The sequence below is a fragment of the Lycium barbarum genome, chromosome 10, assembly GCF_019175385.1.
Source record: "Lycium barbarum isolate Lr01 chromosome 10, ASM1917538v2, whole genome shotgun sequence".
NCBI classification, from domain to species: domain Eukaryota; kingdom Viridiplantae; phylum Streptophyta; class Magnoliopsida; order Solanales; family Solanaceae; genus Lycium; species Lycium barbarum.
Genome location: NC_083346.1, coordinates 16,664,867 through 16,736,638, shown reverse-complemented (window position 1 = coordinate 16,736,638; position 71,772 = coordinate 16,664,867). Strand labels below are relative to the sequence as shown.

General features: G+C 37.8%; 5 protein-coding genes across 8 annotated transcripts; 4 read left to right on the top strand and 1 right to left on the bottom strand.

The window, feature by feature from the left end:
- Positions 1-9,784: 9,784 nt before the first annotated feature.
- On the bottom strand, positions 9,785-10,810 carry LOC132612783 (uncharacterized). Its single transcript, XM_060326873.1, has 2 exons — positions 10,311-10,810; positions 9,785-10,181 (listed from the first exon to the last, which is right to left on the bottom strand). The coding sequence occupies exons 1-2, from the start codon at positions 10,808-10,810 to the stop codon at positions 9,785-9,787; spliced, it is 897 nt and encodes a 298-aa protein (XP_060182856.1).
- A 3,475-nt stretch (positions 10,811-14,285) lies between these two features.
- LOC132612782 (uncharacterized) lies at positions 14,286-14,753 on the top strand. The gene has a single exon (XM_060326872.1). It carries the CDS (start codon positions 14,286-14,288, stop codon positions 14,751-14,753), a length of 468 nt encoding a protein of 155 aa, XP_060182855.1.
- Positions 14,754-28,623: 13,870 nt separating this feature from the next.
- Positions 28,624-35,224, top strand: LOC132615876 (cellulose synthase A catalytic subunit 2 [UDP-forming]-like). The gene is made up of 13 exons (XM_060330473.1): positions 28,624-29,297; positions 30,096-30,291; positions 30,372-30,577; positions 30,656-30,758; positions 30,841-31,024; positions 31,292-31,558; positions 31,642-31,987; positions 32,085-32,222; positions 32,302-32,427; positions 32,531-33,008; positions 33,132-33,325; positions 33,410-33,760; positions 34,246-35,224. Exons 1-13 carry the CDS (start codon positions 29,211-29,213, stop codon positions 34,828-34,830), a joined length of 3,261 nt encoding a protein of 1,086 aa, XP_060186456.1. The 5' UTR covers positions 28,624-29,210; the 3' UTR covers positions 34,831-35,224.
- A 5,046-nt stretch (positions 35,225-40,270) lies between these two features.
- On the top strand, positions 40,271-47,951 carry LOC132614419 (uncharacterized). 4 transcript variants are annotated; one of them, XM_060328870.1, is made up of 6 exons: positions 40,271-40,410; positions 41,501-41,578; positions 41,710-41,810; positions 47,043-47,113; positions 47,233-47,319; positions 47,399-47,951. In XM_060328870.1, the coding sequence occupies exons 3-6, from the start codon at positions 41,750-41,752 to the stop codon at positions 47,675-47,677; spliced, it is 498 nt and encodes a 165-aa protein (XP_060184853.1). In that variant the 5' UTR covers positions 40,271-40,410; positions 41,501-41,578; positions 41,710-41,749; the 3' UTR covers positions 47,678-47,951. The 4 variants fall into 4 exon arrangements, with proteins under 4 accessions (XP_060184853.1, XP_060184856.1, XP_060184854.1 ...); XM_060328871.1 differs by lacking the exon at positions 40,271-40,410 and adding an exon at positions 40,422-40,565; XM_060328872.1 differs by lacking the exon at positions 40,271-40,410 and adding an exon at positions 40,459-40,597.
- A 2,956-nt stretch (positions 47,952-50,907) lies between these two features.
- On the top strand, positions 50,908-55,932 carry LOC132615368 (uncharacterized). Its single transcript, XM_060329966.1, has 5 exons — positions 50,908-51,317; positions 52,622-52,873; positions 53,204-53,272; positions 54,441-54,633; positions 54,817-55,932. The coding sequence occupies exons 1-5, from the start codon at positions 50,946-50,948 to the stop codon at positions 55,239-55,241; spliced, it is 1,311 nt and encodes a 436-aa protein (XP_060185949.1). The 5' UTR covers positions 50,908-50,945; the 3' UTR covers positions 55,242-55,932.
- The last annotated feature ends 15,840 nt before the right edge of the window (positions 55,933-71,772 follow it).

The following is a 71,772-nucleotide window of genomic DNA, read 5'->3' as shown; positions in this document are numbered from 1 at the left end:
TTAAATTTATGCGTGACACCAAAGATATGTGGCTAAATTCAATTCGAGATTAAATTGCGAGATAAGTCAATAAGTAAATAAAGAAGCAGGTCTGACCAAATATTAATTATGTCCGGCCTCGGGTATAGAAACCGAGGTCGATACCCTCTGTTGAGAACTTACACGATGAATAATAAAGATGAATTTAGGAACCAATGGGAATGATTTCAAAGGATTCTCATTATTTTCTGATATGAACTCTTTCACTCTTTCTGTTGCTAGCCCCCTACAATGGATGGGAACCTCCTCTTTATATAGTAGAGGAGTCCCAACCCTAATACAGTTCTAAATAAAAGAAAGAAATCTGGTGACAGCTGTTGCCGAGATCGACGCCGAAATATCCGGTTGAGGGTGGATATTTCGGTTTTCTCCTTATGGCAATTAACCGCCCTTCCTTATCGCCTCATCCCAGATCGAGCTCGAAGCCTTGTTCCCGATGAGCCGGTCATATCGTGCCCGAGCATAACCACGACAATGGGAAACCGAGCATGTCCGTATCCTCGGTTTTACCCGTATACAGATAGTCCCCCCATTTCCCGAGGTAAAATTATTAACGGCGGGGAATGGACCCAAATAAAGCTGAACAGCCGCCTCCAATTACCTAAGACAAGACCTTCCAGTCAAAATCTTACTCTGCCCGATGCTAGGTCATCATTACCCAGCCACCAAATCCGTTTGGGATTCCTTCTTGTGTCAGAGTCCTTGATACGCTACAGGACCTCTTGATTCTCTTTCGATATAAAGCCCGTGTATTCTTCCTTTTCCATGCATCTGCACTTCTTCAAATCTCACTTTGCTCTTCCTCAAAAATCTTTTGCGATTCCCGAATTGAACTCGTAGCAATCCTCGGATTTTCAATCTTCTTTCATCAGGGCGTGACTATTTACTGTTAAGAAAAACCTTCCACGAACATGGCTCACGTCCCATTATTGACTCAAGGTGAAGATCAACACTCGTTCACGCCATCAATGGGAGCCGTTGGTTCTGATAGGGGGCTAGAATCTCTTGTTGCAGGTAATCTCCCGTCGGGTCTTATCTATACGAACGACTGTAAAATTCTTCACTATTTTGATTTAGTAGAGAACCTTGAATCTTATATTGATGATAGCGCCATTACCGTAGTCAGGGAAGATTGCAACATAGGCGCAGATGTTGACGTTCGCCCTATTGGGGACGGTGTGAAAATAAATCACCATATTGTCGGTTACTCGTTGTCATACACGTATCCTTTTGCCATAGGGTTCACTCTCCCTGTTCATCGAGTGATCAAGAACTTCTGTCGCTAGTATCGGATATGTATCGGGCAGATCGCTCCACAGGTTTGGAAACTCGTGTATTGTATTGAGAAGTTGGCTAATGTGGCCGGAGTCGCCTTCACCCTTGACCATTCGCTTCATATATATATACCTCGGGTGATCGGAGGGGGAATTGTTCATATAGTTCCCAGGGGGAGTCGAAGCCTGATCGACGCCGAAAACGATTATGACCGAGGGTGGCTTCATCGATTTGTGATGATACGCACAACTCAACTTCATCGTCCATCGTCTGCCGATTTTCCTGAGGTGTGAAACCCCTCACCAAATCCAGTTGAACCCGAGCTTGTTACGGCTATTTTTGAATGAGTGATTGCCCTTCTCCGAGGTTCTCGTAGCGTAGGCCGTTCTTGGAGAAGGATGGCACCCGAAGGGTGGAAAGGCAAAGACCATGGTAATTTCTTAATTTGATCATTTCGACCCTCATTTCCCTGTATTATGTCTCAACCCAATATATTTGATTTTCAGGACTTCAGACGAGGAGGGCTTCCAAGGGAAAGTTGGTAGCCAAGGATGTTGTTCGAGGAAGAAGATCATCTGCGCCACCGAGGGCACCTGGGCTCAGAGAGACTGGAAGCTTCCCAGTTAGGCATTCGAGGGTTGGATCTCGGGTTCGAACCCGTCATATCATGGAGACCCGTTGAGAAATGCCTTTTGGCGAAGCTCCGCTGACAATAGTGCTTAATGAGGAAGATCTATCGGGCCGAATATCCCCGGTTCGTCCGCCTCCGGTGCAAGTCATAGGGATATCTAATCGGCATCACGCGTCATCGCCGCATCTCGTGGAATAGGCTAAAGATCTAAACCTTCGACTTGCTAGGTCGGTTAAGGGAGTTGTTGTTTTACTTTCGTTTTCCAATTAGTAGCAGTAGAGTAGGGCTTCTCCTGTTTTTCCTGTTATACTGATGTATCCGACATAGTCAGAATTTTATGGAATGGAACAAATTTTAATGGGACTTTGCGAATTAGTCTTTATTGAACTTGATTGAGCATTCTGTGTGCGTTGTTTGTACCTGAATCTTTGTATATGTCCTTGCAATATTCGATCAATAATCTGTTGTTCTATAATTCACAAAAATTCGAAATGTTTTGCTACCGGCTTCCATGTTCGAACATTTTATTCAAAACTCGACCGTAATTGGTTCGAGACCACATCTTTTGCGACCGATACGGAAGCTTTACTTGATCATAGTGGTATTCGTATGAGAGCCCGACCTAGGTCTCATCGGAAGGCCGACCTGCTTAAGTACGCTCTGTTAATCAAGAGGTCGTCTCGATTTTCTCGCGTACGCTCCCCATGGCCGTCCCGGTTGGCTCTGAAGACGGTTATGGAAGGCAAACTATCTCGGCCCTACTCTATAAAAGCAAGTTTTGCCTTTCATTTTTCACTTTCTAACTTTTACCAAAGAGAGTTTTACCTTCGTGCGCGTTGATCCTCATATCTTCAAACCTCCATACCTTCATATCTTAATATCTCCTTATCAGTCTCCTACTCAATATTCAAACCTTCATTCAAACCTTCTTATCTTCATACTTCTGAAATGACGAGCAAATTTTCAAAGGCTAAAATCGGTGAGACCTCTTCGGCTCCAAAACCGGAGCCAATACTGACTAACTTCATTCCTCAAGATTGCTCAATCATCCGGGATTTGAAGGTCGAGAAAACCTCTCAACAACGGGATCGTGGTATCGAAATATCGGCCTCTTTGTGCACAATACCCCAAAGTAAACTCGAGCAGGTCATGGTCGATTGCGAGTGGAAGGGTAAGGAGGTCGTTATTCCCTACCAGGATGAAGCCATAACGACCTACGTAGAAGGGTATTTAAGTGTTTATACATATCCTTTCACATTTAGCACACTCGATCCCGTGGTAGTGGATTTCTACAAACGGTATAAGGTTACCCTCAGCCAAATTCATCAGTCATTTTGGAGGATCATTGTGCTCCTCCGATATTTCACTTCAAACGTGAATGCTCCATTTACGGTGCACCATCTACTCCGGTTATATAGTCCCCGTGTATTCAGAGTGGGCATGATTAAACTCTCAAAGCGAGTCGGAAAGGAGCCCTTCTCCGGTCTGGACGAAGATAGAGACCGTGGCTGGCAGGGCAGGTTTGTCCAAATCAGGACAACGGATCTGATTCCAGCTGATAAGTTGCCATTTCCCGAGAGATGGAACTCGAATCGTAAGTAACTTTATTTTGGTATGATATAACCATATGCCTGTACTTACATTGAATCTTTTATTTGCTCGTGTGTAGATAGCGCTTGCCCAAACCCTCGGTGTGGTTCCTAACCTTGATCAGTGGATCGGGAAAATCTGTTCCCAACTTACTTATGCCCACCGTACCTGGAGACATTTGTCCCGGTCTCGGTGGGAGGCCGGAAAACCCGATAAGTCTTTCCCTCAGAGCGTTGTCCCGATTTCCCTACATGCTACGCCATGTTAGATAAGTAACGATTGTTCTTCTTTTCACCTTACAGGTCTATCAAAGGCCACCAAAATTCGGGGCTAGGAAGCTCCGAGGCCTCGGCCGACGAGCAAGATATCGAAGCTCCTGATCAGGGAGAAAAAGCTGAAAGGAGGAAAAAACGATCCTTCTAATCTTTTCGAGCTTCTTCCCAGGCCAGAAAAAGATCGAGGCTCACTATCAGAGAGACCTCTTCGGAAGATGTCTCGACCCGTGCTCTGGAGGCTTAGGTTATCGATCAACTATTGGATCATTCTGATGATGACGACCAGGCGCTAAGCGGGCATCGTCTCATTGACGAGCTGCTTGAGCAAGATCTGATCGGATCTGCAGCGATTATTCCACCATTGGTGGAAAGCTCAAGTCAAATTCTGGCGGGTTCGAGGATGTCCCGAGGCCGACGGTCGTGGGGAGCATCAGGACGAAGGTCGAGGCATCTATAAACCTACGACAGAGCACACTCCTACTCGAAGTTTTGAAAAGTTGCCAGCCGCAGCCGCTGGATCGAAGGCAGCTTCCTCGGTACCAGGCTCAAAGGTACCTAACATTCCGCTTTTGTATGGTATTAGTTTTGTCCTTCCGATTCAAGCTGTGGCCTCGTCTGAAACAATAATTTGCATACAGGATTCTTCGCCCACATTGGTGGATATTCCCGCCGATGTTGAAGAAGCCAAAGGGAAGATGACCGAGGAAGGGGCGGCCGGGTATGAGGCTTATGAAATACCCGCTCCGGGTATGTTGGGTTTTGAGCATTTGTCCATCACCGTGGCCAACCGTTTCGGGGTTAATTCCGATCTTGGCTTGGAGAAATTGTTTCCTGCCTACAGTACCGACCCGAATCGGAAGAGGCTAATCACTTTCAAGGTGTCGACCGATATGAACATATTATCGGGGCCGGTCGGGGTGGCCAGTTATCTGTACCCTCTGGTGTCCCAAGAGGACCGTAAGAAAATGGCCGAAGTCAGCGAATCGTGCCTTTTCAATGAGGCTCAGCAGGCCTTAGTCCGGGTAAGTCTTGTCCTTATGCCCCTTTCACTTAGCTTTAATTTCATGCCTCATTTTAACAACCGTTCCTCTTTCCCTTACAAGCCTCCGTGCTTCATCATGCAAGTTTCCACCAGCTCAGGCACGAAGTGGGCTGGCTCCAGGAGGAGCTCAAAAGCAAAAATCAGGAGGTGGGCGAGCTCATGAATTTGTATGAGCAAAAGTTGCAATATAACTCGTCTCTCCCTTACATTTCTATCCTTAAGTTGGATTTAGTAGCAGCTCGAAACGAAGCTGCCGAAGCTAAGCGTGAATGTGACCAGTTGGCAGAGAAGGTAAGGGCTTTCGAAGTTTACAATAAATCTTTAATAGCCGATGCTAATACCCTTCCTTCTCAGGCCCGGGCATATGTTAACCAGATTGATCAACTTCAGGCAGAGCTTGATGGGATCAAGCCCGAGCTTAATGCCCTCCGAGAAACGACCATCGGTGTTGTGGCCGAACGTGATGTTCTCAGGGAGCAGCTTCAGGCGTCGGTGGAACAAATAAACGGACTCAGCTCATCACTTGCTGCGGCCGAAGCTGAACGGGATCGACTGAACCGGGTCATCACCGATCTACAGGCCGAGCACGGAAAGGTTCTTGACCAGATCTCGGGTTATGACGATATATTAAAGCAGTATAAGGCCAACGTGACTGCTGCCAAGAAGGTAGTAATTTACGAGTCGAGTCTGTGCGGTGCTTATCCCGAAGGAACCCTCGAAGAAGTTCAAGCCACCGGAGTGAACTTATCAGATCTGATCGAGGAGGACAAGAAGCTTGAGGCGGAAGCAAAGGCTGCATTCGACCCTGAGGATTCGGATATCGACCTTGAGTCAGCAGGGGAAGAAACTGAGGGATCGGATGAAGATTAGGCTCGTGGCCCTTACATCCCTTCTGTTTTTTTTTTATGTTGTTTTTGCTTTTTGTTCAACTTATATGTATGTATAAATGAAAAGAAAATCTTCGTTCGGTCTATTCATCGCCTTTTGTTGCCCTTTGCAAAATATTCCTCGGTTCAATGTTTGTTCGATTTATACCATCGTTTTAGCTTGCCTTATTGTTTCGGCCAGGAAAATTCAAGTGCTAACGGCTCGTGATCGGGTTTTAGTCCGTGTTGACTTTAGTAGTTGCTTTATTTATAAATTGTAAGACAGACCGGATCACGATATTTTTTGTGTTTTAAGACCGTAATCTTCGTGTTTTTTAGACCGTTGTCTTTAGCCGTTTAGGCCATATCTTTTTAGTATTGTGTATATTTTCTAGACCGTAGTCTTTAACCGTTTAGGCCATAGCCTTTCAGTATCTGGCAACATTGGATCATTGTGATAGAAGTAAGATTATTTAATTGAAAAATGTATCCGCAATTGTTTTCGTGGCAAGAACAAACTAATTGGACGCGATTCAATCGATCGTTTGGTCCATACATCTGATCCTATCGTTCAAGCCTTGGCTTTTACATAGTTATCACTTAGCTATTGGTATAATAGTCCCCTAGTACTCGAATCCGAGGTATGAGAGCTCGGGTACTATTAGCCCGGTATGTGCAGTCTCCGGTCTTTGATCGGTATGCTCTATGTGCGTAGCACGCTATTCAGCGCTGCCTCATTAAAAACCTTGCTGAAAACCCACTTCGGGACAAAACGATCAAGGGGAAAAAGTGTGCAGCACGTGCTTTAAGTCCTAAGTCTATGACTTACCAGTTTCCGTTGTGCTGCTCCGGTGTCCCTCGGACTGTATCCCTGCTTGGTTAGATCGAGAGAGAAGAAAAACAAAAGAAAAGTTATTCGTACCTTTAACAGTAATATCGCTTTAGGTGCGCCATGTTCCAGTTGTGTTTCAACTGCTGTCCGTCCTCGTTCTCGAGCTCATAAGAACCTTTCTCGGTTATTCCAGTGACTCAGCTTGCGGACCAATGAATCGGCTCCCGAATGGTTTCCGCAAGTCCCCTCGTTAACTTCCCTCAGAACGTAGTCGGTTTCTCCTGGTCCTAGGCATCTCGCCAAGGGGCAGTGGAATGCCCTTCGGTATAACTGGCCATCGACCAAATAAAATCTAGTTGCTTTGGTTCGGAGGGCTCTTAATTCCTTGGCATCGGAAGGTAGCTTTCCTGTTTGAAGATAGTCTATGTATTTGTTCCTCTAATCCCAAGTAAAGCCGGTCGAGTTTATCTTGGCGTGGCCGGTCTCTAAGACTGATTTTGTCAGCTGCACCACAGCTTCGAAGTTGAACCCTTCTGATTCGACCGAGGATCCCAGATTTACCAGGGTATCTGCCTCATTATTTTGATCACGGGGTACGTGTTCCAACGTCCACTCCTTGAACCGACGAAGGACAACCTATAATTTTTCCTGATATCTCCGCATTCTATCATCTTTGAATTTGAAGGTTCCATTCGTTTGGTTGACCACCAGGAGAGAATCGCATTTAGACTCTATGATCTCGGCTCCCAAGCTTTTAGCCAGTTCTATACCTGCTATCATAGCCTCATATTCGACTTCGTTGTTAGTTAAATCAGTCGATCTAATAGATTGCCATATTACATCATTCTAGGGAGGTTTAAGAACGATCCCTAACCCGGACCCTTTTACATTAGATGCACCGTCTGTGTAAAGAGTCCAGACTCCCGTACTTGTCCCTGAGTAAGAAGCATTTCCTTATCGACCTCAGGGATCATGGCCGATGCAAAATCGGCCACGAAATCCGCCACTATTTGGGATTTGATCGCAGTTCGGGGTTTGTATTCAATATCATACCCGCTAATCTCCACAACCCACTTTGCTAGTCGGCCTGAGAGTTCGGGTTTATGCATGACATTCCTTAGGGGGTACGACGTTACGACACATATGGGATGACATTGAAAGTAAGGTTTTAATTTTCTAGACACACTAAATAAAGCTAAAGCGAGTTTTTCCAAATGTGGGTACCTGGTTTCGGCATCACCGAGGGTTCGACTTACATAGTAAACCGGGTATTGCGTACCATTCTCCTCACGAACCAGGTTACCGCTCACCGCTTTCTCGGACACCGCCAGTATAGATACAACTGCTCGTTCGCTTTTGGCGTGTGGAGTAGAGGTGGGCTTGATAAGTACCTTTTGAGTTCTGCCAAGGCCATCTGACACTCGGGGGTCCATGCAAAGTCAGTCTTTTTTAGCAACGAGAAGAACCGATGACTTTTGTCCGAGGATCTGGAGATGAATCCGCTTTGATATCGTTGATCACGGTGATATCTTCAATTGCCTTTATCTTATCCGGGTTGATTTCGATCCCCCGATTTGATACTATGAATCTAAGAAACTTTCCCGATCCGACTCCGAAGGCACATTTTTCCGGGTTCAGCTTCATGTTGTACTTTCTTAATATGCTGAAAGTTTCCTGCAAAAATTTCAAGCGGTCCTCTGCTCGCAAGGACTTAACGACCATGTCATCTTTATAAACTTCCATTGATTTCCCTATTTGGTGTTCAAACATGCGGTTGACTAAACGCTGATAGGTGGCACCGGTATTTTTTAAGCCGAAGGGCATTACATTATAACAATATGTGCCAGACTTAATTATGAAGGAGGTTTTTTCTCGATCCTCCGGGTCCATTTGTATTTAGTTGTACCTGGAGTAGGCATTGAGGAAACTCAGCGTGTCGTGACCCGCAGTAGCGTTGATCATGCGATCGATGCTGGGAAAAGGAAATGAATCCTTCGGGTAGGCCTTGTTTAAATCTTTATAATCTACGCACATTCTAAACTTATTCCCCTTTTTAGGCACTACTGCAACGTTAGCTAACCAATATGGGTATTTTACCTCTCGAATGGACCCTATATTAAGGAGCTTGGTTACCTCGTCCTTGACGAATGCATGTTTCACCTCGGTCTGTGACCTCCGCTTTTGTTTGACAGGAGGAAAACTTGGATCCAGGCTCAATTTGTGTGTCGTCACATCCGGTGGAATATCTGTCATGTCTAAATGGGACCAAGAAAAGCAATCAGAGTTATTTTTAAGAAACTTAATAAATTTTTTCCTGAGCTCGGGGGTTAACCCCGTGCCCAGGTATACCTTCTTCTCTGGTAGATAAACGAACAGTATGACTTGCTCGAGTTCTTTGACTGTGGACTTAGTGGCATCAGAATCATCGGGCACCACAAAGGTTCTCAGTATTCCGAATTTTAACTTTTTGTCTAGTGTGTCTTCGTTCTGATCTTTCGAGGATTCCGGGATCGGGATCTGTGATTGCTATTTGGCGGGATCTGTGATTGATATTTGGCATTCTTCTCTTCGTTCCAATCTGGCGCCTTTATAGTCTTAACAGATTCTTCAACCGCGAACATTTTTTCGCGGCCTGTTGTTCACCACGGATGGTTTTGATACCTTCTGGGGTCGGGAATTTCAATACCTGATGCATAGTTGAGGGGACCGCTCTCACGAGGTAAATCCACGGTCTGTCCAGTAATGCATTATATCCCATGTCTCCCTCTATCACATAAATTTTTGCCCGCTGCATAGTTCCTGCCATATTGATCGGTAAAGTGATCTCACCCTTCGTCGTCTTGCATGCCATGTTGAATCCGTTGAGGACTCGTATTGCCGGTATGATCTGATCTAGTAGACCCAGTTGTTCGATGGCTCTCCATCGGATGATATTAGCCGAGCTACCTGGATCAAGTAGCACACGTTTAATTCTAAATTTATTAACAAGGACAGATATTACCAGTGCGTCGTTATGCGGCTGGGCGATGGCTTCCATGTCCTCGTCATTGAACGTGATGGGACCATCGGGGTCATCATTCCGAATATGCTTTTCCCTCGTTATGAAAATTTTGGTGCGTTTTACAACCGCCCAATGGGAACGTCAGTTCCTCCCATGATCATGTGTATCACTTGTTGAGGCTCTTCCGGCCTATCCTGCTTATTGGAGTCCAGGATCTTCAAATGGGTTTTTGCTCATTCACTTATGAATTCTCGAAGATGTCCCAAATTGAACAGACGAGCAACCTCCTCTCTCAACTGCCGACAATCCTCGGTCCGATGGCCGTGAGCATGATGATACTTACAACTAAGACTTTTATCCCGCTTCTCTGGATCAGATTGGATTGGCGTTGGACGCCTCGTTTCTTTGTTTCGGATAACGGTCGCCGCTATGGCTGCTACATCGACGCAAAAGTAGTACTCGGATAACCTTGGAGTTTCTCTGTTTCCCGGGGCTCTATCGACAACATTTCTGTTTATCAATCCACGGCTACTTTGGCCTTGATCATTCCTTCGATCATTCCTCCTATCATTCTTGTCCGATTCGTTGTTGCGCCCGTTTCCCCTTCGATCGAGTGGGTAAGGCTGGTACCTGTCATATGAAGATCTAGAATCCCGATCTACCACTCTCCTCAATCGATCACTCCCTTTACCAGAATGTCATGATACCGAAGCAGCCCTCAGAATCTTATCATCTTCGACCTTGATCTTCAACTGATACCTGTTGTGTACATCAGCCCAGGCGATCGCCGGGTATTCTATCAGATTTTGCTTTAGCTCCATAGAAGTGATTGAGCTCCTTGAATTGAGCCCTTGGGTGAAAGCCTGAACGGACCAATCGTCAGTGACTGGGGGTAAGTCCATGCGCTCCATTTGAAATCGAGCCACAAATTCGCGGAGTGTCTCGTCATCTCGTTGCTTGACGTTGAACAAGTCCGATTTTCGTGTTTCGACCTTGATGGCCCCAACATGGGCCTTGGCGAAAGCATCAGCGAGCATGGCAAATAAATCAATTGAATGCTCGGGCAAGTTATGATACCAAACCATCGCCCCCTTCAACAGGGTTTCCCCAAATTTCTTAAGTAGCACTGATTCCCTTTCGTCATCGGTGAGAACATTGCCCTTAATAGCACATGCGTATGCAGTCACATGTTCATTTGGGTCCGTCGTCCCATTATACTTCGGGATATCGGGCATGTGAAATCTCTTAGGGATTTTCATCGGTGCTGCACTCGGCAGAAAGGGCATTTGATAAAAAAATCGGATCCAGTCCTTTCAACACTGGTGGAGCCCCCGGAATCTGATGGACCCTCGAGTTGTAGTTCTTCACCTTCTTGTATTTCGCCTTTATCTTCTTTTCGCCGGACTCGACTCGTTTCGTCAATTCTTCGAGCATTCTTATCAATTCGCTGCTTTGCCCGGGGTGCTTCTCGTTACCTCATGGGACGTGTCTTTCTTCCGTATCCTGGGTCTGTTCTGATGGGGCAATATCGGGTGCCTGACCCCGATTTTGCAATTGTGCTATGATCTCTTGCTGGGCCTGTAACTGAGTCATAGCCATGTCTAACTGGTTTTGGAGTTGTTGCAGCATGACTCCATTATTCTCCCCGGTCGGTACGTTGCCCACCGATGATCCGACTTGAACAGGGTTAACCGGGGGGGGGGGGGGCGTTATTGTTTGGTACGTCCCCTTCGTCATGCTCGTGATGGCTTGGTTCCATTTAGAAGTTGACGAAATGGGAATCCAACATTTCTGGAATACCTGAAATCACACCTTAAAGAAAGAGTGTAAAATATCAAGCGTAACCAGAATGTTGTATCGAACCGCCACTACTATCTAAGGCCCCACGGTGGGCACCAAACTGTTTTACCCTAAAATAGAGAACAATTAAATTTATGCGTGACGCCAAAGATATGTGGCTAAATGCAATTCGAGATAAATTGCGAGATAAGTCAATAAGTAAATAAAGAAGCAGGTCTGACCAAATATTAATTATGTCCGGCCTCGGGTATAGAAACCGAGGTCGATACCCTCTGTTGAGAACTTACACGATGAATAATAAAGATGAATTTAGGAACCAATGGGAATCATTTCAAAGGATTCTCATTATTTTCTGATATGAACTCTTTCACTCTTTCTGTTGCCAGCCCCCTACAATGGATGGGAACCTCCTCTTTATATAGTAGAGGAGTCCCAACCCTAATACAATTCTAAATAAAGGAAAGAAATCTGGTGACAGCTGTTGCCGAGAGCGAAGCCGAAATATCTGGTTGAGGGCGGATATTTCGGTCTTCTCCTTATGACAGTTAACCGCCCTTCCTTGATCGCCTCATCCTAGATCGAGCTCGAAGCCTCGTTCCCGATGAGCCGGTCATATCGTGCCGAGCATAACCACGACAACGGGAAACCGAGCATGTCCGTATCCTCGGTTTTACCCGTATACAACAGGCACCACAACACTGAATTACTTTCACCTACTAAAACAAGTACATATAATGAGCAATACATTTGTCTTTTCTTGACTAATTATGTATATATACTGCAAAAACAAATTAAGGCTTATACTTTATGAACAACGACTGAACAATGTTACGCAAATAGCGATAACTTGCATTAAAATTTTCTTTACGGTTTTTATGGGAGAGACAGAGTAAATTAAATAATCTATGATCTTACAAGCACCCAATTACATTTGCATTATATATAACTTCAACAAAAGTTATGGTGTTGCTTCTATAAAGCTGGAAAAAGCAACATTTATTTCTTTCCTTTTTGTGCAGAATTTCAGCCTTCAAATGAAGCAAGAATTAACAGCAAAACGATTTTTGAAAGGGGTAAAAAAAAACGTGGTCAACGAGCTTTCAATGAAAAGGGTTTTTGAAATGAGTTCATATTTTAATTTATACACTACCAACTATGCCCGTACGATGCACAGAGCCCAATATGATTAATTTAGTTATTCACTTTAGTTAATTTTTATGAATTGTATATTTTGCAAAAGATACCGTAATTCTCTTTAGTGAGTCTTCATATTTTGTTTCTTTTCCTCTTATTTTTCCCCTTAATTTCTCAATTGTTGTTAAAATTTATCTTATTTTAGTTATGTCCGCCGCTTTTTATATTTAGTAAGTTGACAATTCAAATATTCTACATGTCAAGTTTATAATCACAAGATTCAAAGAATATTTTATTATATAATACACTTTTTTAATTTAGAACTACAAAATTCAAAAGTCTATAATTTATTTCTTAAACTACGTCACTTTAATTAGCCAGTCTTTAAGGTTTGTATTTTGTAAATAACTTTTAAAAACATTCTAATTGTTATTATATATAGTAATATATACAAAATGTATTTTATGTACCATCACTTTAGTTATAGTTAAAAACATGATGGAATTAAGTCTTTGAGATGGAAAGAGTCGGACTTTTTTTCTCATTGTCACGACAATGAAAGTTGTTCATCGATGTGAAAAAAAAAATTAGTAAGAATATGAGGGAAAATTAATATTTTGATTCTTGATTTTTTCTTTTAAATTCTTTAATATCTTATATGTATACTGACAAGTTGATATCCATCTCAATTAATTAATTGTTCAGATCCAAACATAAGAAGCATTATTGTATATATTGGATTTTTTAAAAGAAAAACTAATGAAATATTTTTATTAAATTAACTAAAAAATATGTTAATAAGGGGTAAATTAGTTACATTATAATTTTTTATATTAACAATTATAGATAAAAAGAATTGTTACAAAGCAATCAAAATTAAGATTTAATTAATTTTATCTTGGTTTTGTAAATTAACAAGTAATTGGGACATATATTTTTAGTAATGTGGGACCGAAAGAGTACTTCATTTATTAATTAATAAAGAATGTGAAAAGTCAAAAGTGAACAAGTAAAAGTGCATGGAGGAAATAAATATGTGTCGGAAAATTAAAATTAAAGTGCATACGTGTATACATGAGAAGAGAATAAATATTCAGTATCATGACATATGTCCACGTGCGATAAAAAGTAGTTCAGTAATATGGCCAAGTAATATGGGACGGAGGGAGTACTTCATTTATTAATTCTTAAAAACGTAAAAAGTCAAAAGTGAACAAGTAAAAATGTACGGAAGGAATAAATGTGTCGGAGAATTAAAATTGAAGTGCATACGTGTATACATGAGAAGAAAATAAATATTCAGTACTATGACATATGTCCACGTGGATAAAGAAGTAGTTGGTTAAAGTGTACAATTTATATAACTTTTGGTACAAATATTCATTGTTGTGGTAAAGTGTACAATTTATATAGCTTCTGGTACAACAATTCAATGTTGTGTTAGTCCTAAATATGCAAAATTGTTTAGTTGACTTATAGTGACATGTAATCCTCCATATCAAACTTGATAATAATTTGGAAATTGTTATAAATATTATTATAATATTGTGATGTCTATCTTTAGGAGGAATTTTAGGGTTTGTGACTTTGACACTAAGTCAATTCTCTCCTATAAATAGAGAGGTTCTCTTCATTCTATTTCATCCCTCATAAGAGAAATAAGAATTCCTCTCTCTTCTCTCTTTCTCTACAATACTCTTCTTGCTTGCTTTATTACTTTATAACACGTTATCAACACGAGACTCTACCGTCTCAAGGAATTTTTGAAGGCTAAGGTACTATTTTTATTCTCTCTATTTTATGGCTAACCTTACAAAACTCGAGTTCGTTGCCCTTGATATTTCGGGCAAGAACTACCTATCATGGGTGTTGGATGCTGAAATTCATCTTGATGCTATGGGTCTTAGAGACACCATTAAAGAAAATAAAAAAGCATCCAACCAAGAAAATGCCAAGGCTATGATATTCTTGCGTCATCATCTTGATGAGGACCTGAAAATTGAATATCTTACTATTAAGGATCCACTCGTTTTATGGAAAAACTTGAAAGAAAGGTATGACCACCTGAAGATGGTCTTCCTCCCAAAAGCACGACACAAATGGATCAATCTAAGGCTACAAGATTTCAAATCAGTTATGAAGTATAACTCTGAGATGTTCAGAATTACTTCTATATTGACACTATGTGGAGAAAAGATTAGTGATTCTGATAAGCTGGAAAATACGTTCTCCACTTTTCATGCCTCGAATGTGCTCCTGCAGCAGTAATATCGAGAGAAAGGTTTCACAAAGTATTGTGATTTGATTTCTCATCTTCTTGTGGCTGAACAAAATAATGATTTGCTGATGAAAAATCATGAGAATCGACCTACTGGCGCTGCACCACTCCCCGAAGTGAATGAGGTATATGCCTACCACTCCAAGCGTGGAAAAGGTCGTGGTCATGATAATAGTCGTGGTCGTGATAATAGTCGTGGTCGTGGTCGTGATAATTGTCAATGAAGAAATTATTTTCCTGGTGTTAATCCCTCTTCAAAGAAAAATCACCACTAAAAGGGGAAAAAGAAGGATGATAGGCATGAAGTGCCAGAAGCACCTGGCTCAGAAAAAACAAATGCTATCGATGTGGTGGAAGTGGACACTGGGCACGTACCTGTCGTACGGCGTAGCACTTGATTGAGCTTTATCAGGCATCAATTAAAAGAAAAGAGAAAAATCCTGAAGCTAATTTTATCTCTAAAAATCAAAATGACATCACACACTTGGATGTAGCAGATTTCTTTGAGCACCCTGAAGGAAAGATAGATCACTTGATTAGTGATGGTTTTGTGGTTAGAGATGATTGAGTTGTTTATTTTAATTTTTACTAGTCGTAGTAGTTGATGAATAAAAGACCATGTGACAGTAGCTGTTTACATGAGTAGTATTTTTAATTAGTCTAGATTTAGTCAGTTTGTTATAGTTAGTTATTCATAAAATTTTAATCTGATTCGTCGTGAGTAAATCATTAATGAAGGTGCAAATTCTATAACCAATTTGGTTAAACGTTATAACTGCAACTACATTGAGTTCTATTATATACATATACCTATTTAATTTCCATTTTCTACTTGATATATATGGAAACGGAAGAATAGAGGAATGGTTACAAAGTGATTGGGTTGGATTAAAAGTCAATCATGTTTTTCACCAAGTATTTTAATATTTGTTATTCCCGTCTCTGCATATTGCTTTACGATTGATTCTCACGTGATTAAGGAATAGCATGTGAATTTTTTTTATTTTATGTACTTGCTTTACACTTCGTAAATGCTTATTTTTCCTAATTAAAGAAAAGGAAATTATGGGTACAGTACTATTTATAGCGATTGTTTACAGCAACTCTGTTAACCATAATTTTTAATTTCGAGTCCTTGTTTCGGTATAAGAAATTTTTGGTTATCCACAGAAATGTGTTATTAAATTAGTCTGTTGACCTAATAAGTAAATATCCTACATGATATACTGGCTTGGATTATTATATTGAAACGTTGTATTGGTATGTAGTTTCATTTGTTTGTACAACTTTGGTTTGTATTTAGTTTACTGGAATTACTAATATTTAGTATTTATTTTGCTTTGTTTGTGTCATTTCATTCGAAGATATGGATAACTCTCAAAGTAATTTTGGATTAAAATCTAATTATGAAGACATATGTTTGATTGATTCTGCTACCACACACACGATCTTCAAAGACAAGAAATATTTTTCTCATTTACTTATGGGCAAGGCAAATGTTAATACCATTTCTGGTAGTACTAATTTGATTGAAGGCTCCGAAAGAGCAGCCATAATTTTGCCTAAGCGAACAAAACTCATTATAAAGGATGCCATGTTCTCTCCTAAGTCCAGAAGGAACTTATTAAGTTTTAAAGATATCCATCAAAATGGATACCATATTAAAACAATGGATGAGATGAATCTTGAATATATTGGTATCACCAAGGATGTCTCTGGCCAGAAAGTTGTTATAGAAAAGTTCCTTGCTTTGTCTTCTGGCTTATATTGGACAAAAATTGGAGTAATTGAGGCACATTCTGTCGTAAACCAGAAGTTTACGGACTCCAATACGTTTGTACTTTGGCATGATCGATTGGGACACCCTGGATCTATAATGATGAGACGAATTATAGAAAATTCAAATGGGCATCCATTAAAGAACCTGAAGATTCTTTTAAACAATGAATTTTCTTGCCCTTCTTGTTATCAAGGCAAGTTAATTATTAGGCTATCACCTACAAAGGTTGAGTTTGAATCCCTTGAATTTTTGGAACGTATACATGGGATATTTGTGGACCAATTCACCCCCCTAGTGGGTCATTTAGATATTTTATGGTCCTAATAGATGCTTCTTCTAGATGGTCTCATGTGTGCCTACTGTCATCTCGCAACCTAGCGTTTGCGAAATTATTGGCACAAATAATTCGATTACGGGCACAATTTCCTGATAATCCGATAAAGTCTATTCGCCTTGATAATGCTGCAGAGTTTTCATCCCAAACATTTAATGATTATTGTTTATCAATTGGGATAAGAGTTGAACATCCTGTAGCTCATGTTCACACTCAAAATGTCCTTGCAGAGTCATTAATTAAACGTCTGCAGTTGATTGCAAGACCATTACTCATGAAAACGAGGTTGCCCACGGCTGTTTGGGGTCATGCTATTTTGCACGCAGCAACACTTGTTCGTCTCAGACCGACAAACTATCATAAATTTTCTCCGTTGCAATTGGTTTTTGGTCAAGAACCTAATATATCCCATCTAAGAATTTTTGGATGTGTCGTATATGTGCCTGTAGCACCACCACATCGCACCAAGATGGGTCCCCAAAGAAGATTAGGAATATATGTTGGGTTTGAATCATCCTCCATTATTCGCTACCTTGAACCACTAACTGGAGATTTGTTCGCTGCTCGATTTGCAGATTGTCAATTTGATGAGACAATTTTCCCAAAATTAGGGGGAGAGAATAATAAAATAAAAAGGGAAATTTTGTGGAATAATTCATCATTGTCTCGTCTTGATCCACATGTTTCTATTTGTGAGCAAGAGGTTCAAAAGATTATTCACTTGCAGAAAATAGCAAATCAAATGCCAGACGCATTTACAGATTTGAAAAGAATTACTAAATCGCATATCCCTACATAGAATGTCCCAATTCGAATTGATGTCCCTGTAGGACCATCTACTAGTGTCATAGCAAATGAGTCCAAAGCACGCCAGAAGCGTGATAGACCATTGGGTTCCAAGGATCGAAATCCTAGAAAAAGAAAAATAAATGGTCAAGATGACACTACAAAAGAACCTCATAAAGAAATTCAAGATTTGAACAATACTGATATTCTTGAAGAAATCAATGAGCCTGAGACTCAAGAAAATAAGGAAATATCAATTAATCCAATTAATGTTGGGACTAATTTGAATCGATTGGAAATAAATGTGGATTATGTCTTTGCCTATAATGTTGCAACAAGAATTATGCAAGATAGTAAGGATCTTAAACCCCAATCTGTTAAAGAATGCCAAGAAAGATGTGATTGGCCGAAGTGGCAAGAGGTAATTCAATCAGAGTTAAACTTGCTTACCAAACGAGAAGTTTTTGGACTTCTAGTCTAAACACCTAATGGCATTAAACCTGTTGGTTATAAATGGGTTTTTGTGCGAAAAAGAAATGAGAAAAATGAGATACAAAGATATAAGGCACGCCTTGTTGCACAAGGATTTTCACAAAGGCCTGGTGTTGATTATGAAGAGACATACTCCCCTGTTATGGATGCAATAACATTACGTTATCTCATTAGTTTCGTTGTCCATGAGAGACTTGAGATGCATTTGATGGATGTGGTTACAGCCTATCTATATGGATCACTTGAAAATGAAATATACATGAAAATCCCTGAAGGATTTAAGATGCCTGAAGCATGTAGTTTAAAGTCTCGGCAAATGTATTCAATTAGATTACAAAGATCATTGTATGTTTGAAGCAATCCGGGCGCATGTGGTATAACCGCCTTAGTGAATATTTGTTAAAGGAAGGTTATACAAATGATGCAATTTGCCCATGTGTTTTTATAAAGAAAGTAATATCGGAGTTTGTTGTACTTGATGTATATGTTGACGACATAAACCTTATTGGAACTCCTACAGAGCTCAAAAAGGCAATTGATTATTTAAAGAAGGAATTTGAGATGAAAGATCTTGGAAAGACAAAATGACATTTTTGTCCATCAATCTGCTTATACAGAGAAAGTGTTGAAACGATTTTATATGGATGAAGCACATCCGTTAAGTACTCCGATGGTTGTTCGATCACTTGATGCGAATAAAGATCCGTTCCGACCTCAAGAAAAGAATGAGGAAATTCTTGGTCCAGAAGTACCATATCTTAGTGCAATTGGTGCACTAATGTATCTTTCCAATACCACAAGGCCTGACATAGCATTTTCAGTTAATGTGTTAGCGAGACATAGTTGTGCTCCTACAAGGAGACACTGGAACGGAATTAAACACATATTGAGGTATCTAAAGGGGACTATCGATTTGGGCTTATTTTATTCTAGCAATTGCAGTCCCGATCTTGTTGGTTATGCCGATGCAAGGTATTTATCTGACCCACACAAAGCTAGATCTCAAACAGGCTATGTATTTATTTGTGGGGGTGCTGCCATATCTTGGCAATCTACAAAGCAGTCTATTATGGCTACCTCATCAAATCATGCTGAGATAATAGCTATTCATGAAGCGAGCCGTGAAGTTGTGTGGCTGAGGTCAATGATACATCTCATTTGAGAAAAGTGTGGTTTGAAATGTGATAAAATACCCACAATCTTTTATGAAGATAATGCAGCATGCATTGCCCAATTGAAAGAAGGATTCATAAAAGGAAATAGGACAAAGCACATTTCACCAAAGTTGTTCTTCACACACGAGCTCCAAAAGAATGGTGATATCAACGTGCAACAGATTCGTTCAAGTGATAATATGGCTGGTTTGTTCACGAAGTCTCTACCTACCGCAACTTTCGAGAAGATGGTGCACAAGATTGGAATGCGAAGACTCAAATATTTGGACTGAAGTTCTCATCAGGGGGAGTTAATACATGTTGTACTCTTTTTTCCATACAAGGTTTTGTCCCACTAGATTTTTCTTGTAAGGTTTTTAATGAGGCAACCAAAATATATATTATTAGAAATATGTACTTTTTTTCCTTCGCTAGAATTTTTCCCACTGGGTTTTTTCTAGTAAGGTTTTAATGAGGCATATTATCTATCGAAATAGACATCAAGGAGGAGTATTATAAATATTATTATAATATTGTGATGTCTATCTTTAGGAGGAATTTTAGGGTTTGTGACTTTGGCACCAAGTCAATTCTCTCCTATAAATAGAGAGGTTCTCTTCATTGTATTTCATTCCTCATAAGAGAAATAAGAATTCCTCTCTCTTCTCTCTTTCTCTGCAATACTCTTCTTGCTTGCTTTATTACTTTATAACAGAAATAGAGAAATAATATATTATAACTAATTAACTAGTAACTAGTGTACGATGTATCGTTTCGGCCTGCACTAAATCTTTGCTTGGTTGTACAAAAAACATACCTGAGGGTGTTATTAGGCTCACCGAAAATCATCAAGAGTTGCTTCTTTGGAACGAAAAGCTAAACAATGAGAGTGATTCTCTGAGCCGGACAGGATTTTCAAGTGATCTTTAAAATCAATCGCGTTCTAGGAAAGAAAATCTCAATCTTGTATTCGTCTAAAAGAAAAACAAAAATTGTGTTTTCATTATAATCTTACATACGAAAGTTACTTAAATACATTCGTATCGCTAAAAAGGTCAAGGGGTAAATAATTTTGCAAGAATATTAGGTTTTCCATGAAGTTTTACAATTTTTGTGACAACATTGTTCAGTTTTCGGCTACACAATTAATTTCTTTTTATAAGGTTATTTTAAGTCATTGATTTCGCGTGGTCGACTTTCTATTAATAATTTTTGGAATTCCTAAAAATAATTGGTCGAGATTAGTGTTTTAAGAGGCGGGGGCGCGAGGCGAGGCGTTTTATGCAGCACAAGGCGAGACGTAAGCCCCGAGACACGGGACGTAAGTCCTATGGATCTACGGGGGCGTATGTCTCATGTATCTTCTATTTTATAATTTTATTACTAAAAAATAAGCAAATGTAAAGTTTTAATTAAAATTCTGCAAAATACAAACAAAAAAATTATTATAATTATTATTTGAGAAAGGTAACTACACGAAAAATGATAATAGCGTAGATAATCTTTAAAATGAAATTTTCATTTACTTCATCATCGATCTCCAGATCAATTAGTCCTTCCCATCCTCAACTAATATTTTCATTGACTTTTATTTATATATTCAAATGAGGAGATCGAAAGGCAAAAAATGTAAGAGCAATGACAAAAAATGGATGAAGTTGCTTCAGGAACATAGTGCTATGAAATCTCTATCGTATCAATTTCAGACATAATCACCTAAAAACACTATTTATGGCAGTGTTATTTTCTAGGAGAGTTGCTTTATTTATTTATTTATATATTTTAAGAAAAATCACTACAACATGATAACATAAAGTATAAATATCATCATTACATCAATAATAAAAATCATAATATATGGCAAAAATAGTTTGAAAACAATAGCAATTAAATTTAACGCCTGAGGCATACGCCTTTACGCATGGGGCTTACGCTTTTGCGCCTAAGACTTACGCCTCAACTTCTAGGGCGTACAATCTATGAATTTACGCCTTTCATTTGCGCCCCAGAGCGTTTTTGGTATGCCCCGTCCAGAAAACGCCTCTGAAAACTCTGGTCGAGATAGATAACACATTTCCCCCCTCTTCTTACTGGTAGGGCGATCTTTTCATGGCCTTCAGCACTCCAATCGAATGTCGACTGATCCATAATGAAAACATTTAGGGGTCGTTTGGTTGAAAACAAGTTATCCTAGGATAACTTATCCTGAGATTAGTTATCCCGAGATTAGTTATTCCACCCTCCCATAGGGATAAAATAACACCATAATCCCGAGATAACTAATCTCGGGATTAGTTATACCGCGATCTTATTCCAACCAAATATGGGATAAACTCATCTCAAATATAATTTCGAGATTATTTGTACCAAACAAGCCCTTATAGATAGAGGTCCTTTGTCAATCAATGGATTCATCTTCAGTGCCTTCTAGGCTAATCTATTGATGGCAAAATGATTTTTATATTATTGATGTATATAACTTAGAACACTTATGAATTTTTAAAATATATCTATAAGAGCCTATAAAGCTAGGGAAAGAGTTTAGAAAAGGATAAGATCAGCGGTGAATTTGTGTGTAAATTTTGGGTCACGTGAACACATGGTCACTCGATTAATCTCAATATATTATGTGTATAATTTTGAAAATATATCTAATATTAATTAAGTGAACACATGGTCATAATAGGCTGAGTGGAGCACTTGTCAAAGGTTATCTTTGTATTCTCAAGGTCACAGGTTCAATCCCCAACCCGAGCAGCTTTTTTAATTTTTGCTATTATTTTCTAAAGCTACTTTTTTACCATTGTAATTATAAAACAACTTACTTCTTAAAAAAATATAATTAATTATCTTTTGCTCGAGAAGTCGATGTCCCTATAAAATTTTATATCTTATCTTAAAGCAATAGTGAACCCATCCTCATGAAATCCTGAATTCGCCTCTGGATAAGATTACATGTCAACTAAGAGCCCGTTTGGATTGACTTATAAGTTGGTCAAACCAACTTATAAGCCATTTTTAACTTATGTGAGTGTTTGACAAAAATAGAAAACAACTTAAATTAAGTTACAAAGTGCTTAAAATAAGCCAAAATCAAGAAGTTGCTCAACCCCAACTTACTTTTTTTTTTTGGCTTAAAAGTCATTTCGGTTTGACCAACAATTTTATTCTTTTATCCCTTATATTTTCTCTTAATTCCAATACTACCCCTACTTCTAAAAATCCTTGAAGCACTTTTATCTAAACACGTAACTGCTTATTTATAAAATAACTTTCAATACTTAAAAGTACTTTAAGCACTTATGCTTCAAAATCATTTTTTTCAAGCTAATCCAAACAGGCTCAGTGCCAGCAAATAGTAGTTTAAACACGGGGACGATTTATTTCCAAATTATACAGCTTGTGTACATGAATTAAGTACTACCGTTAACAGATGTAAGTGATAATAGGTTAGGTCAGCTCATTGAAAGCAGACAAAACTAGAGACTCAACATTCATAAATTCTTTGATTGTTTGCTCTGTACAATTTGCCAGCTGGTATCAGTGATGATGTGAGATATTACTAAATGACTACCATCAGCGTGTTCTCTATTCTTATTAAACAGTACGTTTTTGCTGATGAATTTATAGTTGATGACATTTGATTGCACTTGATAATTTTAGGTTTTGTCGGTGGTAATGACTCTGAGTTAGACACCAAAATTGTCACGACTCAATAGAAATAAGTACTTTAACTTTATTTTCAAAAACTCGTTATTTTTATTTAAGGAAAATGGCTAAAATAATGCTTATACTATATCCAAATTTTGCTATAACACACTTTTACTTTATCGGAGTCATATTTCCCCTTTCTATTTTTTAAAAGTGGAATAAACATTCGCTTAAAACGCCACAAACCAAATTTGTATTGAGTGTTGCAACATACACGCTTAACATACCCATGGGTCCACTTTGAATGAATTTTTTAATACAAGTACAATGTCTAACAAAAAATTATTGAATTCATCCAACCATAACTTATATTGTCCCTCGGCCATGTTGTTTCTTTTCATACATATTACAATAATTTATTATTTCGAATTAATATACTTTTTTTAAGAGGAGGAACAGAAAAATCAGTTACTGAGCTATTATAGCATTTTACATTTCAATCATATTTGTTAGATAAATAAATCCAAGACGAGACTATTGGACCCGTGAACACACGGTCATTGAATTTTTGTGGAGGATAGAAAACGGATAACGAGGACTTAAAAGATTGATTTACAAAGAGAGGTGTATAATAATACTTCGGTCCATCGGTTATTATTTGTAAATTTTTATTTTAATTATTCTAATATTTTTACTATTGATATTTAATTTCTAATTAATGAAAATATCTATTTTTAGTCTCTTGTATAAAGTGTATTCTACTTGAGCTATTTTTTAGATTATATTATCATCAAATATGAAATAGCAGTAAAAATTTAACATGGTGAAACTAGAACTAATAAATTTGCGTATTTTCACAAATAAAGGGATCAAAGTGCTGCCTCTAATACCAGGTCCACTAGGCTCGAACTGGGTATGTGCCATAGACGTTCAAATGATCTACTCTGCACAAGTGTGCGCTTGCGAGGCAAATGAAAAATCAATCATTTTAACACTCAGGAAAAAAAAAACTAGAAAATAGTAAGTTTATTCAATCTAAAAAGTTGTCTAAGTGCCTATCCGCCTTTAAGTGAAGAGTGTATCCACCGAATATGACAACGGGAAAGAAGGGAGCATAGATCAACTTATTAAAGATTAAATGTGTTTAATTAAATACCACAAGGATCAAAGTGATAATTTATTAATAATTGAGAGACTAAAAATGCTATTCGCCCCGTAAAGAAAGGAGAAAATATAACAAGAAGGGATTTTGATCTTTTGAAAAGAAAACGAGGCACCACAAAATTTTGAAATTTCCTGAAGGAGAATGCCACTTCTTTAATTCACTATAAGTCGTTTAAATAGTGATTTAATGCATTTTAAAAGTAATATGTTTACTGTTATCTATTTATGAATTATAAAATTGTATCCCTTTTTCTCCACTATCTTTGTAAAACTCTTATGTACATATTTCCAGAAATATAGCATCTCTTGAAAGATAAATTGCTATCTTTCGGATTTGAAGTTGTAGGACCACAAAATTTCAGTTAGAAAAATGCAAAGAGAAATAGCAAAATAAGATATAGTGCTAAGTTAAAAACTAAAAATAAAATAAAAATACTTTGAGTATATCAATTAACCACAAATATAGACGGTTTTTCTCAAATTAGATATTTCAAGATAAAGTAAATTATACTCATTTCATTATATTTTGTCTTTCGGAATTAATAACTCATTTTCGAACTAAATATTTTTATAGTAATGTTGTTGCTTATTTAATCAGATTACTTACTCAAACTTTATTGATTATGCATTAGTAAGATGGGTCTTATATTTTGGTAATATGTTGGAATTACCATGTTCGGCGTTAACAATCATAATCATGCCATTGGTCTTTATATACTCCCTTCGTCTCAAATTATGTATCTTTTTTTTTTATTTTTATTTTATACGCCCCTTAAGAATTAGAGGAGAGGTATTTGACTAATTCTACCCTTATTTATGTCAAAGTTATAAGCTTTCTCCATTAAATATTTACTCTATTAATGTGTTATCTTCATCAATGATAAAGTTCTACTAAGGATAAAATGGGAAGAAATAATTAGTTGTGTCTTAAACTTCTAAAACGATAAATAATTTAAGAAAACTATTGTTAGTAATCACAATAGATAATTTGAAATTGAAGGAGCAGCAATTTGCTCTTTAATTTTTATTTTGGCATTTTTTTGTAAATTCATTCTACTAGCTAAAACTTCAAAAAGTCACTTCTGACTTACTTTCTTTTTTGCATTTTGTGTGACCATATATTTTTATTAGTATTCCGGCGGGGGAGCAATCCAATTTTTACTTGGCATAGTTTACTATGTTATATATTTATGGAACATAGCTATACTTTTTAATAATTAAGTTTAGTAGTTATAACATTATATTTTTACAACTTATAGCTACCCACTTTTCTACCAATTAACTTACCACTCCCCACACTCCTATTTTTTAGCTGCACACTTTCTCTCTCCCCCCTTTTTCTAAATATACACGTTTCTAACTCCCCATCTCCCCTAATTTCGTGTTTTTCAAATCAGTTTCTGATTTCTTTCACTTCCTTTTTTTACTCTGAATTAACTGCTCATTAATTTCAACCTTTTACCCCCAAAATTCAACTCTATTTCCTAAAATATGTAAGATTCTCTGTAATTTCTGCGTTTTAAACGACGAATATATATTTCAATTCATCTGTTGAAATATCGAATTCAAGTTGAGTTCATAATTGAGGTAACAACGTTTTCACTGCAACTTTTTAATTTTTTTTTTCTGAAATTTTGAAAAATATATGAAAAATATATCTGAAATATAGTCAACAGAAACCAAAATAAGTAATATTGAACATATTAATCAAAATATAATTAAAAAATATAGCCAAAATATAGTTATAATTGAGTTCATAATTGAGGTAGCAACGTTTTCACTGCAACTTTTTTTTTTCTGAAATTTTTCTAAATATAGTAAAAATATATCTTAAATATAGTCAACAGAAATCAGAATAAGTAATATTGAACATAATAATCAAAATACAATAAAAAATATAGCCAAAATATATATGAAAAACAACTAAAAAGTTCAGAAAAATATAAAAAATAAAAAAGTTGCAATTACATGGTGAAACGTGTAATTCAATTGATGAACAAATCAAGTTTTGCATGATTTATGGAACATTAAAAAGAGATTTTTTTTAGTTATATTTTGGGAAAAAATATGAAGAGAGTTTTTGAATTCAAATTTTATGTGAATGATTAGATGTTGAATGAGATATGTGATTAGATATGGAAGAGAATAAGATTTGCGTGATTTATGGAACATTAAAAACAGATTTCTGTTTAGTTTGAAAAAAAAAATCCCTTAAATAGAGGCATTATTTGCTCAATAGTTCCGTGTATTTAGTTTATATTTTGGCTATATTTATGCGACGCGTCTAGGACCTAAATATAGGAAAAACCAGCTACGAATTGTAAATAATGAACTTGTAGTTATAGCTTGTTAGAAGCAGCTAAAAGGTAGCTATTTGTGAAAATTATACTTAGAAAAAATAATATTGGGCTCAAGGATAATCAGGCTCGAACTAATGATTTTCACCACGTCAATGTGATGATCTACCGCTGAGTTATATCTATTTCTCGCCCCATCGAAAAATAAAACTAACTAATCCTAGGTCAAAGGGGCAAGAAACTCAACACTCTTATTCTTGAACAACTTAGAGCTGAACCTTCTTTTCGCATGAGTACATATATAAAAATAGTGATCAAAGTAGGATTCAATTGTCAAGTGCCCCTTGAGAAATAGGATTGGCTACAGATTCTGAAGGAACTGAACTTGAAATCCGCTTTATTCTTATTGACCTGCTTTTTATAATCATATAAATGGTGTAACGTGTCTAAGAGCCTGTTTGGATGGGCTTATGCCTTATAAGCTGCAAACAGCTTATAAGCTAAAAAAATAAGTTGGGATAGTCTAACTTTTTTTTTTGGCTTATAAGCTGTTTTAGATAAGTTAAGTCAAATGGGCCTAATTATTTTTTTGAGCTTATTTTAAGCACAAAATGACTTTAAGCTGGCCAGCCAAACACTCAAAAAGGCTAAAAACAGCTTATAAGCAACTTATAAGCCAATCCAAACGGGCTCTAAACCTAAGTCCCAAAAGGCTAATAATTAACGATTCCTCAAATTTTTAGTGGAATGGGATCACACTTTTTTCTACTTCTCGAGGTATAATACGATGATAGACCGAGAGGCTCGACTAAAAAGAATATGCGAAGAAAATTTGTGTTATAGCTACTAATTCTTTTAATATCAAAATGGGGTTCAAAATTTTCTATTTGTGAAAAAACCAAAAGAGGGTTGTCTAATATCTTTCTTATTAGTTGATACCTTAAGACAGTTTTAAGAACGAAAATGACTTTTTATTTTGAAAATTCCGTATCAAATTAAATTATGCTATATAAATTGAAATAGGGGGAGCATAATTTCTCAAACATCCAAGGACGTGACTTAGTGGTCAACAAAATGAGTTAAGAATCACGAGTCTCATGTTCATATCCTGCAAAGACAAAAACACTATAGGTGATTTCGTCCATTCGTCCTAGCCTTTCGTTATTGCTGGTGGGAGGAGATAAATATCTCGTAAAATTAATCGAGATACGCTCAAGCTGATTCGGACATCACGATTATAAAAAAACAAATAATAATCTCTAAAATCACAAGGAGCAACACTATTCCCTTTTTAAAAATTGTCGAAAACTATTTTTTTTAAAAAGCTAAACAGTAAAAAGCTAGTGAACAGTCCTTTCTTATCTCGTTGTGCCCACACTAGTCAATGGTCAAGTACCATGGTACAAGAAAATAATACTTATATATTACACATTACATACATTCACTGTTACAAGTACTACTCAGGTACAGAAAAAAAAAATTATATTACACATTACATACATTCACTGCATTTGTAACATTCCTTATTACGATAACAACTTCTCTCTCTTTGCAGTTTGCACAAAAACATATAAAATTAAAAAGAAAGCTTCCTATCTCTTCCTTCTTCCTCTCACCCACATAAACCAAGTAAGTAGGATCTGTTCACGCGGTTTAGTTCCCTTTTTCCCCAATAACGCGTTATTTTTTTGCTCATTATAGTTTCTGTTTCATTTTCTCAATTATTGTCCTTCTGTAACACACAATTGCTGTTACATATATACACAAAAGTTATACAGTAACATATATATACCCACTACACACTAAAATTGTGACACCCTTTTAAAGAATTCCCAAGAAACCTGCCAATACAACTCCATAGATTAGTCTTCTTTTATTGTTTTCTTGTTGATTACATATACACAGACACACACCCACACAACCAAACAAAACAAAACAAGTGTAGTAAAATATAAGATAAGGTATAGGAAAGCAAAGACTACCAAACTTTCTTCTTTTCTCTCTTAGCTGTTTTTCTTTTCTATTGTCAAACACCCCATTATTCATTTCTTGATTTCATTTTTTTGGTATATAGCTTTAATTGTTACCAACTGTTTTGTGGGGACATGTCACCATTACAACAATCTTGGCCCCACAGCACTCACTTTCTTCTTTAGAATAGAGTGAGTTATTGCTTATATTTTGCTCATACAAGAATCACACATATTGATATCAATTTTTTTTTTTTTTATCCCAACTTATATATATATTAGGAGGGGGTGGGGGCGTTTGAAAAGGCTCTAGATTACCCAGCCACATTCTGTGTATCTTTCACAAGGCTTAGTTTGGTTTGGACATTTTATTTTATGTGTACACATTTCAATGTTACTCTCTATACTCGTGTCATTTTGATAGACTGTTCACTGTTTCCACTTCTCTTTTCTTTTCTTTCTTTTCCCACTGCCAGCCATATTACAGTCAAGTCTTAGCTTGTAAAAGAAAGTTTTTTTTTCCTTGTCAAATACCACAAGCATTACTACAATATTATAATTTCTTGTTTCTGTGGTTTTCTCCTAATTGGGGTTTGTTTTATTTTATTTATTTATTTATAGTGTGGTTTTTTTCAGTGTTGGGGTCTTTTAGTTTGGGTATTTTCTGATGGGGGGTTACACTATTTTCCAAGATTTAGTTTTTAGTGGAAAAAGGTGGCACCTTTATTGATTTTGTGCATTGAAAGGTTGAATCTTTAAGTGGGGTTTTTGATAAATTTCAAGATTTATTATTTTTACTGGGATTTTGGATTGTGAAAAATGGCTATGAATACTGGAGGAAGGCTTGTTGCTGGTTCACATAATAGAAATGAATTTGTGCTCATCAATGCTGATGAAATTGGAAGGGTAAAGTCTCTCTAAAAATCCCTCATTTTTGTTATATTGTGTGTTTTTCATATATCATTTGCCCTTTGTTGGTGATTTTTAGGGTTTCTTGCAAAAAAAAAAAAATCTGCTTTACCAAAAAAAAAAAAAAATTTGCTTTTTGCTTAGTTTCTGTATTTAGATTATTGGTTCTTTTGGCTTAAAGGGGATTTGTTTCTGAGAAAATATTTTGCTTTTCTACTTCTTTTTTTACCTTTGTCTTCATTTCTTTCTTTGATTGGAGGGTTTATTTCAGCTGTATTTTGTGATTGTTAGTTTTCCTTGATGTTCTTTGACTTTTTTTTAAAATTTTAAATTTGAGTGGTTTTTGGACTATTTACTGATAATTACACTTTTAACATATTGTTGAAGGGTTTAGCTGCTTTGTCTTGCAATTTGTCAGCTTTTGTTGGCTAATTGGTGTATGCAAATACTAGTTAGCTTTTGAAATTATTATGGATGGATTACAACGGTTCATTCTTTGTTTTTTTTTCTAAAATCTTCTAGTTATTTTTTACTTGTTCTTTGGCTTTGTGAAATGCAGCCCCAAAACATTGAATGTTTTCTGATTTTTGTTGAGGCATCTTGTCCTTAGTTTTGTCCCCTTTCCTTCTGTATCAATAGATCTTGATTTTTTGTGAATAAAATCAACCTAAGTTTTGAACTTATCCTTTGTGATGCTGGAATATATTGTAATCTATGAAGATTATACTTTGTTTCTGGTAATTTGATGCTGACTGCAGTGGAACTTTTGTTCTTGATGATGTTTTTGCTGTTCAGATAAAATCGGTGCGTGAATTAAGTGGACAAGTGTGTTGGATTTGTGGGGATGAAATCGAGATTACTGTTGATGGAGAGTTATTTGTTGCTTGCAATGAATGTGCTTTCCCTGTTTGTAGACCTTGTTATGAGTATGAAAGAAGAGAAGGAAATCAAGCTTGCCCTCAGTGCAAAACTAGATACAAGAGGATTAAGGGTATGTAAGCTGTTGCTCTCGGTTGCGAAACTAGAAACGTCAGCTGAATATGGGCATTGATGTATGGGTTTTCATTTCAGGTAGTCCGCGTGTTGAGGGTGATGAGGAAGAAGATGACACTGATGACATAGAGCACGAGTTCGATTATGGTGTTGGGACTTTAGGCCGCCAAGGTTCAGGTCCAGTTCCCTCTGTTTATGGCGGTTCGTATGAAAATGCTACATCCTCAAGACAAGATTCATCTACTCCTGGAATAGAAATACCTCTTTTGACCTATGGTGAAGAGGTAACTATCCCTGTAAAGCCCTTAATTTGAATAATCTCGAAGATGTTTAAGTCTAATGCTTGCAATTTCCTAATGCAGGATGCTCAGATTTCTTCTGATCAGCATGCTCTCATAGTGCCTCCATCTAATGGCTTTGGAAATGGGATTTATCCAACTCTTCATACTGAGTCATCAGCTTCCTGTAAGTTATTTTAGTCCATTCTTGTTGTGTTTTCTCTAGATTGTGTACCTGATTGATTTTTTTTTTTTTTTTGATGTCCTAGTGCATCCAAGGCCAATGGTTCCACAGAAAGACGTTGCGTTATATGGCTATGGAAGTGTTGCATGGAAGGACAGAATGGAAGACTGGAAGAAAAAGCAGAATGAGAAGCTCCAGGTGGTCAAGCATCAAGGAGATGGTGGTGGGGGCTTTCATGGGGATAATATGGATGATCCTGATTTGCCTATGTATGTAAATATTTTTGCGTCCTGTTTTGTTAGTGGCTCAATTGACAAAAGTGCGGAAGGGAACCTATTAAAATGTTTGCAGGATAAAAAGTACTATCAATCATCTTGAAATATAAATACTGTTTCAACAGCTCTAGTTCTGAATGGGTGGCGTACTAGATGCACTTAAGGATAACTACAAATGTCTTTCTGGGAAAAGATTGAATACCAGTGATTAAGATTTGTGAATAGTTTAAGCAAGCTTTTGATAAATGCTCATTCTCTCAGGATGGATGAAGGAAGGCAGCCACTATCAAGAAAGTTGCCCATAAAATCAAGCAGGATAAACCCGTACAGAATTCTAATCATACTCCGTCTAGCAATTCTTGGCCTCTTCTTCCATTATAGAATTCTTCATCCAGTTCATGATGCAATTGGCCTGTGGTTGACATCGGTTATTTGTGAGATATGGTTTGCTGCTTCATGGATTCTTGATCAATTCCCAAAGTGGTGCCCTATAGTTCGAGAAACATATCTTGATCGGCTTTCACTCAGGTAGGGTTCAATGTTACAATTTTTTGGAATAGCCTTAATGGGTTTTCAGGGAGAAGAATTGCTCACAAGCTTTATCATTTCAGGTATGAAAAAGAAGGAAAGCCTTCAGAGTTAGCTCCTGTCGACATTTTTGTCAGCACAGTTGATCCCTTGAAAGAACCACCATTAATCACTGCAAACACTGTTTTATCCATTCTTGCTGTGGATTATCCAGTGGACAAAGTTACATGCTATGTCTCAGATGATGGTGCAGCAATGCTTACTTTTGAAGCCCTTTCTGAGACATCTGAATTTGCAAGAAAATGGGTTCCTTTCTGCAAGAAGTATAATATTGAACCCCGTGCTCCAGAATGGTATTTTTCTCTAAAGATGGACTATCTGAAAAATAAAGTTCATACTGCATTTGTAAGAGAACGGCGTGCCATGAAGGTTTGTAGCATATATTTATCAAAACCTATTTCAGGGCACTTATATTTGTACATGTTGGGCTTTTGATCTGAATATTTTTTTGTGTTTATGGCTTCAGAGAGAATATGAAGAGTTTAAAGTCCGGATAAATGCTCTAGTGGCAACTGCTCAGAAGGTTCCTGAAGAGGGTTGGACAATGCAGGATGGCACACCATGGCCTGGGAACAATGTCCGAGACCATCCTGGTATGATCCAGGTAAGACCAATTTATATTGTCATAAATCTTGTCTTGAGGAATTTTTATACCTCAGTTTTACTGATAAACTCTACTATAGGTATTCCTTGGTCATGATGGTGTCCAAGATGTTGAAGGAAATGAATTACCTCGCCTGGTTTATGTTTCCCGTGAAAAGAGGCCTGGGTTTGATCACCACAAAAAAGCAGGCGCCATGAATGCCTTGGTAATTAGCTGATGTTATGTTTCACAAAATATGGAAACAAAAAGAAAATTCTTATTCATGAACCATGGATTTCTGATTTTGACTTTTTCCTTCTGGTATGCAGATGAGGGTTTCAGCTGTCATATCGAATGCTCCTTTCCTGTTAAATGTTGATTGTGATCACTACATCAACAACAGCAAGGCGTTGAGGGAAGCAATGTGTTTCTTGATGGATCCCACTTCAGGAAAGAAAATCTGCTATGTGCAGTTTCCACAAAGGTTTGATGGGATTGATCGTCATGACAGATACTCAAACAGAAATGTCGTCTTCTTTGATATTAACATGAAAGGTTTGGATGGTATACAAGGACCAATATATGTTGGTACGGGGTGTGTTTTCAGAAGGCATGCACTTTATGGATATGATGCTCCTGCCAAGAAGAAGCGACCTAGCAAAACCTGCAACTGCTGGCCTAAACTGTGCTTTTGCTGTTGCTGCTTCAGATCCAAAACGAACAAGAAAGGGAAAACAAAGAAAGAGAAGAAGCCAAAGCACAGGGAGGCATCAAAGCAGATATACGCTCTTGAAACCATTGAAGAAGGTTAGACCTTTATGTTTTTAAAGAATAATTGTTGTTCTAGTCGTTTGTAACAGAATATGTACAAGGAAGTTACTAATGCACTGATCAATTGAGGTGAAAAGACTAACTCATGTTGCATTACAGAAGCAAATGTGGATCCACGCCCGGCTTCCCAAGTGAAACTAGAGAAAAAATTCGGGCAGTCTCCTGCTTTTGTTGCCTCAACACTTTTAGAAAATGGCGGTCTTCCAAAGGATGCCAGTACCTCATCACTTTTGAAGGAAGCCATTCATGTTATTAGCTGTGGTTATGAAGATAAAACAGAATGGGGGAAGGAGGTAAGACCGTAGTAAATTTTCCATCTAAAAAAATTGTACTAAATTTGGTCCACTAACTCTATGAAATTTTTAACATTCAACCAGGTTGGCTGGATTTATGGCTCCGTGACGGAAGATATCTTGACTGGATTCAAGATGCATTGCCATGGATGGAGGTCCGTCTATTGTATGCCTAAGCTGCCTGCTTTCAAGGGTTCAGCCCCTATAAATCTTTCAGACCGTCTCCATCAGGTTCTTAGATGGGCTCTAGGATCAGTTGAAATTTTGCTGAGCAAGCATTGCCCGATCTGGTATGGCTATGGAGGTGGATTGAAATGGCTGGAGCGATTCTCTTACATAAACTCTGTTGTATATCCTTTGACGTCCATCCCCTTGATTGTCTACTGTTCCTTGCCAGCCATCTGCCTTCTCACGGGAAAATTCATTGTTCCTGCGGTAACTCAATTTCTGATTCCCCCATTAACCTGTTAAATCTTAAAAAAGTTGCTGAAAATCAACGGTTGATTGCATTTTAAGTGTTCAGCAGGTCAAGTGCATATTTAGAGTCACGTCGGTCATCATATAAGCTTGGGTCTTTAGCTTTAACCATTTATATATCCGTTCGAGCACAATAACTGGATCTACATCGAGAAACTTTAAACCTGAACCACACTACTCACTTTCTAATATCCTCAGTAAGAAAGAATGATATGATAAAACTCAAGTTGCTAGTTTATGACTTTCATCAGCTTAACAATATATATCAATGCTCGTCTTACATGCATTGCATAGCTTTAGTGAGATACCAAATAGATAATCTAACTACCGAGAATGGGTACTTCTATTCTCATTTGGTCTGATCATTCACTTCATAGTGACTTACAATTTTCTTGAAGTTAATTGAGGTTGTCCGCTAATTGTGTATGTTTAAACATTTGCAGATCAGTAATTATGCCAGCATTATATTTATTTCACTTTTCATCTCTATTGCTGCCACGGGTGTCCTTGAAATGCAGTGGGGTGGTGTTGGTATAGATGATTGGTGGAGAAATGAGCAGTTTTGGGTTATTGGAGGTGCTTCCTCCCACTTTTTTGCTCTCTTTCAAGGATTGCTCAAGGTTTTGGCTGGTGTGGAGACAAGTTTCACTGTCACATCCAAAGCAGGAGACGATGGAGCATTTTCCGATCTCTATATTTTCAAGTGGACATCATTATTAATCCCACCAACGACTTTGCTATTAATAAACATAGTTGGTGTGGTGGTTGGTGTCTCGAATGCAATAAACAACGGTTATGATTCTTGGGGACCCTTATTTGGTAGGCTATTCTTCGCCTTGTGGGTTATTATTCATCTTTTCCCGTTCCTCAAAGGATTAATGGGAAAGCAAGAGCGAACCCCGACCATAGTTGTTGTATGGTCGATTCTGCTTGCTTCAATACTGACATTGTTGTGGGTACGAGTCAACCCGTTTGTCTCAAGAGATGGCCCGCTCCTAGAAGTCTGCGGATTGAATTGTGACGATTAAGTCTAAAACTCCAGAGACTATATTGAGTCCAGAATGTTTCTAAGAACCCATTGTTGGGATTTCCTTTCGCGGGCCAGACGTTTGATGTGTAGTACTGTGGGAGTTTTTGCCGGAATAGATATATGTACAAGGTTGGTGGTAGAACAAAAAGGTAGGAGTATAGATGGAAAGTCGTCAGTGTAGATATGAAGCAGTGGGAGCTGACATATATATATTCATATTTGTTTACAATTTGTTTCATTTATTCTTTATTTTGTGGAATACTTCTCTTCTTTTGGAGTTCCATCTATTTGTCAGTGAATACTACTAAATCATAAAGTTATTAACCCTCTGTAAAAGGGGGCATTAAATTTGTATACTCTTTAGCTAAGAAGTTGTATGTCCTGTTGTGTTTTGACTTGGAACCAACCAATGTTTGTCTTTGGAAGTTCCGAAGTTTTGCATTTTAGAAGTCCGATTATTATTTAGTGATACTGTTGTGTGGAGGACTCACATTAGGGTAGAAGGCTAGTATATAAGTCTCGTTATCTTTCCTTATTAGTAGGCGCATTAGCGCATTATAATTTCTTGTGCTTTGATTTATGTTATTATTTGCTACTTTCTGTACTTTGATTACTCTATTTTATCTGTGCCGCTTTCGTGATTTGCATTTCCATATCGCTTTGAATTCCTTGATTATCCTGTTTTACTGTGTCACTTGCATTATTTCATTGCAATATCGTTTTAAATCTTTTAACCTTATCTGACTCCCTTTTTATGCTTCTATTGAGCCAAGGGTCTCTCGGAAACAGCCATCCTACCTTGGTAGGAGTAAGGTCTGCGTACATTATACCCTTCCCAGACCCCAAGATGTGGGATTTCACTATGTTGTTGTTGTTGTTGTTGTTGTTGTGTGGTATACCTTTCTTGAGGGTCTAAATATGAAGTCCTCCTCTGTGTGTGTGTGTATTATCTCTGCCCATTAACAAATAAAGATAAAGTCTCCCTGAAGTATGTTTTTACTTCTTCCGGAGGCTGAATGCTCATAATTGCCTTGTGATTGCATTTGATTTGAAATCATATCATATGATTTGTAAATCTCCCGCCAACCATAGGTACATGTTTGTCAATGGCATCAGATATAGAATAATAGTGGATAGGAAGGAATGAGTTCTGTGATAATTTCAAAGAGGAAATAGTTCAACATAACTCTTTATAATTTGACCAGGAAATGAAATTATGTAAAGATGTCTTATGCTTTGTTTTCATATCTCTTAACGTATATACAAAAAAGAATTCTTCAAAATTTTGATTAAAAAAAAAAAGATTATAATGGGTCACAAATTGGATTGATCAAATTTCATCAGGAAATAATAATGGCCCATTCCCTCAACTATTAACAAAAGGGCAATTTGCACGATTGTGCTTATTCGGGGATGGTCTTTAATTTTTGTCCCTATAATTGGTGATCTTTAATTTTTAGCCTTCCTTAAAAATCTTTGGTTCCAAGTTCGAATTCCTACTCAGCAAAAATTAAAAAAAAATCGCAAAGTAAAGTTTGGATTCGCAAGGCAGAGTTTTGCCTGTAAAACTATCCCTTCAGCTAGAGTTTCAAACTCTGAATTAAGTAGAGTTTGCAGTCAAATTCTACCTGATCAGGCAGAGTTTTGACTACAAACTCTACTTAAGGCAGAGTTTTGCCTTCAGGCATAAGACAAACTCTACCTTAAGGCATAATGCAGAGTTTTGCCTTCAAGCAGGGGCGGAGCCACATTGGCTTCAGGGGGTTCATCCGAACCCCCTCGGTAAAAAATTACAGTGTATTTTTAAAGTTAAAATTATTTTGTTATGTATATATAGTAGATGTTGAACCCCCTGACTTCTTCGTGTATTTACCTTTTAAAAATTTTGAACCCCCTGGATGAAAATCCTGGCTCCGCCACTGCCTTCAAGCATAAGGCAAAACTCTATCTTAAGGTAGAGGTTTGCATTAAGATAATTTTTAAATTTTTTTTGCTCAGTTGTAATTTTGCAAAACTCTGCCTTGCGATTTTTTTTTTTTGATTGAGCCAAGGTTCGAACCCCAAACCTCATGGTATTAGGCGAAGGAAAAAAATTAAAGACCAACAATTTGAGGGACAAAAATTAAAAGACCAGTGCCTTCAAAGAGCAATCTGCACAAAAAAATGTTAACAAAACCCTTATTAATATGGGGTTCTGTCCAAACGAACAATTTACAATCTTATTACTACTACATATAAGGGACAACAAAAGGGCTTTTGTAGTCCTTACAAAACTTTCCAAAAAAATGTCAAACTTTTCAATTAATTACTTCTAGGTCCTGACCTTAATTTTGAAAGTCATTTTTTTTTTGTTCTTATGGTCTACTTTTTAAAAGTTGTCAAACATTCTGCCTTATATGCCTATTTGTTATCCAGTATCCGGTCCCCGCATTGGAGTTCGCCTAATCCAAATTCGCGTCGCATAGGGCCCAATCGGGAGAAGTGCTCCCTACCAAGGATTTTTTCATACCCAGGCTCGAACCTGAGACCCCAGATTAAGGAAGGAGCAGCCCCATCCGCTGCACTTTATTTCCCTGTTGTTTTCTTCTATTGATCTTATCTATTAAGCTAAAAAATAGTCATTTCTTCGCTAGATATTCTTGCTTCTTGTTGCTCTTTGTTTTCTTTTTTACATTTGTTGCTTATTATAGATTTTTACATGTAAGCATTTCTTTTAATTTATATTCGTATTATGAAATTAGAGAATTTCTGAAATTTCTTTTACTCATATGTAGGCATTTCTTTTACTTTATATTTATACTTTAATGAGCTCATATGTGTTTACCAAGTTTAGTACAAAAATGATTTTCAGATAGTTTTAAAAATTATTAAATGATGCTATATAATGTTGAAAATGAAGACAATATTATCAGTCAAAATCGGGTTATCTTTAAAATAGCTTGTTGGGTTAACTAAAATTAATCTTTTAAACAAAAAATTAGTTTGAAGTAGGGGGAATTAGAGTATCATCTACTGATTTGATCGGATTCGGTAGTACTTTGGTTCAAATTCTGTATTTATCTTAAAAGTTCACTAAATATATATAAATTATTAATTTAGAACTAAATAACTTAAAAACCTAGGATTCGAAACTCATATATTTCAAATTATAGCTCCGCATTTAATTTGAAGTAAATAATTTCATCAAAATGAAAGTTAAGATACTAAAAGAGTAAAATGAAAGTTTTGCTTTTATATATTGAAAATATACTTATTTAAAGTTTAATTATTACTAACATAAATTATATTTCTTTAATTAAAATATTACTTTTTATATCTGAAGCTAAGCTCGAGCCTCGTGAAACTAGTATCTAAAATAAACCAACATATGTTTGCATTGAATTTCATGAACCAAATCTATTTTAATGTTATCCTTTTACCTTATAACGTGATTTATATACGCTTTTATACACTACTATACGTTACAAATACAATCTATAGATAATGCATAATCCTTAAAACTATTATACATACATATACAATGTATATATAATGTATATGATTTGTATAACCATGTATAAGCGTTGTATAACTATGTATAAAAATGTATCTGCACTATGTTTACAAGTTCTAGATCAAGAATTGGATGCATTGAAAATTGAGATTGCACGGAGGGAAACAATTCATCCAAGAAAGAGTTACAAAATGAATAGCTCATCCGCTACATTTTTCTTATGTTCAAGTTAGTGTCTTTACATGCCTCAAATTAAAATTGTAATCTAAGTGAAGATAATTCAGATTCTTTCTACAGATTACATTATTCATCTCTTTTTCGTCGCAAGAGAACACGAGAGCAAAACAGAAATCGAAAAATCAGATAATAGTTGCCGGCGATTTGTCGGAAAAATCGATTGCCGGAGTTCGAAATGAAACCGCCGCCAAATGATAGAACTATCCAAGATATATCCATTTATGTTTTGTGTGGTGAAAATGAGTGTAACTTCACGAATTTGAGAAGGAAGAAACTACGGATTTCAAATCTTTTGAAATTCGTGGAGATGGAGTTGAGTTTTGAGGGTTTTGGGTTATGGATCTTAGTAGAGGAGAAAGAGGCGATTTGATTGGTATAATTTGAAGGTGAAAGGAGGCCGCCGGAGATCTCCGGCCAGCAGAGATAAGGCGGCAAATGGTGGTGAGTGTTGGTGCGACGGTGATTGAGAATTAAAAAAAAAAAAAAAAGGAAGAAGGGAATAGGACTTTAGGACTAGGGTTTTACAGAAGTTTGACTAAATGGTAATAAATGAGTAATTGGGCCATATCTAGTAAGAATGGACACAGGGCTTAATTTTTCCTATTAAAATTGGCTAAAATGGACAGTTAGTCACTTTTTTACACCACTAATAAAAATTAGTTAGTCACTATCTGAAAATTAATCAATATTTAGCCACTTCTTAATGCAGAAATACAATTTAGACAAAAATACCTCTTAGCTAAATTGGAACAATTTGGAGTTTAATTGTTCATCTTTGTAGGTTTAGACGATATCCAATCATCCTCAACAAACAAATCATCAATAAATGATTCACATTGATCGGTTAAATCGAATCACAGTATGTTATGACCCGCCGACTCACTATTCTTTCTCAAATTGACATCTCTTTCCCTCCCTTGCAAAAAGTATTCCTTCCAACCGTTTTGTATGACATTATTTCCTTATTAAATAGTAGAAAAATATATATCTTTTATATTTGAAAATTATTCTTCGGTGGCAAATATCATAAAATGTTTATAACTAGGAGATCTCAAGATATCTTTTTCCATAATCCAATAAATTATAGCCACCATAATAAAAAGATAGTAAAAGGTTATAGTTAATAAATAATTAATAATTCCTTTCTAATTGTAGGAAGAAAATAGAAGAAGAGAGAAATATTATTAAATTTCTTAAAAACTGAAAAATTGAATCAAACCAACAATCAAACAATAAATATGATTAAAATTGGTTTGATTTGATTTTAATAATTGTTTTTTTTTTTTTTTTGGTTTTAGCAAAAAACGATCACATCGAACCATAAACACTATATTATAATACAAAAAGGTGATTTCTTTTCAACTATTTTAATAGTTTAATGGTTGTATAATCAATGCAATCATTATTTTTAATCCCTTATTGCTAATTGGGTCTTTTTCTTTTTTTCTAGTATGTTAATTTCAATGCTGAAAACCCTTATACTCTTGGTTTCAACTTTCAGCAAGGAGTTTCTTCCTTTAGCGACTGAACCACGGGCTGTCCAACAATATCTTTCTCCGATGAAATAATTACTTCTCATATTTACCAGCTAAGAAGGTGTTTGGATTGGCTTATAATTTGATTAAATCAAATTTTAATTTTTTTTTGTTGGTTTTTGACAATATTGAAAAAATATATAATAAAAATAAGTTAAAACATGCTTTAAAAAAAAGCAAAATTTTCACTTTTCAGCTATTTTATTTTTTGTATCCCTTATAACTTTGGTGATTCCGCACATTACCCTTAATTACAAAAGCCCTGGAACCGAATTCTTGTTTCTCCCACAATTACAAATTTCACTGGCTAGCGGTAAGATTCTTCTTCTATTTCCTCTGCTTGTTCTATCAAAATATCTCTACCAACCCTTTTACTCCTTCTTTATCAAATTGCTCTAACCCTATTATCTCTACCTTTCCTTTATTTCACTCTTTTTGTTTCCCTTGTGCTTCTTTTCGGTTCACAAGGTATTTGCTTTCATCTTACTTTTGGTTCATGGGTATGTCCTGCTTCATTAATTGGACTGTCAATTTCTTTCTTTTACTGGACCCTATATGAATTGGATTTGTAAATGGGTCTACTATGATTTAATACTTCTGGTCTCAATTTGACTGTAATTCCTCTGCTAGTGTATGTTTTTGGGTCCGTCTAATGGGTCTAATCCAGTTAACCCCAAGTTTTGAGCAGGCCATTAATTCAATTAAACAATCAGCTAATTCGGTTTTGATTTTGTTGGTATTGTCGATATGAATCCTCAGTATCTATTCAAGTGTGGCTACTTTTCAACTAGTTTTTTATTTGGAGGATTCATTGTTGTTTGGCTATTTTAAGATAACCATTAATCTACTGGAACTCTGGTTTATCCTCACGTATAGGCGGAGTTACTTAAGGCCATTCATACATTATTGAAAATCCTATGACATCTTGTTGATGAATTGTCTTTGCACATAGGCTGAGTTATTTAAGGCTATTAGTACGTTCCTCAAAGCTCTATATGACAGACATTATACTGTTACTTGCATTTATCGAGGATACATTCATTCCCCGTGTTGTGGAAATTGTGGATAGTCAAATTGATTTCAGTATCATGTTTCTTAGTTGTTGTTAAAGGCATGGTGCAATACTATATCAAGATGATAAGTTTCCTTACCGTTTTTGGTTGTTGTTTGATTTGTTGGGTTTTGTGTGATGTTACAAAAAGTGATAGTGCAATGGTCTAGCTAGTGGGTTCATGTATACTGCATGTGTGGGTGTTGCATGTATACTGCATGTGTGCTCTGGATGCATCTTTAAATAAATTAATTGCTAATGAAAGGAACTTCTTGTCAATCGTTTTTGCTTATTGATGTTTCTCTACATAAATGAATTAGAATATAAAGGACATGTCTTTGAATGTTTGCAGTTTCCAGTTTGGTGCAGCAATTGCCGAACTCATTTAGCAAGTGCCGTCTTTTTGCCGTGATTAGTGCACGTGTTGCTGGTGGGCCCTAGTCTTTTTACATGTCATGGATGAGTCTGGTGGAACTAGATTTGAAGGGCTCTAATTTTGCATTCTTTATTCGCTTGTATGTGATAAATGGTGTCTGATTGTTTTACTTGTAAATTTTGAAGAGAACAACGGAAATATAAACTCACCAAGATTTGGCCAAATATGGACATGAAAGAAGCAAAGATGGATTTTAAGTCTATATTGAAGGAGGTTGAATATCTGGGTAAGTAGTATTTTGTTTTTTTGGTCTTCTCTTGATTAAGGGTACTATTTTTCATAACTCCGACTTGATCGAAACCTAAATTCATGTGTATTTTCTATTCTGTAGTCATGTTATTCTTGTTTTGGGGGTTTTGAATAAAGAAAAAGAAAAGAACCCCTTGTCTAAGGAGTAGGGCTGTGCAAAATTTATGTGATTAATTGTGCGTCAATTATATGTTATGTAAGCTATATTGTTCATGAACCAATTAGGACTTTATTCTTATGGCAGGCAATAATCTAATATTAATGATTCAATTATCGTTCGAAGCAGCTTAACCAATATCTTGTTCTTGCTCGAATGTGGGGAAACATTGTATTCATGATTTATATGTAATTATATTCGAGAATTTGAAACCTTCACGATAGTGGGTTGTACTCTCACTACATCTGTAGAACAAAAAACAGAACAAAAATCTCCAGAAAAAAGGTTATCTGTATGACAATGGATTGCTTTTTGTTTTCAGCTAAACTTACTGTTTAGGGACATTTCAAGCTTTGCTCATTAGCTTATTTTACAAATTTCAAACTTTGAGGATAGGTGTAGTCTGAAGTTCATAAGAGGATTTCCTACTTTTTTGATAAGTGAAGGGACATCCTATTGATACTCTGAAGTTATAAACTGGCTGACAATTTCTATGATTGTTCAACTAAAATATTTGATTGGTTCAATATACTTTCTTGTTCATATTGAAACTTTAGATTTGGCTAAGTTTTATGCATGTATGACAACTTCCTGCATGAACTGTTACAAGTCTACAAGTCTTTGTGATGCACTGGGTATGGGATTGTGGAGGAACTGAATGGTAGAAAGTGTTTGAGAAAGTCGAGACTTCTGAAATGTGCTTAAACTCTAAAACTAGTGAATTGTAGCAAACTTAAGGAGGATGTTTAGGGTAGAGGAATACTTCAATTTGAGACGTGAGCTAAGGACAAGGCTGGTATAATAGCTTTTCTTTTTTCTCCATAACAACAATATCCTTAAATATTGACATGAAGGAGACATTCCTCTACCCGAGATAATGGCAACTACTTTTATTATGGATAGAGTGACATCCACCTTTTCTTGACGTAGAGGTAGTTCTCAAGACACATTTTCTTTATTTCAAATCATCATGTTCATTTGGAAGTGGAAAACTTGAATGCATGACAAAAGTATACAAGGAAAGGACAGTGATGCTAACAATCAGCATACTGAATCTAAACTGAGATGTGAAAGGGATTTTTCAGCATGTAAAGTGAAAGTTGGCAAGTTAATTAGGATGGCCAGCTATTTTTGGCTGTTGGGGGCTGGGTAAGGTTTCATCGGTGCGCTTGATTGGTAGGTCATTTTTGGGTAGGCTCATGTTTATTAAGGTAAAGGTAGAAGCAGGCAGTGGCTGCTCCTATCATAAGTGGTCAATGGATGTCAAGATAATGGTTCTCAGTTCCTTATCAGAGAAAGATAATGGTTCTCAGTTATCTACTGGCTTCTATAACATTTTTCTTGTTCATCTTGGGGTTCCGTAGTAATATTGAAGAGATTACTAATTGACAATCATGACGGTTTAGAACCATCATTTTTTTAACAGGTAAATATTGATTATATTATGTTAATAATAAGAATAACAGACAGCCACTAAGAAGGTGCTAGGACATTACAAGAATAGAAATCCCCCAATACGAAAACAAAAAGGATGGATCCTTCTGTACAGAGTATTGTTCCTTTAGAGAATATATGAAATCTAGTATGCTATTTTCATCTTTGACATTCTGTAGGTTGCACCAAAAGCTAAAAGCAATAAACATCTGAATTTTATCTTTTGTGTAGCATCTACTTTCTCTATGTTACCAGTTTCAAAAAAAAGTATAGCATCTACTTTCTCTATGTTACCAGTTTCAAAAAAATGTATAGCATCTACTTTCTCTTCGAAACATCTTGTATTCCTTTACCACCCTACAAAGAGAATCAGATATTGTGTTCCAAATCTTTCTCAAAGGTTTCTTTATTCCTCTGCGTTGTTGCACAAAAAGCATCTGCTGCATAATGTCAAACCTCGTCTCTGTAATTTGCACCGAGTTAGGCACGCTTCATGAGAGACCAGCAACATAAAACAACAGACGTTGTAAGGGGCCTTATTCTTCCATAATTTCTTCCATGGCCAATCAAAAGGGCTGCTCCACCCTTTGTTAAATAATTTGTAACAAGGATTAATCGAGAAAATAACAAGGATTAATCGACAAAATGCCATTCTGTCAAAAAAGTCTATTTTGATTCTTTCTAAAAAAAAAATGTCTATTTCGATTCTCTTTTGGTTCTCAGTTATGTTGGCTTTTGTAACATTTTGCTTGATTTCGTCTGGGGTTTCATTAGTTATCTTGGAGGGATTATTCATTGATGAATGTGATAGTTTAGAACGATCATTAGAAAAAGTCTATTTGATTCTCCTTGACGCAGTGTTATGTTGACATAATCAGGATCGCATCAGTATCATAGTTTACACAACTCTAAAGTAGACGCGTTTTCATGCATCCGACTCCATAGCTAGATGATACATTCTAGAAATTATCAAAATAATACTGAGAGTATAGGGATAAGAAGACTGACTTGCACATGGTGTTTGTCGACCTTGAGAAGGCTTACGACAAAGTCCCAAGAGAGGTGCTGTGGAGATGTCTGGAAGCTAGAGGTGTTCCTGTAGCATACATTAGAGCGATTAAGGATATGTATGATGGAGCCAAAACTCGGGTGAGGACGGTTGGAGGTGACTCGGAACACTTTCCAGTCACGATGGGCCTGCACCAGGGGTCCGCGCTTAGCCCGTTTGTGTTTGCTGTGGCTATGGACACTCTGACAAGCCACATTCAAGGAGAGGTACCGTGGTGCATGTTGTTTGCAGATGACATTGTGCTTATTGACGAGTCGCGGAGCGGTGTTAACGCGAGACTGGAGGTTTGGCGACAGACTCTGGAGTCGAAGGGTTTCAAGTTGAGCAGGACTAAGACAGAGTACTTAGAGTGCAAGTTCAGTAATGGGAGACGAGGACGTGCAGCTGGATACTCAGGTCATCCCGAAGAAAGAAAGTTTCAAGTACCTGGGGTCGATCATCCAAGAGACTGGCGAGATTGACGACGATGTCACACATCGTATTGGAGCGGGATGGATGAAATGGAAGCTCGCATCGGGGGTGTTGTGTGATAAGAAGGTGCCGCCTATTCTAAAGGGAAAGTTCTACAAAGCGGTGGTTAGACCGGCTATGTTGTATGGGACGGAATGCTGGCCAGTTAAGAAAGCGCATGTCCAGAAGATGAAGGTAACTGAGATGCGGATGCTGAGATGGATGTGCGGGCATACCAAGAGAGATAGGATTCGGAATGAAGTGATTCGGGATAAGGTTGGTGTGGCCCCTGTGGTGGATAAGACGCGGGAAGGGAGGTTGAGGTGGTTCGGCCATGTGCAGCGGAGATGCGCCAGTGAGGAGGTGTGAGAGGATGGCTGTGGTGGGCCTGAAGAGAGGGAGGGGTAGGCTAAAGAAGGCTTGGGGAGAGGTGATTCGGCAGGACATGGCGTTACTCCAGCTTACCGAGGACATGACCGGTGATAGGAGGGTTTCACATGGTTTTGATTTGCTTGTCCGTATCTGACTCTTTTCCCTTGTTACCTTTGTTTTCTTTTGAGCCGAGGGTCTTTCGGAAACAACCTTCCGGGGGGGTAAGGTCTGCGTACACTTTACCCTCCCCAGACCTCACGTTGTGGGATCCAACTGGGTATGTTGTTGTTGTTGTTTACTGAGAGTCTTACTTTATCCAGAAAAAATAAAAAGCTAGATGAGAGGAAAATTTTCAGGAGAAAACGAGAGAAAGAGAGTGTAAATATTCCCATTAGTGAGCTAACTTAGTGGTGAAAGTGAAGCTAACGTAGTACATTTTATATATAACAAAATATCCACTAATCGACAAACTAAATGACTATTAATTAGCTTTCCTACTCTTAACTCATTAGTTAGTGACAATGTTTAAAGCGCTGCCTTTAGTTGTTCCTTCTCCATAGACTTCAACTTCCGAACACAGGGACAGGGTGATAGAATTGGACGGTGCAATATAAATAGTCATTTTTACTGAAGAAAGCAATGCTGGGGTTCTAGATTTGACTATTGATAACACGGGTTCACTGGCCGTGTATTGCTTTTATTGTTCTTTTTTCATCATAGACGTAGACAACTGTTCGAATGTTTAAAACCCAAACCATTCATTGAACATGTTCGAATGTTTAAAACCCAAACCATTCATTGAACATCATGGTTTAATCATCAGGTTGATCGCACAATGAAAGTACAACAACAACAACAAAATCAACAACAACCCAGTGAAATCCCACAACCCTCATACAATGAAAGTAATGCATAATAAACCTCTCTACTAATTGTATAAAGTTTATCCTTCATAGACAAAACAACTGAAATTATACGCATTTTCGTTGTGCACATATCGGGGAAGAATGATATCCACAATCTTGTACGGAAGGTAGCCCATGCAACTTATTTGGGAAAAGGTTCCAATGCACCGTGGTATTGAAGTTGGTAAACTTGCATTTTTGTGTCAGTCTTCCTTGGTTTATACCTTACCCCCCCCCCCCCCCCCCCCCCCCGCGAAGGCATTCAAACGCATATCAATCTTTCCACTGCCAAAGCATATTCTTTTTCTTGTGACTTTGGCAGCTTCCTATGTAAGTCTCTGTCTTAGCCATAGCCCATAGCAGTACCTTAACCTGATTAAATGCAACAGGTTCATCACATTTAGATTTCCAGTTGAACTGGGTGTACTTTACAAGTCTCGTAGAATATAGCATTTTTTCCTAGCTAAGAGTTTTCTAAGCATGACAAAAATCGAAACTTGGCTGTTTGAATTTTTTTTTTTCCAATCATTCTGTTTGATTTTTATCCTAGTTGTATCTGGATTTTAACAGTGTGCTGATGGGAGGAGCTATTGTAAAATATGGTAATCTTTACTTTGTAATTTATGTGGTAGTCTAAGAGGGATGATAATCGAGCTCGCGTAGCTTTCACTTTTTTACATACCCGGACCCTTTTCATGTATTGCATGGTGTTAATATGTACTTCAGTTGATGTTGATTCTGATGCTGTCTTATGAGAACAGATTTAGTGCTTGATTTTCTTGGATAGGTTGGCACTGACTAGGTTTTCTGTCCTATTTTCAGGCTCTGCCCATATGACATGGAGGGAAAAAAAGGAGTTGGAAAACAAGAAAGTAGTTTCTCTTGGTGGGAAGGTGAGGCACAAACTTTATGAATAATAACATTGGTTGCTGTAATATTCTCTGCAATTTTTTTTTGATAAATATTGTAATATTATTTCATCTGTTAATAGTATTCCTGTTAATTGCGGCAGCCTCAGAAGAAGCAGAGGTTACCACTAAGTGTAGCACGAGTAATGATGAAGAAACAGAAGGAAAGGGAGGAGAAAATGCAAGAAGAGGTTGAAAACTCAACTTCCTTTCGAGTTGCCTTACTCAAAATTCCCTTTAATATAAGTTGCTAACTTACTTGGCTTGCAGAATTTGATACTTGGACGATTCGGGGGAAGCAATGCTAGTAGTTCAAGAAAATCAGCAGGAAGGCGCAGACCTGAGGATAGGGTGCTGAAATCAACTGAAGGTCACTTCAGGAATGGGGTGCTTGATGTTAAAGAATTGTTAAAACCTTCTGCATCTAAAGCATCATCATCTGGTGCGAAAGAGTCTTTTTCTTCTGGTAATAAAGGGAAGAAGAGAAAGGGTGGTAAAAAGAACAAGGGCAAGAAGAACAAGGGTGGTCCTGGTAAGAAGCGCCATTAAACGTCGGGATAAATTGCAAATCTTCTTGTTCATTTTTCTTTATCGAGTTCTCAGGCAGATTAAATCCTAGTGGATTATGAGTTTTGACTAATATTATAAATTTTGATTTCTGCTAATTTTTTCTGGCTGCTAAACTAATGATAAACTAACGAGTATAGTTCCTAGTAGTAGAAGGATGTACTCTTTTTCTTCAACAGAGAAAATTAACAGAGTCTACCATCCTTGTAATTGTATTATTGAGGATATCTCAATACTATAGGTATTGTTATTGTTCTATCGTTCAACAATCTCATTTCATCTATGTTAGAACTGGGTAGGGGTGTCAAATTTGGCTCAAAAGGTGATTGCTCGCCCAACCCGCCCAAATTTTTATGGGTTGGCTCAAGATAATTTCACACAGGGCTGATTCTAGCTCAACCCAACATATCCATTTTAAAGTGATTTCTAACTTAGCTCAATACTGGCCTAATTCTAGCCCGTTTTTAAGTGGGTTTATTGCTTGAGTTTACTCATTTTTTATTTATTTATACACTTTTCTTGTATTATGTATCTTATAAGTTTGTAGTGTGTTTGATATGAAGCGAAATATTTTTCACGAAAAATGTTTTGCTCGAAAATATTTAACATGGAAAATGTTTTGCTCAAAAATATTTTTCAAAAATCCGCAAAAATATTTTTCCACGAAAATGTTTTTCTAGAAAATAGAGCCTTCAAAAAAATTGGGTCAAGCTGGGCGAGTCATGACCCAACCAACCCATTTTTAATCCATTTCAGCCTAAGTAACTTTCATTTTTTTGCGCGAATTGCCCTTCTTTTGGGGTGGTCTTTAAATTTTGCCTCTCGTATTTGTGATCTTTAAATTACGCCCCTCATATTGCTGGTCTTTAATTTTTGCCCTTCGCATTGCAACACTGAGCGTTCACGCAGAAATCATGAGGTTCTGAGTTCGAACCCCCGTTCAAGCATAAATTAAAAAAGAAAATTGCAAGGCAAGGTTTGGGTCGCGTGTATGCCGGATCCGGCATACTCATGCCTTATGGGCAGACTTGGCATAAGTATGCCGGGTCCGGCATAACTTTGGTAATTCCTTCATAAGTTTATGCCGGGTCCGACATAACTTTGAGATCTCATGTCAACTTTTTACAGATTTTGTGACATCAAAATGCTCTATTAAAATTCAAGTGGTTTTTGTGTCAATGTGGCCTAAAGACTTTCTTTGCTACATTTCCTGTATTGGATATATTATAACTGCTCTTGTCAATATATTATGGGGTAGTCTTAGAAAAGAGTAGTTGTCGTGATTTTGTTCCATTATATCTAAGCCTATTTTTTTATGAGTATTAACACTATGATAATTGTTGACAGCATTTGCATGACGATGAGTGGAAGAGGCCACGCACAAAGTTTTTACCATGAAGCCTTTTAGTTCTGTAATAATATTGGAAGGAGGACAATGAAATTCTTCCTAGGTACCCTCATCCGGTGGTGGCATACTTTTAATGGGCAAACTTTGATGCCGGACCCGGCATACTTATGCCAAGTCTGCCCATAAGGCATAAGTATGCCGGGACCGGCATAAGTATGCCGGGATCGGCATACGTTTGGTAATTCCTTAACAAGTTTATGCCGTTTGGGGCATACTTTTAACGGGCAAACTTTTATGCCGGATCTGGCATAAACTTGTGAAGGAATTACCAAAGTTATGCCGGACCCGGCATACTTATGCCAAGTCTGCCCATAAGGCATAAGTATGCCGAGTCCAGCATAACTTTGGTAATTCCTTCACAAGTGTATGCCGGTGGGGGCATAACGAATTTAAACTCTGCCTTGCGATTTTTTTTTTAAATTTTGACTGTGTGGGGGTTCGAACCTGGAACCCATGGGGTTTAGCCGAAGGGCAAAACTTAAAGATTTCAAATATTAGGGACAAAATTTAAAGACCACCCCAAAAGAAGGGCAATTCTGCGAATTGCCCAGTAACTTTTGGGTCAATGTTAGTCCAATCCATTTATCACCTCAGCCCATTTTGATTGGGTCAATTTCAACCCAACTCGCTCATTTGACACTCCCAGAATTGGGTAATTGCCGTGTGACACGTGGTAAAAAGGTATTATCCACATTCTCGTATCCTACACCTAAGCATGTTTAAACTACTACATTCAGAAAATTACTGGTCCGATTCAAAAGTCCCATATATCTTGCAGCAAAAAGCTTGTAAAAGATGACGCCCGAAATGGCATATACACTAAAAGAAGAAAAGCAGATAGTCCCTAATAGACCAAAAAATTACAGTATTGTATTGTATAAATTTCTTAGGATATATTCAGCCGAAAATTCCACATTGACACCCCTAAATAGGGTGAATATGAGTTTTTTTTTTCCTTCTCATTGTCTCCTTTTTTCATAATTCTTACTTAGACGTGTGACGTGTTTCATTTTAATATCAATGATCTCGATTTAAATAACTCAAATCGAGGTCCAATCATAATCTGTATATTAGATATTTCTATGTTCTTACTCCAAAAATGTTTGTAATCCCACAATTCTAGTAGGAATTGTGGATGATAATTATCATTAGTTATCTACTCATCTCCTTATTTTTGTACCTTGAATCACGTTGAACATAATTAAGTTGCGGGACACAGAGCATTTTTCTCATTTATGCAATGATTCTTCTTCTTATTAATTTGACATAAAACTAAAAGAAATTGTAATAAGTAGTACCAAAACCAATTGACCCGTTTCTAACCTCAAAAAGTTCGCTTGGGTTTCAGTTAAGTTATCCCTGTTCCACAATGACGAGGGTAGTTATATTTCAGTTAAAAACACTTTAAAAATGCGAAGAGAAAAAACTCAAATGGACGCAAGAAATAATTTTTACTCCTACTCCCTCCGTCCCACAATAAGTATTACTTTAATCAAATTTTTTTATTCCATAATAAGTATCACATTAAGAAATCAAGATATAAATTGATTAGTTTTTCTAATTCTATCTTTTGATAAAAAATAATAAGTTAAAGCAATATCTAAATGATGATTGGATAAGCCATATGACAACTTAATATTGTTGAATTTTCAATAACTAAAGGATTAATACTTGTTCATGCTCTAATCAAGAGAAAAAAATAATTTATTTTTATTATATAAGGATAACTTAGTAAATTTTGCATTATTAATTTCTTATTATGCGTTTTTTTTTTTTGTTAAAGTGACACTTACTGAATAGCAGTTACTTCATTAATGGTTAAAAAATTTATCCAGTTCCACAATGGCAAGCATCATTCGAAATCTTTTCTTGCGCTCCTTGGCCGTTCAGCCGCCGCTCAAATTCAACGACCTCCGCTGTAATTTCTCCATTTCCGCTTCAATTCACAGTAAAACAACTCGAAAAAACAAAGTAAAAAAAGCATCGAAGAGCAGTAGTAATAATAGTGTAATTAACCAAAGCAAGCTTTCACAAGTGAAACGGCGGACTAGGTCAGAGAAAGAACTAGATGAGGAGACATTCCTGAACAAGTATGGAAATGACAATTCTGCCCATGTACCTGTTTTGCTTGGTGAAGTTTTGGATGTTTTTACCTCAGTTACTCTCCGCTCTTTCCTTGATTGTACTCTTGGTGCTGCCGGTCATTCCTCTGCGGTTAGTTTTTTTCCTTGCTTTTACATTTGCACTTCCTTTTTTTTTTTTTTTTTTTTTAAGTAAATGTATTATCTTGTGAATGTGAAACGAGAAAAATTCTAATTTGTACTCCCTCAGTCCCAATTTATATGCGGCTCTTTGACTTGGCACGGAGTTTAAGAATGAAAGTATTCCCTATGTCCCAATTTATGTGATGTTGTTTGACTGTGCCACGGAGGTTAAGATAAAGAAGGTTTTTGGATCTTGTGATCTGAAACAAGTTAAAAATATTTGTGTGGTTATAAATCATCTCGTTAAGCGTAAAAGTTTAAAGTTCAAAGTTAAATAGTTGCGAAATAAGGAAATAACTCATTCTTTCTGGGACTGACTAAAAAAAGAAAGTTTGTCGTATAAATTGGGATAGAGGGAGTAAGACTTTTGAAACTTGTGGTCCAAAATAAGTCATATATATTTGAGTGGCTAGAAAGCATTTCGTTAGGGTAAAAATGAGGTGTTTAAAGTTACATTGTTACTAAATATAGAAAAGTGTCGTTTTTTTTTGGAACGAGAAAGAAAAGAGTGCCATGTAAATTGAGATGGAGGGAGTAATATTTTTAGTGGATGTTTGGACATAAAAAATGTGAAATTTGAATAAATTGTAGTATTTGGAAAAAAGTTGAAATTTGGAAATTGGAGTGGTGTTTGGACATCAATGCAACTTGGAAAAATGTTGAATTTTTGTGAGTTATTTGGAGTGAAAAATGTGTAAACAGGTATTTGGGGGTTTTTCGAATTTGTGAAAATTGTAACAATTCTATGTCCAAACATGAATTTGGAATACAATTCCGGAAAAAAGTGAAAATTATCTATGGCCGAGTGGGCAATTTTCTAAATTTTTAGCTTTTATATCAGAGAAGTAAAATTAAGTCATATCATGTTATACTTAGTTAACATGATACAACTTCGCAATAGATTTGTTGTCTCATGTATGCTTAGTTGCTTTTGTGTTAAAAGAAGTACTTCCTCTGTTTCAAGTTGTTTGAACCTATTTCCTTTTTAGTCCGTGCCAAAATGAATGACCTCTTTCCTAATTTGGAAATAAATTCACTTTATGAATGATTTACAGCCACACAAATTTTCAAGGCTTATTTTGAACCACAAGTTTCAAAAGTCTTCCCTCTTTCTTAAATGTCGTGCCCAGTCAAATGGGTTCATATAAATTGAAACGGAGGGAGTATAATTTAGATATTGTAATAAGCAGGTACGGTGGTTTGCTTGTGGTTTATCTTGAGGTAGTGATTCGTGATTATTTATCTTCTATACAGATAATTCGAGCTCATCCAGAAATGCAAGTTTATGTTGGACTTGATGTTGATCCTATTGCACATCAAATGGCTCAATCTCAGCTGAAGAGTATCCTAGAGAGGGACTCTTTGGATACGGCTTCTGCCTTGAAAGTGCATACCTTTTTGAAAAATTTTAAGGATGTCAAGTCTGTGCTTGGTGAAGTTGCAGATGATTTATTGGCTTGTGGAGTTAATGGGATCTTGATGGACCTGGGTATGTCATCTATGCAGGTTTGTACTCGAATCACATCTTAGAGACTATTGGAAAATTTCAAGTTGTTTGCTCTATAATCTGCTTTCGGTGGGCCAACCTTTCACTCTTCGTCTATGTGTGTGAGCTAGCTGTATATGAGAAGAAACGTTAGTTGCATTAAGGTCTTTGAAACTCTAAAGACTATTATCCCCTGGCTAATCTGATAACTGACCTCTACTCTCATGGTTGGGTTAGAGAAATATATTTCTTCCTGTTAACCATCTATTGGAGAAACACTGAGAGAATATCAGGATACAGATTTCTGAGTGTCGTATCAATGTCTTGAAATTTTTGTATATTTTGTTCAGGTAAATGATGCTGAAAGAGGTTTTAGCGTGCTGAAGAATGGACCTCTTGACATGAGAATGAATCCAAAGGTAATTTCTTTCCAGATTGTGTGTGAATTTTGACAGTCATTCTGATTTGTCTAACGCTAAAATGCTAGTATCATATGCTGTATTGCACGTTGACTTGTGTTTCCAAAAGTTCCAATATTTTCTCTTTGGAAAACTATGTTGATTTTGTGATTCTACTCTCTGCTTTTATGGGCATTAAAATTCTATTAGATTCATGTTTCCTCTTGGGTAAACTATGTTGATTTTTGAGATTGTATTCCTCTGGTTTAATGGGTGGTAAATTTCTACAACAAACTCTCTTAAAGAAATCATCTATATTTTTATTTGTCGTCCTTCATTCTAATTGTAATTGTTAAATATATCTTTTTGTTAGTTGGTATACTAATTATTTGGCGTGTGTTCTTTTGCGCAACTTGTTTGGATAATCACAAAGGTGGGTTCTAGGTCTTTATACAACTTTAAGAGGCAGTTCAACAAAGAAAATAGGGTTATATCCTTAGTAGTAGATGTACTGAACACAGGGAAGTGGGGAGTACTCATTGGTAATATTATCAGTTTATGATTAGTGGGAAATAAAAGGTTTTCTGAAATTGAATTATAAAAGGAATGGAATTTCAAAAAAAATTATAAAAGGAATGGGTGAATGCAATTATTCTTTTGCACAAATTTAATTCATGGTAAGGATTAGAATGCTATAAGTTTGAACAGGAAGTAAAAGGCCTCCTCTTTGTCTAATGCATAAGATTAAATTTGGACATACATTGATAGTGAGCAGAATCTATTTTTTGAGTGCGTCCTCGATTGCACAAGTACTCAGATACATGCAAGAATGTGCTTATGAATTCTGATATACATACGCGTTAGACTGGTGAATCACACATACATTGTTGAAGGATTAAGAATTTTGTTTGACTTCTCTTTTTGTTCTTTTCTTTCTTACACTTTTCGTCCAGTGGTTATCAGTGATGCACATAAGATATTACATCAATTTTTTTGTTGGTGTAAGATATTACATCAATTATCAGCTGTCACGTCGCATCCTATCATTTGTTTGACTTCTCCTTTTGTTCTTTTTCTTTCTTACACAGTAGACACTTCTCATTCCTATACCTTCTTATAAAGAGTTCATAGATGTGTGGAAAAATGTTCATATATTTTTCCTTGATTAACTGACACAGGACTGTGACAGGCAACTCTGAAAGCTGAAGACGTATTGAATTCTTGGCCAGCTGATGAATTAGGACGAGTTCTGCGAGAATATGGAGAAGAAAGCAATTGGTACTCTCTTCAAAACAGAATTGTTAAGGCTCGTCTACATGGAGGGTTACATTCTACCAATGAGCTGGTAGACCTTATTAAGAATTCAACTTCTAGGACTAAAGGTGGGTTCTCTTCCAGGCGGCCTTGTTTCTATTCATATTTAAAATTTGTCTGGAATTTTAGTTAACCATTACTAATGAGGCTTGGTCTGATATGTACTTTTTCATACTTTTCTAATAATCCTCTGCACATACTTGTCTGTGGAATGAGAAATATGATTATTCTTTGATTAATTGCTTAAGCAGGAAGGCAAGGTTGGATTAAGACAGCCACAAGAGTTTTTCAGGCTTTGCGAATAGCTGTTAATGATGAACTTAAGACACTGGAGGACTCCATCCGTGCTTGTTTTGAGTCCCTCAGTTCTGGTGGAAGGCTTGCCGTAATTTCATTCCACAGTTTAGAGGACAGAATAGTAAAGCAAGCATTTCTCAATATTATGACCTGCAGTGAAGTTGATGGAAGTGGGGTTGAAGATGAAGAAGGGAAGCGCTTACGAGAGCTTAGAAAAACTAATCTGGATACTGTTAAAGAAGAAGCATGGATAAAACAGGTCATACAAGGACAGACTGGAACTATCCTTACAAAAAGACCCATCACGCCATCTGAAAAGGAGGAAACATTAAATCCTCGAAGTCGGAGTGCTAAACTAAGAGTGATTCAGAAAGCTTGAAGAAAGGTGGATGTCATAGACGTAGCTTGTAGCGGATCTTGAGGAGATTTTTTGCTCTCGAAGATGAGGAGCTTTACCAATTGTTCAACATCTAAAGTTAAGTAACCTCAACTTGTTCTTGATCGTCCTTCGACTTTATTCATCAGGCACTGCTGTCCCTCAAGGAATTAAGGCTTATGAAGCTCTAGTTCCTCTGGACTTGTCATACATATTGTTCCATTGAGGAAATGGTGTCTGTATTTACAACTAAAAATATTGTTGCCCTTACTGCCGGCTAAGACTATGGAATTAAAGCTTGAAGGTTCAAGCTTGCACCTTGATATGCTGTATTGCACAAAAACCAATCCATAGGTTACTGGTAATTCTCGACGCGCATACTTATTGAGTAGGGAATTTATGATTGAGGAAAGTGTCTACCCAGTGCAATATAGGAAGGAACTTGACTGTCGTTTCAAGCTCTTAAATGTCCTAGACTCCAGGTATTTTAGGTTATCCCAAGGGCTTGAGCATTTGAAATCAACATTCTTGATATGCAATTTCTTAGCATGAGTTTTTGATCTATGCTATACTCTGTTACACTTGAAGCAAAGTACCTCATTGTAAGCTTTGTATTTTCACAATTATTCACATATGAATTATATATAAACTACATATGAACTATTGACATTTGGTTTCATGTGTGTATCCCCTTTCTCTTACTTGCTCTTGACTAGTGTTTCTTCAATTGCTGTGTTTAATGTGCTTTACACACATGAATTGTCACTGACTTAGGGGAGAGAATAGTGAAGATGATAATTAGAGTTGTGAGATTGAACAAAGTGGATTGGTGGTTTTTTTATTTGGACTTTTTATTGGCTCTGGAGTTGTAATGAATGAATATGACGATAATGAAACAATAGATAATTTTGTCTAAAGGGCCAGCAATTTGGTAAATGTGAAAATGATACTGCTTATATCTACTTTGGTTGCCGTCATCCACAAGCAGAATCCAAATTCCCGTTTGTGGTTGATACATGTATTGCTAACTAGAGCTAGCATATGCTTTATATCAAATTAATAAAGATATTAACACTTCTTTTCAACTCTTATAGTAGATCAACGAGAACACAATCCATTACAGTAGAGAGTTGCAAAGTAATTACAGTAAACATGCATGACTAGTAAAGCTACCTTAAATAAGGTTACTTTCACGTATAATCACTGAACTTTACTCATTATGATACTAAAATCACATTTTTTGTGTGTGTCATGATAAAGTAATTGAATTGTGTTTGAATTGTCACGAAATGCAAATAACCGTAGGGTTAAATTTTCGGCATCCGGCTATAATACATCGTTTCATCAACACTTTGCAATTTTATAAATTCAACATTAAAAGAAATTTCATGGCATAATTCTTTTGAGTATTCTTATTTTAAAAGAAAATGAAAAATATTTAAGCAAAGCGATTAGTGTATGCAAAAAAAAAAAAAAAAAAAAAAAAAAATGAAAAAAAGAAGTCAGGGTTAGGGAGCTGAGAGAGAACTGAATTGTCCTAATATTCTTAATTCACAAGGAGTTTAAACTCCAAAAGTATTAAAAAAAAAAGGAAAAAAAAGGACAACAACGTTAATTATGGTAAGTTTAAGAATAAATTGTTAAGAGTAGGAAGGCAAAAACAACACAAATGGATTGTCACGTTTTTGAGTCCGGCACCAAAATGACTTATTTTTGGAGCTAATAGACAAAAATAGGATACATTTTTTTTTATACCAAAATGGGTATTTCGTTGGTTATCCAACGAAATATCCAAACAAAATACTGTTCCGGTCCGGATATCGTTGCATTTCGCTACGCTTGTAGCGAAATGTAACAATTTTTTTTTTTTGTGTTTCGTTTATATTCCAACGAAATAGGACAAATAAGTTTTTTTTTTTTTGGTATTTCGTTTATATAAAAACGAAATAGGAAAATAATTTTTTGTTCATATACCAACGAAATAGGACAAATATTTTTTTTTTGTATTTCGTTTATATAAAAACGAAATAGGAAAATAATTTTTTTTTTTATTTCGTTCATATACCGTTTTTCTGCTCTCCACTTTTACCCTAAATTATTTTACCTTATCCTCTCCATTCTACATTCTACATTCTCCCTTCGACATTCTCCATTCTTCCTCTGCCTCCATTCTTCCTCTTCTTCCGTTCTTCATTCTTTTTCCTTTTCTACTAATCCTATCACAAGGATTCCTCAACTTTTGCTCTATAATCTTCTTCAAATTGAGGTAATTTATTAATTTTATAAGTTTTTACATATATTTTTTGATTTAGTCATTATAAATTAGTTCACATTTATTTTTTTGATTTATTTATATCTTGTACTTAGTGTAGTAGACTATAATAAAGAAAACAAAAGTTACAAGTTTAATTAATCAATAGTTGGTAATTTCAGTCGTTGCTTCAGTTTAAAAAAGCTTTAAAAAATATTAGTAGAGTTTATTGGTCAACGAACTGCAATTAAAATACTAAAAAGATCATCGAAGCTACTAGTTAAAAAGGTATAAATTTATATTATAAAATGTTCTTTTAGTTAGTCATTTTCATAGACCAACAGTTAAAAAAAAGATGAAGAAATTGTGAGGAATTTGTTGGGTCATTTTCTATGTTCAAATTGTGACTAGTCGTTGGAGATTATTTTCTGTTGATAAGCATGAAGAATTTTACTTTTCTAATTAAAAGTATAAGATCAAGAAATGAGGAACTTGGACTTGTTTTTGAAGCTAATAGACAAAAATAGCATGTTTTTTTTTTTAATACCAAAATGTGTATTTCGTTGGATAACCAACGAAATACTGTTCCGGTCCGGTAAAAAAAAAAATTAACTGTTCTTGCATCCCCTCTCCAGTTATATGGTTGGTTTTAAATAGAAAAGAAGTAGTTATATGTAAGATGAATACTATTATGGCAATTAATTATGAGCTTAACCAAAAGTTTAATTACATTTCGTTGACCACATAGGGAACTGCAATTATTTTTTTGACAGTTGTACTCTTATTAATTTTTTTTCTTTTCTCACGTGATAATATATCTTATAGTTTGACCTTTGTTGACTTTCCTATTGAATATGTAGTAAACAATTGTGTAATGTGTTGTCAATTATTCTAACAGCAGTAGCTTGGTGTTGCAATGTTATAGGTATGGATCGCCCCAAAGTCACTGTACATCCAGGTCCAGCAAACTATGATTTATTAATTCTCCAGCAACAGCAAAGATCCCAGGCTGTGTGGGATGGAAAATTGACTGGACAGAACGCGTGTTTAACTACACGTCGTGCGAATCATGAATTTTGGAATCACGTGAGGCAACACCCTTTACATAATCGCATCCTTAATAAATTTGAGAGGTGTGGATTTGGGGGAGTTTTAGCAGTAGGTAATGTGCAGTATGTTGAAGGAATCATCACTGCACTTATTGAGAGATGGCGTCCAGACACGCATACATTTCATATGCGGACTGGGGAATGTGCCATCACACTGCAGGATGTCGAGGTCTTATATGGCATTCCCGTGGATGGCCACCCATTGGTGCAGAGAAATGTTAAAAACATAACTAAATCAAGGTGGCGGGAATTGATGTACGACCTTACTGGTTGGTTGCCCGGAGAAGCAGCAATTATAGGTAGTAGCTTGTTGGTAATAACACAATTATCTAATCATTTGGAAACCTTGACTGCCAAGAATGATATTATTGATGAACACACTGATGAGTCTGAGGTGCAAAAGAGGGTCAGGTTGTACCTGCTTTGGTTGACACTATATTCCCTGATAATACTGGTTCAAAGCTTAGTTTACACTTTTTGCTTGACATAATAGACCTTGGTGCAATGGGCGGGAAAGCTTGGGGAGCAACAACATTATCATACTTGTACAATTGTCTATGTCGTGCTTCGATGGCTAATAGCCGTGATGTTTGTGAATTTATTGCTTTGTTACATGTACGTGAATTTCAATATTATATTGCTCTACTTCAGTAGAAATAAGAGATCAAGCAGCGTTCTTATAACCACCATTACCCAAATTTTAAAAAATAAAATTAGGAACCGAAAGTTGAGCTTTATTATAAACACTAAATATACCACTATATATAATGCAATCTGGATTATTAATATTTGGGTATATATCTAAATGTCAGCTAACCATATTTCCTTGAGTTATCACGCTAACAATTTAAAAGTATTGCTTGATACACGTTTAAATAGTCAACTTCTCTGTTGTCTTTTAAATAATATTTTAGATTTTCTAGTGTTATAATTTGTATTATAAATCATTAAAAATTATAATATTGTCGGATGGCTTGCACGACAATATTAGCGCATTATCGGAACCCAACCATAACAACACAATTTTCATGTGTATTTTCAGGTTATTTTATTTAATTCAAAAAATATTTATATATTTAAATTTACTTATACAGGTTTGGGCTTGGGAGCGAATAATCCCGATGCAGCCATTACTTCGTCTTCTAAGAGTAAACGAACGAGATATTGTATTTGCGCAGAAGTGGACTCTTCGTGGAGTTCGTGAAAGCGAGGCACGAGTTGTGCTAGTAGTTTGTAGGGATGTTTTAGACAACCTAACTGACAATCAGGTATTTTTCCTTTTAAATTTTTTTGATAAGAAATGTGAAAAATATAATAACAATAGAGTTTTTGTATATTTGTTCATTTTTTGCTAACTCTTACTGTGATAATGGGTTGATTTTGTTTTAATTTGTTATAGCTAATTTGCTACAACTTGCCACTGGTTGTGATATTTTTTATTAGCTTTTCTTCTTTTAGCATAATTAGTATTTTGTCTAGGTTTGTTTTAATGGAGAAAAGGTTACTAAATTATTTTATTTTATTTTGTTTTTATTTCCATCAAAATCCATTATGGAATTTTCAAGTTAGTCTGTTCTTGTTATGCTTTGGAACTGAATAAAAAAGAAGTGCTCCTAGCAAGGATTTGGTCATGATATGCTTTCTTCTTTCCGTTTGCATCAATGCCAACAACAATCAACAATTTCATCTCATACTTACCATAGACATGGGTGCCATCTATTGAGATGACCGGCATGCAACTTTTGAATCCATTGATACTTAGTTTAAAGGCCCAGAAAAGATACTTGAAGATGTGTTCGCCTTGCATTGTAGTTGACTCGTGTGTCCACTCAACAATAGTGCCCGGATTGAAACGTTTTTAGGCAGCCATGTATCGAGGCAATGCCCTAAAAGAACCTTCGAAATCACCATACACCATCTCAAAATCTTTCTTACGCCCTTTTTGCGCTTTTCTATAACTAGGAGTATAGTGATGGATCCCTTTTATAGTTTCCTGAACAAAATTAATACTGATTTGTGCATTGATCATAACATATGGTATCAATGAATTAGCAATCATGTGGCCATTCAAATTGAAATGATCCTCTGTATAATCATCCGTGTCACAATTGTGTGGCTCAATCACTTTTCCTGCTTTCCACATACCACTTCCGATCAATGAAAAACAGATCATCCAACTACAACCTTCCTCATGCCGCTTGCAAATAACCTTCCAAAATGTACCTTTGGCTTGATCCGTTTTAAATTCTTTTTTGTGGGTTATATTATAGAGTCTCACTGCACCTTTCATTTGTTTCTTGCTGTGAAATAACATACCTATTTGCATGTACAAGAAAAAAATATCAACTCCTAATTACACCGATTAAAATCACAAAATTCAAAAATAATATATTATTAAAAAAATTAGTCGCACCAAACTAACCTGATTTGATAACTTTGGATTACTGGAATTCCAAAGTGCAGCCCGAACATACCCGTTATCTCTCATGTATGCAAAATCTTCCGGTTCTACTTCTTCTGTATTATCCAAATATGGGATCACATTTGAATGATAATTAACACTAAGATCACTGGGGGCCGCAACATCTTCATCAGAATCGTCACCGTCGGCAGACGATTGATCATCGTCCGTCCCTTTATGATCTAATGGACTATCGCTATCCAACTCATTTATTATATCATTAGCTAAATCGTTATTGCTCACAATTTGTGTGAGCTGAGTCAATGTGGGGTTATCTTCAAAATCGTTATGCCTATAAATAAGAAAAATTCATAGAATTTACAAGTCAAACACAATTATACGATCCATGAATAAAGTGAATAAAATATGATTATATTTACCTATCACTGTCCAATGCACTTGGACCTGGATGTGAAGGGTGTCGTACATTACAATTCAAATTATGCAACTGCGAGCATTACTTGGTCCACCCGTCTCATGATTCTGCCCACTCCAATCAAAGTTATGATAGTGCATTGAAGCCACACCATCATACTGTGTACCATAATTAGTTGTATCATTTGACTGACTACCAAATCCTACAATTGTTTGTTGTTGAACTATACCCCTTGGAAAACCAATATTCAAACTTGGGAGATAGGTAGTACCTTCAAAATCGAACTCATTGTCGGTCGGTACTTCAACCTGGGTAAAGCGTTGAACTGTAGCATACACGTCAAGCGCCGCTATGCATATGTGATTTTTAAAAATCTCAAGACAACGAAGAAATGACGATAAAGATTCATCGTCCGTAATTGGAATCTCACCATAAATTGGTGAACCATCGACTGTAAATGAACTTGGACATCGTTCGGTTATAACCGCCGAAAGTTCAGGATCATTTACGAACATTTTACTCTTTAAGACGCGTTGCAGACAATCCCTATTTCAGGACCACGACTGTATCTAACCGAACCTGTTTCATACACAACTTCACCACCCCAAAATAAATACACTTTAACATGAGTTTCCGTCATCTTTTATGAAATATATGAGAGAAAAAATAAAAGTTGAAAGATATGAAACAGATTTGAGAAAAACAATATATGAAGGATATGAGATGGATAAAAGTAAATTGAAAGACGAAGGATATACCATAGGTAAAGATAGGACAATATTTATAAACGGAGAAAAGTAAAAAATTCGCAAATTAATAGCCTGTTTGGCCAAGCTTATAAAAATAGCTTATTTTGAAAAGTATCAAAAAAGTACTTTTGACTAAAAACAGTTTGTGTTTGACCAATTAATTTAAAAAGTACTTTTGAGCTGCAATTAGTGTTTGACCAAACTTTTAAAAAGTGCTTCTAAGTGTATTTTTCTCAAAAGTACTTTTCAAAAAAGTGCTTTTGGGCAAAAGTAATTTTTTTAGCTTCTGAAAAACTGCTTCTCCTACTCCCCAAAATCACTTATTTTCTCCCAAAAGCTTGGCCAAACACCTCACTTTTTTTTAAAATAAACACTTATTTGTCCTATTTCGTTGGAATATAAACGAAATGCAAAAACAAAAAAAAAAATTATTTGTTACATTTCGCTACAAGTGTAGCGAAATGCAACGATATCCGGACCGGAACAGTATTTTGTTTGGGTATTTCGTCGGATAACCAACGAAATACCCATTTTGGTATAAAAAAAGAAAAAACACATCCTATTTTTGTCTATTAGCTCCAAAAACAAGCCATTTTGGCGCCAGACTCTCACTTTTTCTGATTTTTGTTTTCACCGTCTTTCGATTGTCATCGTTAAACATCATATAACTAATTATTACCAATGCAATTCATTAGTACCATGTTGGAAGTTTCTTGAAAATTTTTGTGATCAGATATGATAACTTTGATTAGAAGGTTGTAGGTTAGGCATACGTCACAGATTCAACCCTGTCGTAGACAAAACCTTCGTGGCTACATCAAAATCTTGCTTCGTGTAATATTGCTACACATTTTTCTAAATGCACTGGTGTTCAAGGGTGTGAAATGGAAGTGGGAATTATGCAAAGAGAACATTAACGCGAAGGGTTCGTGATAATTGTATACGGTAAAAATCGAATATATGTTAGGCCGATGAGGCCGGTGACCGAGGGTAGAAAGAGATCAACACGGGTATGGAGATTTGCTTTCTAGATCGAAGGACTGCTCGAATCGAGGAAAGGGAAGAATATTGTTGGTTCGATTTTCCCATAGCCGTTTGCTCATGGCCGTTCCTCCGGTTGATTGTGGCCGTTAGTCTGTTTGATCGTGGCCGTTGGTCCGGGAGATCCGTTGCGCGACTGCCACGCGTCGGTAACGTCCTGCCATGTTCAACTGCCAATCGTACGGGTGTCAGACCGTACGGCCAACCTAACCCAACCTAACTCATTTCAGAGTTTTTTCTTTATTTTTTAGTCTCTCATATTGTATGAAGTCCATAAAGCAACACTATATATAAGGGTCATTGCCCACTTTTGAGGGGTTGACTTCATCATCTCAAGAACTCTTGTAATATCAAAAATATATACAAATCTCTCTCAGTATCGTATTTTGATCCGAATTTGTTGTGTTCATCTCTTAAATTTGTTCAATCGAGTACTACTCATATATTAGTATACACCTAAATCTATAGCGAATCTCTGGTCATTATTGCTCCCTTCATATCATATCATACATATCTTTTTTCTGCCAAAAAGATTGAGGCTTAACCACATATCCTATACCTACTCACAAATTTAATTGATTATCTAAATTCGGGGTAAACAGTTTGGCGCCCACCGTGGGGCTAGGATAATTGTGGTCTTTTATCTTGATCTCTACCTTACCTATCAAAATCAAAAACATCTGCTGTTCGTCTCTGAAAAAACGGACTAAATGGCTAACAGTGGGCAATCTGGTCACGTCAACAACAACGAGATCGTGACCGAAAATGAAGGCATCGGGCCACGAGGATTACCAAATCCTGCTGACCCTAACCCCGTTAATTCGAGGGAGGGCCTCAACCATCAAAACACCGTGGACCAGGAGAATGCCGCCTAGCCGGCCACTGACCCTTTGAATACACACAATTCAATTACTTTGTCCCGGACACAGGGCCGGAAAGAACCGGATACCCCGAATGATAATATTGACTCACGTTTAATTTTTGAAATGTTGCAGGAAGAGAGAGCGGCGATTGCCGAACAGGGAATCGCAATAGCCCGGTTGCAAAACGGAAAGGATAAAACGATCTCGGAGGAGGCGAAGGGTGCTACTGAACCCAGAAGAGATAAGACACGGATGGTTGAGAGCAACGGGTCCGGAGCTGGATCCTCCACCGAGGTTCTGAAAATGCTCGAAACTTTGGAAAAGCGGGTAGACTCGACCGAAAAGAGGGTGGAAACATACAACTCTCGGGTGGACCAAATCCCGAGGGCTCCGCCTTTACTGAAAGGGCCGGATTCGAAGAGGTACATCCAAAGGCCTTTTCTTCCGAGTGCAACTCCGAAATTAATCCCGAAGAGGTTCAAAATGCCGGATATCCAGAAGTTTGACGGCACAACGAACCCACACGAACACGTGACCTCATACACTTGAGCTATAAAAGGCAATGATATGGAGGAAGACAAAATTGAATCAGCATTGCTAAAAAAGTTCGGCGAAACTCTGTCAAAAGGGGCGTTAACGTGGTACGACCATCTGCCCGAGCATTTGATCACTTCTTTCGAAATGCTCGTCGATGCCTTCATAAAAGCTCACGCCGGTGCCAAGAAGGTGCAGGCCCGTAAGACAGATATTTTCCGTATAGCCTAAAGAGACGATGAGTTGCTGCGGGAATTTGTCAACCGGTTCCAAAGGGAACGAATGGAGCTCCCTCCGGTTCTCGAGGAATGGGCCGCACAAGCTTTCACAAAGGGGCTCAACCCTCGGAGCTCGATGGCTTCATTCAAATTAAAGAAGAACTTGCTAGAGTACGAGGCTGTGACGTGGGCAGATGTCCATAACCGATACGAGTCGAAGATCCGGGTGGAGGATGACCAACTCGAGCTTCCCCCAGGGCCAATAAATATGAACAAAAGTTTTGAGAGACCAAGGAAAAATTATGAACCGGAGGCCAGATCGTCGAAGGAAAGGTATCGGCCATATTCTCATTCGGAGAAATCAAGTTTTAGGTCGGAGAAATCCAGGGTTGGCCCGAGCCATTTCTCCGGTCGGGTTGATAAGCGGGTTGAGCGCCCGTCGACAGTCAAGGTTTCTCATTCAGGAGCGATGCCGGAAGCTCTGCCGGCAGCAATGATTCGCCGAGGATATCGGAGTACAACTTTAATGTCAACACCTCGGACCTCGTCTCGGCAATTGGCCGTATACCGGATGTAAGATGGCCAAGGACTCTGAGGTCGGATCCGGGCCAACGGGACCCGAACATGATGTGTGAATTTCATGGAACCCATGGACACAGAACCGAGGATTGCCTCCAGCTAAGAGAGGAGGTAGCCCGGTTATTGAAGAATGGCCACCTCCGAGAATTGTTGAGTGAGCGAGCCAAAGGACACTACAAGGAAAGGGAGACCCATAAAAGGGCCGAACCAGTAGAACCCAACATGTAATCAACATGATAATTGGGGGCACCGATACTCCACGAGGGCCGGCGATGAAACGAACCAAGGTCTCTGCTGTGCGTGAAAAGCGCAGCCGGGATTACATACCCGAGGGTTCCATCTCTTTCAGCAACGAAGACGCAGAAGGCATCATTCAACCGCACAATGACGCATTGGTAATCTCTATTCTTATTTTTAAAACTCAGATTAAACGTATTTTGATTGACCCAGGTAGCTCGGCTAACATCATCCGGTGGAGAGTGGTCGAACAGCTAGGGCTACTCGATCAGATCGTACCAGTAGCCCGAGTACTCAGCGGGTTCAACATGGCGAGCGAAACCACAAAGGGGGAGATCTCATTGCCGGTGAACATTGATGGCACTATCCAGCAAACGGTGTTCTATGTGATCGAAGGGGACATGAAGTATAATGCATTGCTGGGCAGACCCTGGATACATAGCATGAGGACCGTGTCGTCGACATTGCATCAACTGCTAAAATTCCCGATTCCGGAAGGGATAAAAACCATCCAAGGTGAACAACCCGCTGCAAGGGAGATGTTCGCGGTCGACGAAGCGGCACCTCAGCCCAAAAAATCGGATCAAAAGAAAGAAGATTGAACCGGGGAAAAAGACACCAAATAGCAATCAAAGCAGTCGGGGCTAGATCCGGGGTATGAAGAGGATGATTTTGGTGTACCCATATCATTCGTCATGCCAGATGACTCGGATGCAACCAAGTCAACAATAGAGGAGCTGGAGCAGATCATCTTGTTCGAATATTTACCGGACAGAAAGGTATACCTGGGCACGGGGTTAACCTCGGAGCTCAGGAACAAGTTAATTGAATTTCTTCGAGCTAATGCCGATTGCTTTGCATGGTCCCACATAGATATGACAGGTATACCACAGGAAGGGACAACTCACAAGCTCAGTTTGGACGGGAGGTTTCCTCCGGTAAAGCAGAAAAGAAAGCCCATGGCAGAAGCAAACACGCCTTCGTAAAAGATGAGGAAACAAGGCTTTTGAACATAGGCTCTATCCGGGAGGTAAAGTACCCGGACTGGCTAGCTAACGTAGTAGTGGTGCCGAAGAAAGGTAATAAATTTTGAATGTGTGTTGATTACAAGGACCTAAACAAAGCATGCCCGAACGATTCATTTCCATTGCCTTACATCGATAGAATGATCGATGCGACGACCGGGCATGAGATGTTAAGTTTTCTCGATGCCTACTCCGGGTATAACCAGATTCGGATGCACCCGGAGGAAAAAGAGAAAACATCCTTCATTACCCGATATGGGACTTACTGCTATAATGTCATGCCTTTTGGATTAAAAAATGCCGAAGCAACTTACCAACGCCTAGTTAATGGGATGTTCGAAGAACAAATAGGGAAAACAATAGAAGTTTATATTGATGACATGGTGGTCAAGTCCCTAGAAACAGAGGACCATTTAAAACATTTCCTGGACACCTTCGATGTACTCCGCAAGTATAACATGAAGCTCAACCCGGAAAAATGTGCCTTTGGGGTCCGGTCCGGCAAATTTTTGGGTTTTATAGTGTCAAACCGGGGTATTGAAATCAACCCGGACAAAATCAAGGCCATCGAGGATATCGAGGTAGTGAATAACGTCAAGGGAGTGCAGAGGCTCACCGGAAGGATAGCAGCGCTAATTCGTTTCATATCCAGGTCCTCGGACAAGAGTCACCGCTTCTTCTCCTTACTGAGGAAGAAGAACGACTTCGTGTGGACACCGGAGTGTCAAAGGGCTTAACAAGAATTAAAAAGATACTTGTCCAGCCCACCGCTGCTGCACACACCAAAAGCGGACGAGCGGCTTTTTCTCTACCTCGCCGTCTCCGAGATAGCGGTAAGTGGCGTTTTGGTCCGAGAAGAATCAGGTATGCAATTCCCTATTTATTATGTAAGTAGAACTTTGGGGGGATGCGGAGACCCGTTTTCCCCACTTGGAAAAATTGGCATTGGCATTGGTAAGTGTTTCTAGAAAACTCAAGCCCTACTTTCAATGCCATCCGATATGTGTAGTGATTACTTACCCTCTAAAAAACATCATGCATAAACCGGAATTATCGGGTAGACTAACTAAATGGGCCGTAGAAATTAGCGGATATGATATCGAATATAAATCGCGAACGGCCATCAAGTCCCAGATCTTGGCCGATATTTTGGCGGATTTCGCCCCGGCCATAGTCCCCGAGGTTGAGAATGAACTTCTGCTAACCTCGGGGAAAGCCTCGAGTATTTGGTCGCTACATACGGACGGAGCCTCGAACCTCAAAGGTTTCGGGCTAGGAATCTTCCTTAGAACCCCGGCCGGGGATGCCGTTCGACAATCCGTTAGAACTGTTAAATTGACTAACAATGAAGCAGAGTATGAGGCTATGATTGCAGGCTTGGAGTTAGCCCGAAGTATGGGGCCGAAATAATCGAGGCAAAGTGAGATTCGCTCTTGGTCGTAAACCAGGTGAACGGCGTCTTCGAGTTCAAGGACGAACGGATGCAGAGGTATCTAGAAAAAGTCCAAGTGATACTACACCGGTTTAAAGAATGGACCGTACAGCATATATCGAGGGAGCAGAACAGTGAAACCGATCCATTGGCGAATTTGGGATCTTCGGTCGAGGGGGAAGAAATCAACCCTGGGACTAAGGTGCACTTATTGAACACGGCGATAGAAAACTGACATGTCGAAATAAACACAATGGGTTTAACTTGGGATTGACGCGCAACAAGTACATCGACTACTTGTATGATGGGAAGCTCCTGAATGACCCAAAAGAATCACGACCATTAAGGACCAAAGCTGGGCGTTTCTGCTTGGTAGACGACCAATTGTATCGACGGTATTTCTTCAGACCTGGTCAAGTGTTTGGGTCCCGGAGAAACGGAGTATGTGATGAGAGAGGTGCACGAAGGAACCTGCGGCAATCACTCCGGTGGTGATGCGCTGGTCCGAAAGATTATCAGGGTCGGTTATTATTGGAACCAGATGGATGAAGACTCAAAGAATTTTGTCCGGAAATGTGACAGGTGTCAGAGACATGCTCCGATGATTCATCAGCCCGGGGAGTTGCTGCATTCGGTGGTGTCACCTTTGCCTTTCATGAAGTGGGGAATGGATATTGTCGGTCCATTACCATGGGCACCAGGTAAAGACCGTTTTATTTTGTTTATGATTGATTATTTCTCCAAATGGGTTGAAGCGCAGGCCTTTGAAAAAAATCAGAGAAACGGAAGTCATTGACTTCATATGGGATCATATCATTTGTCGTTTCGGCATCCCTGCCGAGATAACTTGTGTAATGGTCCTCAGTTCGTGGGCGGCAAAGTCAACAATTTCCTCGAAGGGTTAAAAATCAAGAAAATTGTATCAACTCCATATCACCTGTGTGCGAACGGACAAGCGGAATCCACGAACAAGACAATAATCCAAAATCTGAGGAAAAGACTTGAAGCATCAAAGCATCACTGGAGGAAAATATTACCGGAGGTGTTGTGGGCTTACAGAACCACATCGAAATCAAGCACGGGGGAAACTCCTTTCTCGTTGGTCTACGGGGCTGAAGCACTTATTCCCGTAGAAGTTGGTGAACCGATCTTCGGTTTATATATACGACCGAGGAGTAAAACAAGGAGGCCATGGCCGTAAAACTCGACCTCACGGATGAACTTCGCGAAAACGCGTTGGTCCGTATTGCAGCCCAGAAACAGAGAATGGAAAGGTACTACAATCGGAGAGCCAATTTTCGTCATTTCCAAGTTAGGGACTTGGTGCTTCGAAAAGTTACTTTGAACACCAAGAATCCCAACGAAGGAAAACTGGGTCTGAACTGGGAAGGACCGTACAAGATAACCGAGGTAACGGGTAAAGTATCGTACCAGCTGGAATCCATGGACGGGCAACGGTTGCGAAATAATTGGAATGTGGCTCATCTGAAAAGATACTATTGCTAAGGTATGGACTCCCCGTGTTTTTCTATTGACCTCTCTTTTTTGCAGGAAGTCGGGTACCGAATAAAGAAAGAATCTAGATCTGAAAACACGTGTTGCACTCTTTTCCTTAGTACGATTTTGTCCCAAAATGGGTTTTCCGACAAAGTTTTTAATGAGGCAACAAGTAAAACGTGTTACTTGACGAAGATAAAGGACAAACGTCCGGATACTCGGGGTCACACCCTACGAGTGGGGACTTAATAGCATTCACCCGATCTTGCAGCTCGGTTAAGCACTAGGGGACTATAATACCCACTTCACCCCGATTAGCGAAAATCGGAGGAGCTCAACAAAACAAAACCGAACCTAAAATATTAAGTTTCGATATAAGGACCAAACGATCAGAATGAATCGTGTCCATTTAGTATTTGCTACGGCAAAGGCAGGAGGAAAAAGTTCATTCTCATGTATATAAATACTTGCAATGCAAAAATTATCGAAAGTTTGGATAACGATATCTCAGATGTCTTCCTGTTAAAGCACTTTACCCCGATGATTACCGCCGTATTTCAGCACTACTTCATTCATATACCCGATACCGGGCACTATGGTCGAAATTCGACAAAGGAAGCAAGGTCATAGTGATCCGAGCCAAAAACATTAATCCCACGAACGGGGACTTTTACATCAAAATTTAGCTAAGGCTGAGATTCAGGTAGCCGAAAAATACCGGCCCTAAAAATGGTCATCGTGAGTCAGAGACATCCGAATTCACAAAGCATAAGATAAGTCCCACGGGCAAAAACTTCATAAAATTCCCGGACGAAGAGAAAAGCCGACATTTAGGCATTGTCAGAAATAATGACCACTTAAAAAGGACCGGTAATTCGGGCGGAAGTCATAACAAACATTCAAACAAAGTAAAAGAATCAAGGAAAATACATGTTCTATTTATACGAAGGATTTTATATCGGAGACTCCTACAAAGGCAAAAAATAAAAAGGCTAAGTACAGGCCCTAATCTGTCCGGTATGGCTGGATCCAGAGGGTTCGGACACTGTCCGCTCAGAGTCGTCGGAGTCAGCCCCGAGGGGACCCTTAGCCTCTTCCTCGACTATTTTAGCCTCGAGAATCAGGGCCGGAAGATCCGTAAAGCCATGATCGGCTTGCTCAAGGGTGATCCTCCGAGACTTCCATTTTTCATATTCAGCAGCAATGGTAGCATGAGCCTCGGCGGCCTCCACGCTCTTCAGAGCCTCTTCCAAATCGGCCTCGGCCTGGGCTAACTTTGCCGCCAGAACATCCCAAGCCTCTCCGAGGACATTTTGCATTTGGGTGGCCGACTCGAGCTCGGCCTTGAGAGTATCATTGGCATCAGCTGTCTCTTCGAGCTCGGCTCTTAGATCAACACATATCTGGGCCCTCTTCTCCGCCTTCTCCTCGAGCACCCTCATGCGCTCTTTGTACCGGGCATTCTCGGATTCGAGTTGCCGATGCCTCTCGGCCATGCTCGTAGCATCGGACTTGACAGAGTCTAGCTCCTCCCGGAGTTGGGCGACGATGGTTTCAAACTCACCAAGCCTTGAGGATAAATGAGTGTTGTCTCGGCTAAGGCCGATCTTGTCCGCTTTGAGACTCCGGTTATATTCGGCTATCTTGGCCAACTCACCCTTTAATTGACGATTTTCGGCCTTTGTTGCGTCGAGCTCGGGTCGGAGGTTGGAAAGGGTAACTGCCTGGTTAAACTCATCCTCCTTCACCCGCAGAAGGTGCAAAAATTTCTCTGTCTCTCGGCTTTGAGCGTCCAGTTGGCCCTTGAGATCGTCCACCTCTTGCTGGGCACGAACGAAAGCCTCGTTGACGAGCACCACACTCTGCAAATGAAGCAAGTTAAAAACTTGAACAAATAAGACTAAAATTCTCGGTGAAATTATGCAAGGATGGCTGATAAACTTATCCGGTTGCCCGCGTGCATACCCTCGTTAATGAGGCACTGCCAAGGGACCCCGTTCATCTTTCGCTTGTCCGAGTCCGAGACAAGGGGCCTCAGGTAGCTTGCCACGCCCACTGGGCGAGAAAGAAAGTTGCAATCCTTGGGAACGGTGATCGTAGCCGATCTTATCCTCCTCGGTTCCACGCTTGGGGCCGGAAAGATGAGCACCAAGCTGTCCCTG

Coding starts and splice junctions, on each gene's coding strand:
- LOC132612783 (XM_060326873.1), bottom strand. CDS start 10,810: ATGAAAATCCCTAAGAGATTTCACATGCCCGATATCCCGAAGTATAAT. Junction 10,182..10,310: donor TGGGCTGATGTACACAACAG/GTATCAGTTGAA, acceptor TTCATATGACAG/GTACCAGCCTTACCCACTCG.
- LOC132612782 (XM_060326872.1), top strand. CDS start 14,286: ATGGCTAACCTTACAAAACTCGAGTTCGTTGCCCTTGATATTTCGGGC.
- LOC132615876 (XM_060330473.1), top strand. CDS start 29,211: ATGGCTATGAATACTGGAGGAAGGCTTGTTGCTGGTTCACATAATAGA. Junction 31,025..31,291: donor GATGATCCTGATTTGCCTAT/GTATGTAAATAT, acceptor TCATTCTCTCAG/GATGGATGAAGGAAGGCAGC. Junction 33,326..33,409: donor AAACAGAATGGGGGAAGGAG/GTAAGACCGTAG, acceptor ACATTCAACCAG/GTTGGCTGGATTTATGGCTC.
- LOC132614419 (XM_060328870.1), top strand. CDS start 41,750: ATGGACATGAAAGAAGCAAAGATGGATTTTAAGTCTATATTGAAGGAG. Junction 41,811..47,042: donor GAAGGAGGTTGAATATCTGG/GTAAGTAGTATT, acceptor TCCTATTTTCAG/GCTCTGCCCATATGACATGG. Junction 47,114..47,232: donor TAGTTTCTCTTGGTGGGAAG/GTGAGGCACAAA, acceptor TAATTGCGGCAG/CCTCAGAAGAAGCAGAGGTT.
- LOC132615368 (XM_060329966.1), top strand. CDS start 50,946: ATGGCAAGCATCATTCGAAATCTTTTCTTGCGCTCCTTGGCCGTTCAG. Junction 51,318..52,621: donor CTGCCGGTCATTCCTCTGCG/GTTAGTTTTTTT, acceptor TCTTCTATACAG/ATAATTCGAGCTCATCCAGA. Junction 54,634..54,816: donor TTCAACTTCTAGGACTAAAG/GTGGGTTCTCTT, acceptor TTGCTTAAGCAG/GAAGGCAAGGTTGGATTAAG.